We start from the raw sequence: 72,089 nt of genomic DNA on the forward strand, positions 1-72,089 counted from the left end.
CCCCCCACTCCCTTCCTGATTAAAAAATATATACAAAGATTTAAAAATGTTTCTCTTCAAACTACGCAGAACAATAATAATTAATAATTTATTAGACATGTAAAAACATATAAACATAGAATCACTGCGACGCCCCATGAACGTCGCTGCACATTGCGTCATTGCGTTCAAGGCGCTGCCGCGAGCCCGCAAGAGCTGCTACGCTACAGTTTCGTGGATCAAACAGTACCAGTGGCTTGAATATTCAAAAGACGCGGCTTTTTGTTTTGCCTGTCGTAAATTTTTTTCACAGTGTGCATGGATCCATCTGGTGATCACTCATTATATCCAGTCTCCTCAAAAACTGTCAATTTTAACATGCTATATAAAATTATCTGTGGGGTAGCCTATTTTGAGCTAAAACTTCACATACACTCTCTGGGGACATCAAAGACTTATTTTACATCGTATGAAAAGGGCATTATACCAACCCCTTTAAACTTTAGGTTTTTTTGAGTAACAAATAAGTATTTCAATCCTGATTCAAGACAATTCTGTAATTACAGCCACAACTTCAGCAGGCACAAGACAAAATTTACGAAATGGCTGAGACATCAAGATTAGACAGAGAGACGCTTGAAAAAAGGAATGAGGTGATCTGTTTTGTTATGACACAGATTAAACACTGTTAGGTAGTAGGTACATTACCGTTCAATTTGGGGTCTGTAATATTTTTTAATGTTTTTGAAAGTCTCTCATGGATCACCAAGGATGCATTTATTTGATAAAAAAACTGTAATATTATAAAATATTATAATGGAATTTAAAATAATTATATTTTAATATATTTAAAAAAATGTAATTTATTCCTGTGATGGCAAATGGCAGAGAAGAAGACAGGAGGAGACTGGACAGAAGTAGGGCAATCAAAAGGTGGTGAGATTATGAGAATAGATACTATTTTGTAAATATGTTTTCTGTCATGGGTGTGGCTATGGCAATTAAAGTTCGAGCATATAGTTTGCAAAATGCAATTGATTAATTCATTAAAAACAAAGTGGTTGATATGCTGTGTTGTTTTTTGTTGTTAAGTAGCAGTAATATGCAGTTATTAGGCGTGTCCACTGTATTTTTTGTTGGTTTTCATGAGACCAGCCTTGAAATGACCAGGACCCCCCATTGCCCCCCCAATCAAAATTGTCTGGAGCCGCCACTGAATGCAAGTCACTTAGAATAAAAGCATCTGCCCAATGCATGAATGTGAAAATGGTTCTTGCACCGTGATATTTGTCTATGAATTATATGTTGTTTAATTATACGTTTTAAATCCCCCAAAACCTGTAGATTAACATTCAAAAGACAACTGAAAACTCATCTCTTAACGGAGCACTTAACATAAAAAAAAAAAAAAAAAAAAAAAAAAATCCTTTCCTCTAAATCCTCGCTTGCCTGGCTTATGCTACTCCGAGCTATGTCTGAACTTTGTATTTTGAGCACTTCTTGCGTTGCTTTTGCCTCTTCATGATGACTCGCTTGGTTTAGTCCTCAGTTGTAAGTCGCTTTGGATAAAAGCGTCTGCTAAATGACTAAATGACTAAATGACTAAATGACTAGATTAACAACAATCTCATCAGCAAATATCCATATTGTCCGAATAACAAACAGAAGCCAAAATAGGGACATATTAAATAAATTTTATTATCCATTTTCTGAATTTCTACACTGTAGTGGCTTCTATATAGACACCATCATCATCATCAGGAAAGACTGCCGGACACCGATGCAACATAACAACTGTGTGTCCCAGCTTCAATATATAATTATTGTATGGAAAAAAAAAACAAGAAAAAAGGAAGATAAAAAAAAAACCTAGTTTAGTCTCTCTTTAGTTTGTTTACACTCAACATAAAACTGTGGCCCAGGGCAGAGAGAGCGAGTGTGTGTGTGTGTGTGTGTGTGTTTAGGGCATCGCACCGGCGGCCGCAGGAACCTGTGTGGCGAGAGCACTGGGAGACGAGATGACCGGAGAGCCGGCGATGTTGGCCATCGGCTGGGACGAGGACATGGATGTGACGCCTCCTACAGGCACACAAACACAGTCAGCATTTAGAAGCAAACACACTCGCAGTGTGTCAAGCCAAGGATCAGCTGACACTCTGACTCCTTGAAGACCTGCAGATCAATGCCTTTTAGTAACATTGTGTTTCTCATTAACACAGAAAAATACTTTTGTAATCTTAATTATAGTCTGTAATTCTCAGTTCAATAAGCATGATCCGTGCGTGCGTGATGAGGGAGTCACATGACTGACCTGTGATCATACTGGACGTGCTGACAGGAGTGGATCCAGCGGACAGGCCTGAAGTGGAGCCAATCCTCGCCTGTTCCTTCACAATGGGATCTGACACGAGAAAAAATAATAATTTGTTACATTCATACAGCGCTTATCTGGGTACTCAAAGCGCTTCACATATGGGCACAGTGATGAAATGCATGATGCAATCAATAGAGTACATAAACCTTTTATTTCAAATGAGCGAGCAAATCCTGTGTCCACATAACAACCGCTTTAGTTCCTACAGAGACATTGTTCACACTTCTCAATCATTTGATGATCACATAACTGATGTAAATGTCAACTTTGCAATCAAGGTGTTTTAGAATCAGATTGGGATATTGGTTCTGCTTCCTTGGCTATTGACTAGTTAAGAGATCCTAGACTCTGGCATGAGGAGCACAGCAGTTGATCTTCATAGTTTCAGTAGATGAAGACACTCACAGAAATAAGGGTGCTCCATGGCCTCGCGGGCGGTGAGGCGAGCTTGGTGGTCGTAGCGCAACAGTTTGTCCTTCCTGGAACGCTTCGGTACTGACCAGGTGCTGGTTCTCACTGTGGACAAACTGTTCCCACCTTTTCTGGGAATGTCTGGAGAGAGATAGTAATTTCCTTAAAGTGAGGTCAAAGTATTACTTGCATAAACACAATCACACATTTCAACGTACCTTCCTAAAATGTCGTTGAACCGTGGGTCGAGCTCGATGTTGTATTTGTCGATGTAGTCGTAGAGGTCCTCTGTGCCCAGGACTTTGGCAATCCGTATAAGCTGGACAAAGACACAGTACTGGTTAAAAACAGCAGAGGGCAGCAGACACACATCAACAGATCAAACCAGCTGACAGCCTGAAGTCAGCGTTACACTAGTTCCCTACCCAAAAAGCCATTTTTCCATTTGCTGTTGGATTATTGCAGAAAATTTCGAGTTCGGTGACCAACAAAAGTGTATGATTCTTGCCTGTTTTATTCATCATGAAAACCTTCACAAATCAAGATAAATTTTGTCAATTTTGAAGTATGAATTCAGGATAGTTTGCATTGCAAGTACGGGCATAAAGCGGAAAACTGAGTAGACGAGTTTTCCTGTTCGGTGATGATGTTTAATGTCCCGTAAACCTCTGTAATCCAATTTTAGCCACCTGTTGATATTTTGTTTTTTAAATCTCAAGGGGGTATTAGTGATGTATTTTATGTCATAGAATAAAATCTGAAAATATCTTGAACTTGTGTTCACCAGGAACCTTATTTTAGGCCTTTAACCACAAATCCATTTAAGAACCCCATTGACTTCAGGACGTAGACCAGAAGTGCTAAAATGCACTTGTTTTCAGGTTTCAGCCTACAAAAAATTATATAGGCTACTTATAATATTATCCTTATAATTGTGTATATAGTTTTTATTTTTATTTTACAGGTCCATACATTACAGTCAATGATACTACCTGACATACTTCTCAATAAGCCATCTGCAAATGTACATCAATAATCCTCAAAAAAAAAAGAAAAGAAAAAGAAAAGCATCACAGGCTTGGTAAACAGTACTAAAAGAAGCAGGGACCCTTTAGGCCTTCATTCTGCATTACATACACATAATCATTTTTAGACCTAGTAAAATCAGAATGAGAACTAAACAAACATGTTGGGGTAAACCTCAATGACTCATAAAGCTTTTTAGAGAAAAAAAAGAGAGAGAGAAAAAAAAAGGAAAAGGGCACCAAAATCCACTTTAAACAAATGATGGGCGTAATGGAGTGATATACGTTATCCATCTCTCCCATCTTTTCAAAAAGGTTCCCTGTTGCAATCTCAAAGCAAAAGTAATCCTTTCCATTTTGAAAATATCGTAGATAATGTCAATCCATTCCTCCACGGTAGGTTTTCCCAACCCGATCTCACGACCAATTCGTCCGAATTTGACGAGTGATTGAAAGATGGCTAATTTGTAACAATTCGTACGACCTCACTCGTACGAATTAGTAAGATTTTTGCTAAATCGTACATATTTGACGAGTTGCCTAATTCGTATGAATTCGTACGAATGACCTACCCCTGACCCCGTCCCTAAACCTACCCATCACGTGGGTTTAGACAAATCGTACGAATTCGTACGAATTAGCCATCTTTTAATCACTCGTCAAATTCGGACGAATTGGTCGTGAGATAGCGTTGGTTTTCCTGGTTTTAACCACCTTCTAGTAATAGCTTTTCTACTAGCAGCGCTTAGGATCTGAAATAAGTATTTGACATGAGAAGAAACATTTTCTGTTGTTAAGGAACCTAAATATAAAGACTTAAATTTGAATTGAATGTCCATCTGAAAAATGCTTTGCAAAACTTTATGAACCTCCCTCCAAAATGGAATCAATAATGTACAGGACCAGAAAATGTGAAAATGATTTGCTTCGAGGCACCCACATTGTCGCCAACATGCCGAAGAATTGGTGTAGTGCTTCTTTTGAGCTGGAGTAATGACAAACCTTATAAGGTTTTTCCAGCAAAACTCTCGCCATAAAGATGAACTGGAAGTTTTCCACTGTATCTCACATAATTTCTCCCAATCTTCTTCCTTTAGAACAAAGTTTCCTTCCTGTTCCCATTTTTGCTTTACATACAGTGAGCTACCTTTTGTTCGTTGTATCCCCATGTATATTCTTGAGATGAGCTTCCGGTTAGAGCCAGCAAGATAAGCCTCTATAAACACTTTTAACAGAATGTCATCCCAGCCTACTATTGTACACCTCTTCTGCATTTGGTCAATATAATGCCGGACCTGAAGGAATCTGTAAAAATCGTCCTTATCTAAGCCAAATTGCCTCTTCAGATTTTGAAAGCTATTCATAGTCCCCTTATGCAAAAAAGTACAGTATGCTGTTAAACCTTGCGAGGTCCATCTCTTGAATCTTGCGTCCCATCTATTAGGCAAAAAATCTGTATCAAATGCACACCATCTCAGGACCTTTACCCCCTCCTTCAGGTTACTTTGAGCTATTACCCTGCTCCATATCTTAAGTGACAAACATATCCATGGGTTTCCCAATTCCTTTAATTTGTACAACAAGTCCTTGTCCCCAATTGCAGCCTGAATTGGAAATTCATCTGACATAGCACCTTCAATCTCCTTCCATCTAGCACAGTAATCTGGGTTGCACCAGCATATTAATGGCCTCAGTTGAGCAGCGGTATAGTAGTCTTTTAAGCATGGGAGAGCGACCCCGCCCTTGGTTTTTGTCAATTGTAAACTCTAGTATCTAATTCTTGGCCTTCGTCCCTGCCAAATGAGCCTTGAAATATGCTTGTCCCACTCCTGAAATTGTTTTCAGGTATATCTAGTGGAAGAGACTGAAAGAGATACATCAATTTCGGCAAAATAACCATTTTGACAGATTCCACGCGTGATCCGAAATTAAGAAAAGGTAAAAGATCCCATCTCCTTATGTCTTCCCTAATTTTTTTGTTCAAGGGGAGGTAGTTAAGTGAGAACAAATTTGTCAAGTCTGTTGGAATGTTCACCCCCAAATATCTAATTGAAACCGAGTCACCATTTCAAATTATACTTATTTTTCATATTTAAAGAAGGGCTGTAATTAAAACAAAGAATTTGTGTTTTTGGAACATTCAGCTTATATGCAAAGAAGGATCCATATTGCTCCAATAGCCGTGCCAAAGATTGCTCAGGGTCAGTTAAATACACCAGTACATCATCAGCGACCAACGAAATAATTTGTTCTCCCCCATGCATAACGATTCCTTTAATATTGTTGTCCTGAATGATCCATTGGCTCAGGGGCTCAATAAAGATTGCAAACAGGAGGGGGCTAATTGGGCAGCCCTGTCTTGTTCCTCTTTCTAATGAAAAGGGGTTAGAGACAGCCCCATTTATTTTAATTCTTGCCCTTGGGCTATCGTAGAGAGCTCATAAAGTTTTAATAAAGGTACTATGAAATCCAAATTTGTCCAAAACTTTATACAAAAAAGACTAATTTACACAGTCGAAAGCTTTTTCTGGCGTCCAGCCCCACTAGTACTGCATCTAAATTATATTCTGTTATATGGTTAATTACGTGTAAAGTCCTTCTTATACTATCTTGAGTTTGTCCTCCGCGAATAAAACCTGTCTGGTCAAGACTAATAATTAATGGTATAGCAGTCCCTCTATTCGTTTGGTTAGTATATAGGTAAATATTTTAGAATCCTGGTTCAACACGCTTACTGGTCTAAAATTACCGCATTCAGACTTGTCCTTCCCCTTCTTCGGAATTAAAGATATTACCGCCTCCCTCCAAGAGGGAGGTATACTGTTCTCTTTAAGAACCCAGTTAAAGGTGGACTGCAGCACAGGGGTCAAAGAACCCTCCATGACTCTGTACCATTCGGAAGGGAACCCGTCCGGACCTGGAGCCTTATTTGGTTTAAGATGCGATATGGCTGAGCGAATTTCTTTCTCTGTTATTTCTGCTACGAGATTCCTACTTTGTTCATTATTCAATTTAGGCAGATTGATTTTCTGAAAGAAATCTTCAATTGTCTCTCCATCTATTTGAGGCTGGGAGTATAGCTTTTTATAATAATTTTCAAAACAATCTTGTATTTCATTTAATTTGTAATGCATAGAATTAGTAATAGGATTTTTTATTTTATGAATTGAATTCTCTGCTTGTTGTTTTTTCAGCCTATATGCTAATAATTTGCTGGCTTTCCCGCCCCCTTCATAATATTTCTGTTGTGTAAAAATTAACTTTTTGTGTATTTCCTTTGTATAAATCTCGTTTATTTCGTTCTTTTTCTTCCTAAGTAGCTCTCTATTTTTTTGATCATTTGTGTCTTTGTGGTGTTGTTCCATTTGTTTTAGTTCTACTTCCAGCTTAATTAACTCTTTTTGTCTTACTCTCTTTAGGTGAGCACTGTATCCAATTATCTTCCCTCGAAGCACAGCTTTAGATGCATCCCATAATATTGGAGGGGGAACTTCCCCATTGTCATTCTGTTCTAAGTATTCAGCAATATCCCTCTTAATTTGTTCCTTCATCTGAATCAGTACAAATGTGTTTAACCTCCATAAGGTGTCTTTCGGTACTGTTCAAGATTTAGTTTTAAATAAATGGGGCTATGGTCTGAAAGGTCCATGCTCCCCACATCGCAGCTAACTACCCTGTTTAGAGCAAAAGTAAGAAAATAATCAATCCTTGAACATGCCAAGTGTGGATTTGAAAAAAAGGTGTAGTCTCTCTTTGAAGGGTTTAATTCTCTCCAGATATCAATTAACCCAATTTCTTTCATAGACAGATTGATCTTTTTACTTATCAAATTGGGCTGGACTGTGTGTGTATTTGAGGTGTCCAGTTCGGGATTTAGTCTAATGTTAAGATCCCCCCCGCCCCCCTGGCGGGGAACGGCGTCTGAAATCGGATTTTATTCTCCTTCAATACCGCTTTTGCTTCGGCATACTCCCTTCGCTTTTTCAAGACATCCGGCGCGTAATCGTGATCGAGATTGACTCTTTTCCCGAGATGTTGAAATCTTCGCTTTTGCCAGGCCATTCTCAACAGCTCTTCTTTCATCCTGTAGCTTGACATCTTGACAAGGATGGACCTCGGCTTGGCTTCCCCAGTCGGCCTCGGCATCAAGGCGCGGTGAGCTCTTTCCACTCGAAGTTCAAATGTAGCTAGAAGCTCCAAGCCCTCCCGCAGCAAGCGCTCCACATACACCACCATCGATGGGGAATTTTCCTCAGCTCCCTCTTTAACGCCGTGAATTCTGATATTTTCTCGTCTGGAGCGGCCCTCTAAATCAGTCAGCTTAGCGTCCAAGTGTATCTGAAGGTGTAGCAGCTCCTGCACGGTATCCTCCGCCACTTGTAACCGTGTTTCAGTCGCGTCAATCCTCCTCTCCGCTTCTTCAATCCTAGTATTGGATTTATTAATTTCTTCCCGAATCGCATTCAGCTGCTGACTGCTGTCTTTTTTGAACTCTCTCAGCTCTTTAAGTATGAGGCCACAGTCCCCGGTCTCACTTTGACCCGCTCCGAGTTGCGTATGCGTATCATCATCATCCTCCATTACGCTGCTAGGCGATGAAGTTTGACTAGCTCCTTCGACGTCAAGTAACTCCGTCTGCTTTGACTTTTTATTTTTCCCTTTGGGCATTCTCAAAACCCACTGTCTTAAAATCACACTGTGAACTAAGTTTGTTTCTAAATATTCGGGCTGTAGTAGGTAACTTTGTCCGAAATTGTCGGGAGCACGTTCTCTAAGCTGCCATCTCCTGGTTCGTCAAACCGGAAGTCAGTTATGTAATTTCTATATAATTATATATAATAACAATATATTTTAGGGCTGCAACTAATGATTATTTTGATAATCGATTAATCTGTCGATTATACAGACTCGACTAATCAAATTCGTTGTCGATTATTTTCATTATTGATAATGGACAATTTTATCATTTAGTTATTGCAGCCCTACTATATTTTATATTATTGTAATTCATATACTTATGAGTATGCACTTTAATTTATGCAGATTAATTTAATTTCTTACATATGGTAACCCTCGTTCCCTGAGGGAGGGAACTGTAGTGTATTGAGTAGAATGCACTTAACCGGTCCAATACCTGGTGAGACGCAGGAGGAGCCCGGCCCGGAGTCACCCCACAGTGCCCAGAACCTCCACGCACCACAAGCCCCACCCCATGTCAGACATTCCGAACACCGCCGGGTCAAGTGGCCTGCTGCCAACAAGGAGAGAGAGTGGCTCCAGTTCGATGAGGACCTGGACAAAATCCTTGAAGCTACTGCAAGGGGGGGTGTAGACCAGAAGCTGCGGGCTCTGTCAGCAATGATCATCAGCATCGGAGCCGAAAGGTTTGGTATTAAGGAACAACAGCTGACCAGAGGTGTGGCAGAGCCAAACCGACGGGAAGTGAAGATCAGCCAGCTAAGGAGTGAGCTCAGACTGCTTGGGCGGCAGTTTAAGCAGGCAAGGGAGGATGAAAAGGCTGGTCTGGCAGAACTCCGCCACACCCTGAGGAAAAGACTAACCACCCTCCGGCGAGCTGAGTGGCATAGGAGGAGGGGCAAGGAGAGAGCCAGGAAACGTGTCGCCTTCATTTCTAACCCTTTTGGATTTACGAAGAAGATCCTCTGGCAGAAAAAAAGTGGCCATCTTGCGTGCACTGAAGAAGAGGTTAACAAGTACCTCAGCACCACCTACAGTGACAGTGCAAGAGACAAAGACCTCGGGCCATGTAAAACGTTGATAACTCCGCCGGAACCCACCTCGGAATTTAACATCAGGGAGCCAACTTTGAAAGAAGTTGAAGAAGTCGTCAAGGCTGCTAGAACTAGCTCCACACCAGGCCCGAGTGGAGTGCCGTATGTCGTCTATAAGAGGTGCCCCAGACTCTTGAAGAGGTTATGGAAACTAATCAAGGTCATCTGGAGGAGGGGGAAGGTGGCGCAACAGTGGCGACACGCAGAGGGTGTCTGGATCCCGAAGGAGGAGAACTCAAGTACAATCGAACAGTTCAGAGTCATCTCGCTCCTCAGTGTTGAGGGCAAAATTTTCTTTAGTATTCTTGCCCGACGCCTGACGGAGTTCCTTCTGAGGAACAAGTACATCGATACCTCGGTGCAGAAGGGGGGAGTCCCAAAGATGCCAGGATGTATCGAGCATACAGGAGTTGTCACTCAGCTCTTACGTGAGGCACGTGAACGCAAAGGGGATCTGGCAGTCCTCTGGCTCGACCTCGCCAACGCCTACGGGTCAATCCCTCATAGGCTGGTAGAAGCCGCACTTGACCGACACCACGTTCCAGACAAGACAAAGCACCTCATACTGGATTATTATAATTCCTTCAGTCTGAGAGTCACCTCTGGAACGGAAACATCTGCATTTCATCGGCTTGAGAAGGGCATTATCACGGGATGTACTATTTCCGTGATATTGTTTGCCTTGGCGATGAATATGCTGGTGAAGTCTGCAGAGGTAGAGTGCAGAGGCCCACTCACCAAGTCAGGCATACGGCAGCCCCCCATAAGAGCATTTATGGATGATCTGACGGTGACCACAACATCGGTTCCGGGGTGCAGATGGATCCTCCAAGGGCTCGAGCACCTCATCAACTGGGCTCGGATGGATTTCAAGCCAGCTAAGTCCAGGTCCCTGGTGGTAAAGAAAGGGAAGGTTACAGACCAGTTCCGCTTCTCACTAGGAGACATCCAGATACCATCTGTCGGAGAAAATCCAGTCAAGAGTCTGGGTAAGATCTACGACTGCACCCTGAAGGACACCGCAGCTCTCCAGACAACCACCAACCAGTTGGTAATCTGGCTGACGGCTGTGGACAAGTCAGGTCTGCCAGGTAAATTTAAAGCCTGGATCTACCAGCACGGCATCCCGCCCCGACTGCTCTGGCCACTGCTGGTCTACGATGTGCCAATTACCACCGTTGAATGCTTTGAGAGGAAAGTCAGCAGTTCCCTGCGGAAGTGGCTAGGCCTACCACGAAGCCTCAGTGACATCGCCTTGTACGGGAGGAAGAACAAGCTAAAATTGCCCTTCAGCAGTCTGAAGGAAGAGTTTATGGTAACCCGATCAAGAGAGGTGCTACTGTATAGAGACTCCAGTGACATCAAGGTCTCTGTGGCAGGCATAGAAGTCAGAACCGGCAGGAAGTGGAAGGCCCAAGAGGCAGTAGACCAGGCTGAGTCACGGCTGCGACATAGTGAGCTGATGGGGGCAGTGGCATCTGGACGGGCAGGACTCGGGAGCAATCCAAGACCTCGCTTTAACAAGGCCCAGGGGAAGGAAAGGAGGCAGCTGATTCAAGAGGAGGTCCGAGCTGGGGTGGAAGAAGTCCGCTGCAGCAGGTCAGTAGGGATGAGGCAACAGGGAGCATGGACTCGATGGGAGCAGGCGGCAGACCGGAAAATATCGTGGACAGAATTGTGGAAGTCTGAGACACACCGGATTAACTTCCTGGTTCAGTCTGTCTATGATGTCCTCCCCAGTCCATCCAATCTCTTCCGCTGGGGCCTGGCAGAGACACCACTGTGCCCACTCTGCCAGAGAGGAGGTTCATTAGAGCACATCTTGAGCTGCTGCTCAAAAGCACTGGGAGAGGGGCGCTACCGTTGGCGCCACGACCAAGTACTGAGGGTCATTGCAGAGGTTATCAGCACTGGGATCGCGTGCAGTAGATACCAGCAGCCAGCAAGGCAGAACATCGGCTTTGTTAAAGCTGGGGAGAAGCCACACCAGCGCCTGAAGCAATCAGGGGGGCTGCTGGCAACAGCACAGGACTGGCAGCTGAAGGTCGACCTTGGGAAACAGCTCAAATTCCCAGAAAACATCGCAGTGACCACACTCAGGCCAGACATTGTCCTGGTGTCAGAAATAACAAGGCAAGTGGTCCTGCTGGAGTTGACTGTTCCCTGGGAGGACCGGATGGAGGAGGCTTTTGAGAGGAAGAGGGCCAAGTATGAGGAGCTGGCAGGCGAATGCCGAAGCAGGGGGTGGAGGACCCGATGTAATCCCATCGAGGTCGGGTGCAGAGGATTCGTCGGCCAGTCACTGATTAGGGCCCTCAAGATGCTTGGAGTGGAGGGACTGCACATCAGAAAAGCCATCAAGAACATCACGGACGCCGCCGAAAAGGCGTCAAGATGGCTATGGATCAAGCGGGGCGATCGGTGGATCTTACAAGCTACTCAGACACAAGCCAGGGTCTGATCAACCCTGGCTGGGTCGCCTGGGCGAGGGTGTATGATGTTGTGAGACCCGAAACACCCAATGAACCCAGGATACATCACTGATGATGTGTCTGAGTTGCACCAGAGGTGTATTTCAAGAATAACAGTAAACTCAGGAATAAGCACTACTTGGCCACTCTAGGTTAACTCTGGATTGAATTTGGTTGGCCAGCATGTTGTTCCATGTTGCACAGTAAAAATACAAAAGAAGAATGTTCATCGTTGTCTCGACTCTGATTATTGTATTTTTTAAATAGACAAACACAACAATTGGCGACGAGGATTTTTGGTTATCATATGGAAGCGCTGTCTCCTAGTTTTTTTTTTCTGGATGGACGGTTTTTTTTCTGGGAGATGTGATAAAAAGGAGATGAAAACACCGCCTCACTGAGATTGAGAGGTAGATTCAGCACAAACCAGTAAGTGAATTAAGTAAGATGGCAGGATATATCGGAAAGAGCAGTATTTCAAAGCTAATGACATCGATGATGAAAAGCGGGTGTCAGTGTTGTTGAGGGCGATAGGAGGGAAAGCATATGCTCTGCTGAGAAGCCTCACTGCTCCCACAAAGCCTGCTGATCTTAGTTTTGACAACGTTGTGAAGATAATGCAAGAGCATCTAGCACCAAAACCGCTGCTCATTGCAGAACGATTCAGATTTCATAAACGGAATCAGAATGATGGAGAGTCAATCGCAGTTTATGTAGCTGAATTAAAGAAATTATCAGAACACTGTCAGTTTGGGGACGGACTAAATAACGCACTGAGAGATCGTCTAGTCTGTGGCATTGCACAAGAGAGTATACAGAAGAGATTGCTCTCTGAGGCAGATCTAACATACAAACGTGCAGTTGAAATTTCTGTCGCCATGGAAACGGCTGCCAGAGATGCAGTAGAGCTGAGATCAGGAGTGAAAATGTCTGTAAACAAGGTGACCACTGCAGGTAAACCTAAAAGAACTATGCAAAAAGTTGAACTGTTACCGTTGTGACAGAGGTGGACACAAAGCAAATCAGTGCAGATTCAAAACTGAAATGTGCAGAATATACCATATACTGGTGAGCCCATAATCCCTCTTGGGGTGATGCCTGTGACAGTAATGTACAATGATCAACAGAGTGAATTAGATCTGTACATAGTACGAACAGAGGGACCAGCACTTTGGGGACGTGACTGGCTGAGAAAGTTGCAGCTGGACTGGAAATCCATAAAAAGTCTGCAAGTCACAGTTCCTTCATCGAAGTGCACCCAAAAGAAACTGGAAAAAGTGCTGGATGGGGCTGTAGCTGTGTTTCAGTCGGGAATAGGAACGCTGAAGCATATAAAAGGAAAGATAACCCTGAATGAGAATGCAGTACCCAGGTTTCACAAGGCGCGACCTGTTCCCTATGCTATTCGCCAGAAAGTGGAAAATGAGCTGGATCGGTTGGAAGCTGAAGGAATACTTTCAAAGGTTGACTGGAGTCCCTGGGCAACTCCAGTTGTTCCTGTTGCCAAGAAAGATGGAACTGTTAGACTTTGCGGGGATTTTAAAGTCTCAGTCAACCCTGAATTGCAGGCAGAACAATATCCACTACCAAGAATAGAGGATATTTTTGCTACACTTGCAGGTGGACAGCTCTTTAGTAAAATAGACTTGGCGGAAGCATATTTACAGATGGAAATGGAGGAGGACTCAAAAGTGTTCTTGACTATCAATACTCTCAAGGGCTTGTATCGCTATAACAGGCTTGTTTTCGGCGTCGCCTCAGCACCGGCCTTGTGGCAAAGGGCTATGGATCAGGTACTTCAGGGTTGCCCTGGTACCCAATGTTACCTCGATGACATCATCGTCACAGGTGACAGTGACAGTAGTCACTTGGAGAACTTAGCACGAGTTTTAAAGAGATTGGAAGAGTATGGACTGCGCGCAAGACGTGACAAGGGTGAGTTTTTCAAAGACACCATCACGTATTGTGGACATAAAATTGATGTGAATGGTCTGCACAAGTGTCACGACAAGCAAGCAAGACATGGGCATCGGCTGCTCTCACTGTAGTGGAGTGGATGGCCTGAAACTTGGGGGGACGCTGGGTGAACTGAATCGTATAGCCGAGCCTGATGGTCCGAATGAGCCAGCGAGACAGACTGGGGAGCTCTAACCAGGCTCGCAGAGACCGTACAAGCGGGACCAAAGGGACCGTAGGCATACCCGGAGTGGGGCAGCGAGGTAGGCTCTCTCTGGGAGGCGGTCCGTAGCGGGGTCTGAGTGTGCTGTGCAACACTTACCTGGTTCCACGGGGCAGGAGGTGCAGGAGGCGGCTCGGTGGCGTTCTCAGACCACACACTGCTGCCCGCTGGCGATAGAAGAGGCGGATGAGAGTGGTGAGGATTCTCTCCTCCCACTGCTCTCTTCGGACCCAGAGATGAAGGAAACTGCTCTTTTATTGAAAATTTGGGTACCACTGGTTTTTGAGGCCAGCGGCGGAACACAAACAGAAGATTTTTCCACTCGGCCCTCTTCAGGGAAAGGAGCGGTGCGGTCACCGTCTCCTGGAGAGCAGTCCCATCCATGTCCAGGTCGCACGTCCTGGGGCCGCTTACCTCTGGCTTTGCCACCCTTCTTGGCGGGGGCCTGGACGGGCGGGGCGGCCTGCCTGCGACTGGCTCCACGGCGCCGTTTAGGTGGAGGCTGCTGCTGCGGCACGGGAGCATGGGCAGCCGCAGGAGGACACCCCCGGCGACGAGCAGACTGAGGAGCCGCGGGCGGTGGGGTAGAGGCAGCAGCTGACCGCCGCGGCAGGATGTATTTGATAGCCTCAGTCTGCTTTTGTACAGCCGAGAACTGCTGGGCGAAGTTCTCGACCGCGTCGCCGAAAAGGCCAGTCTGGGACACAGGGGAGTTAAGGAACCGGAGCTTGTCGGTCTCCCTCATGTCGGCCAGACACAGCCAGAGATGACGTTCCTGGACCACCAAGGTGGACATCGCACGACCCACTGACCGCGCGGTGATCTTCGTCGCACGAAGCGTGAGGTCCGTTCCCGAGATACCAATCGTCCAGCCTCGAGGGCTCGGGACTCGGTGGAGGGTTCCACTCGAGCCCGATCCTGTTGGCGCCCCGGGAAAGCATGGCCATCATCTCTGGGTCCGACTTGGGCACTGCTGGCACACCCGAAAGAGGCATCGGCTCCGAGCCGTCGTCCAGGGAGAAGTCTGACCCACCCTCCGATGCAGCGATCGACATCTGATTGCCGCGGGGAGCACCAAATGAAACGACTGGTACACACCCCGAGGATGGTCCAGCACGTTCCTTTGGTGGCTCAACTGGCTGCGGAGCGTGAGAGGGGTGAGCGTTCCTAGGAGGTTGGTTCCCCGAAGGAACGCGCTCACCGTAATCCTCAGGTCTCCCATGTCACTGCCTAAAGCAACCCTCTGAGGAGGATTGGATCAAGGCAGAGGCACGGGGAATCCGCCCCTTTGCAGGAACGTGAGTCTCGACCGCAGCTCCGAGATGGTCATCTTTCCACAATGGGTACATGACTCATCCACGAGCGCTGCCTCAGCGTGTTCGAGGCCCAGACACACGAGGCAGCGATCGTGACCATCCCGTGACCCCAGGTAACGATCACATCCAGAAACACACAGATAGAACGTCATCTTGAAAAAGACGCGAACTGTGTAAGCTCTTTTAGGGACTGCTCTCCTTGGTGCTGAAGCACGCAGGGGAACGGTCACCGCGAACACAGACAGGAATGTGCACCTGTCTGTGCGCTGTTCTCTCTCACTGATCTTACCAGCCGTGAAAATGGCTGTTGAGCGCTCTCACCGCGCACTTTACCAGCTGTGAAAACAGCTTTTTTGTTTTGCTCAGTTTAAAAATAAAAAACAGAAAACAAAAAAGAGAGAGAGAAAAGAAGGCCGCTCGCGCTGCTGTGCTGTCACGCCCGCACCAAAGTGGAGAGGTCCAGAAGGGACTTGCAGATTCACTCTGTGTAGTCAGCATACGAAGTGCTTGGCTCCGAAGCATAAAGCTAGAGTGCAATCATCATCAGCTGCGTTAAATACCAGCGCTGCGAGGCTGCGCAGCTGATGCAAATGATTACACGCCAATGTGCATTGGCTTGTTTAGTTTCACTCGAAGTAGATTGGTCTCTCTAGCGAGATTCCTATTGGTCGGTCATGACATACGTCATAGTGACCGACTGATAGGGAACAAATCTTCAAGTCACATTCAGAGAACATCTGAATCTTCTGGCAAAATCAAACAATTGCCTTAAAACTATTTTATCTGTGCTCAAAATCAAGCATTGCTTTCAGATCATAGGCTACACACATGAGTCAATATTATAAAGACTACAGATCTTTCATTAGACACTACATCAAAAAATGGAGAACACAGAATCCAAAGCATGCAGTTACAAAAAAAGTATATTGTAATGAAGTAAACTGATTTTGCAATTACGTAAAAAAGTATAGTAATCACAACTTACAGTAGTAAGGTAAATATATTGTATACTGTATGCACTGCAAGTATAGTATTGTACTGAATATTGTATAGTAGGCCTGTTGAATGTCTGTATATTCAGCACTTGCATACTGTCAAAAATATAAGGAAAGAATAAGATTTGCAACACTCTATGATACAACAAAGAGGATCCCTCTTTTTTCAGCTCACAGATTCACTGGAACACATGAGGAGATCTTAAAGGGATACTCCACTTTTTTTGGAAATAGGCTCAATTTACAACTCCCCCAGAGTTAAACTGTTGAGTTTTACCGTTTTTGAATCCATTCAGCCGATCTCCGGTTCTGGCGGTACCACTTTTAGCATAGCTTAGCATACATCATTGAAGTGGACAAGACCATTAGCATTTCTCATTAAAAAATGACCAAAGTGTTTCGATATTTTTCCTATTTAAAACTTGACTCTTCTGTAGTTACATCGTGCACTAAGACCGACGGAAATGTAAAGTTGCGATTTTCTAGGCTGATATGGCTAGGAACTATACTCTCATTCCTGCGTAATAATCAAGAAACTTCACTGCCGTACCATGAGAGCAGCAGGCGTAATGATATGACGCAGCGCCTGAAAATAGTTCCGTTGTGTTGACGGAAGGTGGCCTATTTTCAGGCGCTGCGTCATATCATTACGCCTGCTGCTCTCATGGTACGGCAGTGAAGTTTCTTGATTATTACGCAGGAATGAGAGTATAGTTCCTAGCCATATCAGCCTAGAAAATCGCAACTTTACATTTTCCGTCGGTCTTAGTGCACGATGTAACTACAGAAGAGTCAAGTTTTAAATAGGAAAAATATCGAAACACTTTGGTCATTTTTTAATGAGAAATGCTAATGGTCTTGTCCACTTCAATGATGTATGCTAAAATATGCTAAAAGTGGTACCGTCAGAACCGGAGATCGGCTGAATGGATTCAAAAACGGTAAAACTCAACAGTTTAACTCTGGGGGAGTTGTAAAATGAGCCTATTTCCAAAAAAAGTGGAGTATCCCTTTAATTCCCTGGATGATCTTAACAACAAGCTACAGTTAGTGCAAAATGCAGCCGCTAGAGTTCTTACTAGGTCAAGAAAATATGATCATATAACACCAATTTTATCATCTCTACACTGGTTACCTATTAAGTTCCGTATCAATTACAAAGTATTACTACTGACCTATAAAGCTCTAAATGGTTTAGCTCCTGTGTATTTAATGGATCTTCTATCGCCCTACAATCCATCGCGTTCTTTAAGATCCCTAAATTCGAGGCTTCTGGTCATTCCTAGGATATCTAAGTCCACTAAAGGAGGGAGGGCGTTCTCACATTTAGCTCCTAAACTCTGGAATAGCCTTCCTGATACTGTTCGAGGCTCAGACTCGCTCTCCCAGTTCAAAACTAGATTAAAGACGCATCTCTTCAGCCAAGCATTCACATAATGCTTACCTTTTATACCACTGTTGAATCAGATCGAATGCATTAATATTATGAACAGCAGCTACGCTAATTATTTCCCATCTGCTTTTCTGCTGTTATTGGTAAATAGCGTTCGTCAGCTCCAGTCTGTATCCAGCCTCTCACGGAGACTTCAGATGTCCCCAACACCTGCGATGAGACGACTCGACGCCTGTGAAGAGACGACTCAATGCCAGCGATATGTTATGCCCTAAATTAATACATGATGATTAACTAACTGTATTTTTCTATGTACATTTCTGAAATGCATTTCTGCAAAGCTGCTTTGAAACAATATGTATTGTGAAAAGCGCTATACAAATAAATTTGAATTGAATTGAATTTGAATGATCGAGTCAAAGGTGATGTTTCTAATAGTGTTTTTTTTATGATTAAAAAAATTAGCGTGTCAGCGCTTTATATATCTACAGTCTAGAAATTAATTAATCTAGTCTCTTATTTTGTAAAGTTTTATTGTTCAATGGACTGTGCGTCTCTTTCAATTTTTTTGTCCTATAGCTTGAACCTTCAAGTGCTGAAGCTCGTGTGCCATTCGTCAATCAGGCTACCAATGAAGATTACAACGATAACACACACAATGTGTCTTCTGGTCAGCTATTTCCATTCTTTCATGCAGCTGATAGAGAAACTGCTAAATCTACATTCACACTCACCAACAGCGTTCCACAGAAGAACAACTTAATGGATGGTAGATGGAAGCGCATTGAACAAGAGACTAGAACAAATATGAACAATTACTGTCGTGACCCTAAAAACCACAATAAAGTCTCAGCCTATGTGTTGACAGGAGCTTTACCTGGCGATGATAAACTGAATAATAGAGTGAACATTCCCTCCTACATGTGGACAGCATATTGCTGCTATATTATTAGTGAAAGCTCATGGGTCTCCAAAGCTTACTGGGCCCGGAACACAAAACAAGATGAAGGGGGGAGTGGAACCCTGGGAAATGGATGGGGGAAACAAGTAAAGTTGTTTTACAATGACTGTCTGTAATTTTAATATAACCAGAATACAGCCTTCTTCAGTCAGAGCAGAATCTAGCATCACATTATCATTTCATCTTTTTGTAAGATTAGAGGTTTCTGCCAAGATGATTTTGAGCTCTTCTATCACCCTATCCTGATATCTAACAATCATAGTTGTTAGAAAACTTTAAGGACTATTCTAGCAAATGTGTCTTAAATTAGTATGTAAATGGGTGTTTTATATACAGTATATAATATACTAATATATATATACTGTATATATATATATATATATATATATATATATATATATATATATATACACTCACCGGCCACTTTATTAGGTACCCCATGCTAGTAACGGATTGGACCCCCTTTTGCCTTCAGAACTGCCTCAATTCTTCGTGGCATAGATTCAACAAGGTGCTGGAAGCATTCCTCAGGGAGTTTGGTCCATATTGACATGATGGCATCACACAGTTGCCGCAGATTTGTCGGCTGCACATCCATAATGCGAATCTCCCGTTCCACCACATCCCAAAGATGCTCTATTGGGTTGAGATCTGGTGACTGTGGAGGCCATTTTAGTACAGTGAACTCATTGTCATGTTCAAGAAACCAATTTGAAATGATTAGAGCTTTGTGACATGGTGGAAGTAGCCATCAGAGGATGGGTACATGGTGGCCATAAAGGGATGGACATGGTCAGAAACAATGCTCAGGTAGGCCGTGGCATTTAAACGATGCCCAATTGGCACTAAGGGGCCTAAAGTGTGCCAGCAAAACATCCCCCACACCATTACACCACCACCACCAGCCTGCACAGTGGTAACAAGGCATGATGGTTCCATGTTCTTATTCTGTTTACGCCAAATTCTGACTCTAACATCTGAATGTCTCAACAGAAATCGAGACTCATCAGACCAGGCAACATTTTTCCAGTCTTCAACTGTTCAATTTTGGTGAGCTCTTGCAAATTGTAGCCTCTTTTTCCTATTTGTAGTGGAGATGAGTGGTACCCGGTGGAGTCTTCTGCTGTTGTAGCCCATCCGCCTCAAGGTTGTGCGTGTTGTGGCTTCACAAATGCTTTGCTGCATACCTCGGTTGTAACGAGTGGTTATTTCAGTCACTGTTGCCCTTCTATCAGCTCGAACCAGTCTGGCCATTCTCCTCTGACCTCTGGCATCAACAAGGCATTTCCGCCCACAGAACTGCCGCTCACTGGATGTTTTTTCTTTTTCGGACCATTCTCTGTAAACCCTAGAGATGGTTGTGCGTGAAAATCCCAGTAGATTAGCAGTTTCTGAAATACTCAGACCAGCCCTTCTGGCACCAACAATCATGCCACGTTCAAAGTCACTCAAATCAACTTTCTTCCCCATACTGATGCTCGGTTTGAACTGCAGGAGATTGTCTTGACCATGTCTACATGCCTAAATGCACTGAGTTGCCGCCATGTGATTGGCTGCTTAGAAATTAAGTGTTAACGAGCAGTTGGACAGGTGTACCTAATAAAGTGGCCGGTGAGTGTATAAAGCTTGCAATTGCATAGCAGAAACAATTGTGTTATTTAAAAAAAAAAAGTTTTATATTTGTATACAAGGCTTACAGGGATTTGACAGTAAATTTAAATGAGCTTCAACAGTGTCCTGTAAGTGATATGATCTAATTTAAGACTAAACTTTTGCAATTATTAAGCTCTCCCACTTTAGCGCATCCATTAAGAAATGTGTCTGGGATCATGTTATATTGGACTGTGTGTAAACTATATGTTCTCTAATAAAGCAAATGTTGACATATCAGAGTCATCTCACTTACTGAAGGGAAAGAGGAGTATTGGGGTGTAGTGTTGGAAGTACAGGTCCACAAAAAAGGTTGCATAATCTCAAGGGTTCACATAAATTCACATTAGCTGTTGTCTTGAACAGTTCAAAGCTTCTGGCATCAGTTAAAAGCTTGGCATTTGCTCAGTCACAATACACATCTGTCACTGAAAATCAGGTGTTTTATGTCCCCACAATGGTGTAGTTAGTAAGCATGCCATAATTATTATTATTATCTTTTTCTTTCTTTTTTTACATTCGTTAGGACACCGTTTCCTCAAAACTCTTCACACAGTGCACACGACATCAATCTATGTGAGCTAAACTAAAGATTATTGATCATTATTTAATAAAAAAAATCAATTTAGCCTGAATATATTTCTTCTCTATTCTCCTCTAGATGTCACTATTGCAGCAACCTCTACCTTTAACAGCTGTCAATCATTGCAAATTAATCATTTCACCTTTATCATCCAATTTTTACAAAGCAAAGCAACATGCAGTAAGACAAAGAGAGTCAACTTTCTCTCTCCAAACTTCTCATTGGCTTGCTCACGTCCTGAGGGAGTGGCATCCTCACGTTTTAAAAGATCACTACAGGGAGGATAGTTTGGGAGAGTTGGATGACATGCATATGATTATCCTCAACTAGAAGAAGTCCTTGACATTTATCAAAGACCCTCTGCATCAAACCTGTTCTCGTTCATCAATACAACTTCCGCAAAGATCAACTGCAGCCTCAACAAATTGCATCAGGACACTCTTTTTCAAACAGGCAGAACATGTAAGTATCAAGCTTAATCTTTCTTAATCGATGCACTAAGTATCACCTAGCCCTTGTCTGAAGTGTGTTAACTAAGATATTGATTGTTCTGTCAAACTATTGATCTGCTGGATTTCAATACTACCAGAATTTCAAGTCTAAGCTAAACTGTGTGCATGTATGACTATTTTAAGCATTTAGTCTAGTTAATAATGTTGTTTGTACTTTACGATCATAAACTTGAGTCCCTAATCATATGGATTGTTGCTACATACTCTTTTTTTATTGCAAAAACAGTAACTTATACAAGGTTAGAAATCAATGACACACATAAAGAAGAGTGAAAAACAAATACAAAACAAAAACAAAGAGATGGAAAACAGCTAAATATAGATATATAGATATAAGTAATAAGATGGCAAGTAATGAGATACTTAGTGATATACATATAGATAGAGGCAATTTAAGACAATCATAGTAATAGAGTTGTGAACAACTCTACATGCTAATAATAATAACAATAATAATAATAGTAGTAGTAGTAACAATAATGGGAATAGCACTAGTAATTTATAATAATAGTATAATAGAATGAGACATTATAATTAGTAATTTAATGATAATATATATATTAGTCGTGATAATAATAATAATACATTTAGATCAGTCAATAGAATTAGATATACACTATTCTATAGGTCTGGGAGTCCCCGACAACTGCCAGTGAGCACAACCAACAGATCCGCTCGACATAGACACCTCCCTCAGATTCACCGATCCACCGGGTTGCTACATACTCTTAAACAGTGTTGGATCAATATTTTGATATTATTGTCAATGGCCAAGAGAGTAATATCCTAGTATAGTCTACAGACATTCTTACTAATCATTCGCTGGACGAGTGTTGGCAAGATGTCGGAGACTGAGTCTGTTAGAAATTCCCCAAATCAGTTACTCCGGCACGATCCAAAATTATAGCATGTCCTTAATGTCCTTCCAAAGCCTAAAAAAATAGTGAATTTGGCATTAAGAACAGTAACAGTGGAAAAAGGAAAAAGGAAAGGGAAAAGGAAAAACATCCAACTAGTTTATACAGCTGTTACTCCACCCTCTATAGACACAAGGAATGTTTAGATTCCCAAAAAAACTTCTCTGATCTCTGTTATATAAACTAAACGCAGAATAAAATTTCTAATACGTGCCAATAAAATCTCTGTACAGTTTGAATGCAAAGAAGCATAAGGAAACGCAAGAAATAGAGAAGGTTGGAGGAAATAGAAAAAATAAAGTGGGCACTTTTTATTGTTTTATTATATTAAACTATATATATATTTTTAACAACCCTTTGGTGTGTATATTGACAGCAATCATGTCAGCAAACTGAGGGGTTCAGCACAGTGTGATTTTTGACAGATGTTTGGATAGAATCCTCTTTTGGATTTGCTTATTTTTGCTAAGTTTAAATTATTTATTTTTTCTCCGGTGAAGTATGTCCTGTTACATTTCACTGGAAGGAAGACATGTAACTAACTTACCACGAAAAAGCAAATCCAAAAGAGGATCCTATCCAAACTATCCTGTTCTGTCTGGCTTTCTTAAATCTAGTAGCTTAAATTATGCCAAAATAAACTAGTGCATTTTATATATATAGCGTTTTATATAGAAAGCCCATAAAATTTTCATTTGTAGTCATTTTTCGCTCTTAAAGCTACAATAGGCAATGTTTTTCATAAATACTTTTTGTTATACTAGTTGAAACTCTCTTCAGATCCTGATATAAATTAATAAAGGTACATTTACCTTCTGTGGAAGTCTCAGGAAAAAAAAATTTTCATACAATTATAGGATTTGTCATACATAGTCACCGAATACGCAAACAAGCAGCAGCCTCCTTTTACAGTTCCACTTGATCTGTAGGGTTGAAAATAACCAAAGATACTGTATTTGAAAATGAACAAAGACATTTGCTTTTTCTGTTTCAACTCCCCTCTTTCTTAACTCAAGGGCCATTTGGAATTCCTAAATGCAGAGGTGCTGATAGTGCTCCAGGACTGTAGGCCAAACTGTGTGTATATCACGTCGGGGTCACCATTTTGTAAGGCCTGCAGTGTTTACGTTAAGCGGGTAAAGGTTTCTGCGTGAACTGCTCGGTGTGGTGCATCTGGGGATGTGTTGTTTCTTTAGCAAGAAAGTGTTCAAATGTTAATTTCCTTTGTTTTCTCAGAGAGAGTAGCCCTTTTCCAGGTTCTCCAGTCTTACAATCTAAAACAACGAGCTTATACTGCGTTAACCCAATGTCGTAACTACCGTATATGAGACGGCAACCCATGACTTTCTGCCCTGAGCTGATCTGGTAGTGGTATAAGTCAGAGCTCTTTAAAAGATTAGTTCTCTTTCAAATGAAAATTAGTCCATGAGTTACTCACCCTCAAGCCATCCTAGGTGTATATGACTTTCTTCTTTCAGACGAATACAATCAGAGGTATATTAAAAATATCCTGGCTTTTCCCAGTTTTATAATGCAGTGGATTGCATAGGTTTTACATAAAAAAACAGCCAATGTAAAACCAACCACCCAGGGCCGGCCCGTGGCATAGGCGGTATAGGCAAATGCTAAGGGCGCCACTACTCATTAGGGGCGCCAAAATGAGTGAACGAGTGAATTTTTTTTTTTACTTTTTTTTTTTACTAATACTATTTTAAGACCATTAATTCGAAATACTACAAAAAAAAGCAAAGCAACTCCACAAAAACTTAACTAAGTCCCCCGACTCCGGTCCGGCGCATCAATCTTCCCCCGCCCAGCGAGTGCTTGAAGTGCGCCAGAAACAGAGCGCGCGCGATCAGTTTACTGTTGGTATTTTGTTGTGTAGCGTCGCCCCTCGCCGCATCCAATGTAGACAGCATTGCTTTCGTTTGAGGGCGCTTAACACACTCAAGCACTGCCCGGGCCTGGCAGCTCGCGCCAGGTCTAGACACGGTGAAAGTTTCCTCATTGTGACAGATGGCCGAATTTTCATGACACATTTAAATTAGCATTATAGCCTGCGATAGATACAGTGCCAAAAAGAAGAGGACACAACAAGGGGATAAAGACAGAGGTAAAGTGATGTAATGAATGAACAGTTCATCTAATTGCATAGTAGTAAGATACTATAATTTAATGGCAGTTACTTTTACCTTATAACTTTATGCTAACAGTAGTTCTGAGTTCTTCAGAGCCCCCAGACAATGCGATTTGTAACAATCATGTCAGTCATATTTAGACGCATTTACTATCACTTTACTATACAGTTGTGCAGTTTTAAGGGGGATATATGGCTTTTTTTGTTGTTGTTTTTTGCCAAAATTATTAACGATATTTATAGGCTACAGGTTTATTATGTTTTATGTAAAATTCACATTAAAGAAGACATTTCGCAGTTTCATTCATGTTGAAAACACGAACCGTGCCATAATTTAGTGGAAGATTGCTGCCAAACAAACTCCCAAACAAACACTTTTGCTAGTGCTCAATGAATAGTTTGTGCATGAATGACATTTGGACGATGACATCACTGTTTTATCCAGAGCGGCTATATAAATTAGATAAATTAATATTTTTTTTACAACAAAATAAACCATCACTGAACATACTTAAGCTTGATTATGACACTATTTTCTTCTAGATCTGCTGTACAGGAGAAGCAAACTTTGTTGCATTATTTTCCTGTTATCACTGTAAAGCTGCCTTGAAATAATCTGTATTGTAGGCTAAAAAGCACTATATAAAAATAAAGGGGACTTGACTTGAATGCTAGATGTAATGCTCTTGCTATATATATATATATATATATATATATATATATGTATATATATGACTAAATAATCACCAACACAATGATGGGGTGAAATGGGCTGTAATGCATGGGGCACCAGGTAAAATCTTGCCTAGGGCAGCAAATTGGTCAGGGCCGGCCCTGCAACCACCTGACAGTTTAATAACCCATAAAGCTAAGTGGTTTCTTAAGTTTGATAATCAATCTGCTATGTCATGTTTATGACATATTTATGACAATTTATGTTGTCTTGGTAATGTCAAGTTGTCATTACCAAGACACTGACAGGTTATGATGTATTGGTTTATGTCAAGCTGTCATAACAAAGACATCTCAAACAATGTCATATTTGCATTAAAAATGTCATAATTGACCGAATGACACTTAATGACGGTTGTCATAAACATGCATTAAATCTCCTTCATATTCATGACATGTGTCATGTCATGATTATGAAGGTGTCATGTCAGTCTTATGCACACCCCTTCAAGTAAAGTGTTACCTTACAAATTAGTAAAGGCAAAACATTTTTTATTAAAAATGGCAAATCCTGAAAAATGTTGAACCTACACTCTAAGATTTTTCTAAGTTGTAAATAAAACAAAATAGATTTGCATTTTGCTGGAACATTTAAACTATAACTGCTCACACAAAACCTCACTCATAATAATTATTTCATCATGCTCTTATTATTCATGCTCTAATCTGAAGTGCTTTAGTTAAACCTAAAAAAAGGTTTTGTAACTTCCAGCATGTCTCTGCAGTATGTGACTTTACAAGCCTGTGACTTTCTTGTTTATAGCAAGCGTTCAAGCAGAAGGGCTCGTCTTCTATTGGATTCATGAAATGGATTACATGCCAGCTTCAGGTGCCAAATGCTCTCTGTACAAAGGTAAGATATTATTGGCACGTTTTAAAACTTATATTCTGCTCATTTCTGTTAAGAAAGTTCAGAGAGTTAAAGTATTGAAAAATTGTCTGTGAAGAAAACAGACATCAAGATCATATTAGCAAGATTATCACAGCAGAGAAAGATCTTTGTGTAAAATGTTTCATTCATTCAACCAATAAAAGGGGTCATGACATGGATTTATTTTTAAATTATATTATGTTCCTTGAGGTTCACTTATCATGTTAATACATTTTCTTTTGCACACAAAAAAAAAACATATGTGGTATATCTGTTTTTTAAGGCATTTGTGAAGTTTTGAGTTTGCTTATTAAACTACACTGCACTTGGATCCTGCTTGTGCCTCTACTTCAACCTAGTGTAACAATATGTAATTAACTTTAGCAGCTTTTATACTGAAATCAGTTTTTCAATAATGTTACATAGTGTTACCGCGCACAAGGGTTAAGACAAATGGATTTGTTGTTTGTTGTGTTTTTATATTCAAGAGATTATAAGCTAGATGCAGCTTTTTTGGGTTTGCATCGAAATGTTCTTCGACTTTTATACATAATACATTTGTTTATAAATAAAGATTGATCTGTTGAAAGCAGTTATTTTGAGTTAGATGCCAAATCTTATCCTCCTATTCAAATTTGACATTGAGGGGGTGCAAAAAACCTGGGGAAATAAATGCAGAACATGTTCACATAGGACACTATTAACACGACTATTAAACCATTCAGAAAAATGTGGGCACAAATGAGTTAAGCGACAGAATGCCAGTGGGCTGGGCCTATGATGGTGTAAAACTATTTGTCGATTTTTGGAGCTTGTTAAAAATGCTTTGTTGATAATGTGGAGGACGTTTTAAGCTATGAAACTTGCAGGATATTTTTATGATACAATGACCTCTTATATGACAAATTTGATTTCTCCTGTCATGACCCCTTTAAAGGAGATATCAAATTGGTGTTTCTTATCTAGCATTGTTACTGTTTATACTGTGACCAAAACCAAGAATCCTCATTTTGTTTGTATTATATTTATTTTTTCCACAAATGCTATGAGGTGTTTTGAAGAAGCTGAAGAATAACTGCTAAGAAACTGTTACATTTGTGAAATTCAAGACTTTCAACCAGCATGACAAAACATGTTTCTGGAACTAATCACCTACCCTGCCTTTCATTTCTGACCCCAGTCAACTCCATTCAAATGCAAGAACAAGAGACAGAAGTCATTACCTCTAAGTGGACTAAAGTTCCTCTGATTGTTCTGGGTTTCTCTCTTGTTTTTGCTCTCGGAGGTCTCTGTGCTCTCTGGACACTTTGTGAGTATAACTTATCCTTTATTAAATGATTTCATTACTTAAATATAATTAATTGTACTAAGTTGCATATTGAATAGATCTATTAGCATATTGAATTGCAACTGATCTTGTCTGCCTCTCATTTTATTTGATCATTTATACAGGTGAAACTCGAAAAATTAGAATATCATGCAAAAGTTAATTTATTTCAGTAATTCAATGTAAAAGGTGAAACTAATATATAGACTCAATACATGCAAAGTGAGATATTTCAAGCCTTTATTTGTTATAAGTTTGATGATTATGGCTTAATTGTCCAGAGTGGTGGACATTTCTTGTTTTATCAGACTTTTTATTGGACTTTTAATCATATTTGGTCTGCTTGTGCACTCACGCACCGAGAGTGTTGAAATGCAGGAATGGCGCAGGGACAGCCGACCAGCGTTTGTTTATGCTCGCATCGCACTCCTAACACTTAATAAAGTGGGACTTGAAGAACGAGCTACACCCGGGCTGCTGGCTAGTATCCCGGGGGAATTGACACGTTCGGCAATCTGGGGGAGAAGGAGGCGATCACGGAGGCGATCACGGCTGGCTGCTCGGGTGGAGGAACCGGAGCGACTGAGCGGACAGAGGAGGAAGCGAGGGAGACGGGGTGGAATGAGGAGGAGACTGCGGCAGCGAAAGTACAGACCAGCTCTACCTGCTATGATCCTAGCCAACCTGCGCTCTATCAACAACAAAATCGACGACATACGGGCACTTGTAAGGTACTCTTTTGAATTTCGCGAGGCTGCTCTTCTCTGCTTCACTGAGTCATGGCTGCACACTGACGCTCCGGACTCACTTTATGACATCAGTGGATTTTCACTTATAAGGGCGGACAGAAATGAGAACTCGGGAAAAAGTAGGGGAGGAGGGATCTGTGTCTATTTAAACGAACGGTGGTGTCTCCAGTACACAATTAAACACATGATATGTAATAGAGACTTTGAATTGCTGGCAATTGGGTTGAGACCATTTTACCTTCCCCGGGAGTTCGGCTGCATTCTGCTATTTGTTGTCTATGTCCCCCCAAGTTGTCAAATGCATTGCGCCGCTACATCAATAGCAGATTGTGTACATAACCAACAACAACATTTCCCAGATGCTCCTGCTATTGTTTTAGGAGATTTTAACAACTGCAACCTAGAGAAAACCTTGCCAGGATTTCAACAGGTTGTGAAATGTGAAACTAGGAAGGAGAGTATACTGGATAAATGCTACATTAACCTCCCTAATGCCTATCAATCCAGGAGCAAACCACCAATTTCTAACTCTGACCATAATGTGGTACATCTTATCCCGATGTACACATCAAAATTAAAAAGTCAAAAACCAGAGATTAAGGTGGTTCGACAGTGGACTGATGACAGCAGAGAGGAGCTGGGAGCTTGCTTCGACTGCACGGACTGGCAAGTGCTGAGGGGGGACACATTGGAAGAAACTTGCACTGCTACAACAGATTATATCAACTTCTGTGTACAGTCTATCATACCCACAAAAACAGTTAAGGTGTACCCTAATAACAAAACTTATGTAACTAAAGACATTAAACAAGTAATGAATTTGAGAAAATTGGCGTTTAAAAATAAGGATAGAAGAGAGTTACAAAAAACAAATAAAGAACTGAGGGAAAAATTGAGGAAGGCAAAGAAGGCACACAAGAAACATCTGGAGGAAGCATTCAAGGCTGGCAATCCACGTAAAACGTGGGATACAATAAAAAGTATGACAGGCATGCCAGGTAAAAACAGGATACCATTTGTGACAAGTGATGAGATAACCTCTGCCACGGAATTGAACACCTTTTTTACAAGGTTTGAAACCTCTGGTAGTACGGAGAGATGCAGGAAGGTGTTGGAGTCAGTCACGATAGGCTCCGAGGATAGAGTGACAATTACAGTGGGTCAGGTGGAAAAAGTATTTGGTCAGCTTAATTCACGTAAAGCCACCGGCCCGGACAACATCAGTGCCTCTATCCTGAAAACTTACAGCAAGGAGCTAGCACCAGTGTGGCAACCCATCTTCCAACAATCCATGGATACGCACACGGTCCCTGTGGCCTGGAAAACATCGCATATCATTCCCCTACCAAAGAAATCATGCCCCAAGGAGTGTAATGACTTCAGACCCGTGGCTTTAACATCCGTATTAATGAAGTCATTGGAAAAATTCGTAGCAAATGAGCTCTCTCAGTCTGTACAGGATATCCTGGATCCGTTCCAATTCGCATATAGGCAACATCGTAGCACGGAGGATGCTGTCGGCACTCTTACGCATCTGGTCTCAAAACATCTGGACACCCCGAAAATAAAGCCATATGCCAGGGTACTGTTCATTGACTTCTCCTCTGCATTTAATACAATAAAACCGGACATATTGTTATCTAAAATGGCCCTAATGGGTACGAATCCATATCTCATTCATTGGTACTGTTCATTCCTCACTAACAGGCAACAGCTGGTTAGGGTCAATAACACCTATTCACCCATGGTCACAACCAGCTGCGGTGCCCCTCAAGGATGTGTTAGCTCTCCTTTGCTCTTCACACTCTATACCAACGACTGTGTTACCTTTGCACCCAACCATCATATCATCAAATTTTCTGATGATACTGCTCTGGTAGCTTTGATGAAGGAGGGGGAAGGGGCTGAACTTTATGTGCAAACAGTGAATAATCTTGTAGAGTGGTGCGACGAAAATGCTATCATTCTCAATACACAGAAAACGGAAGAGATCATCTTCGGCACCTCTCATGAATGCCATATTACACCATTAATCATCCATAATCAAATCATAAAACAAAAATCATCATTTAAATATCTTGGAGTGTATGTGGACTGTGACCTTTCCTGGACCTATCATGTAGACTACATCTGCGGAAAGGTACAACAGAGAATTTATTTTTTAAGGAGACTTAGGTCATTCGGAGCGAGTAGTGAAATCCTGTCTCTTTTCTTTGTGTCAACCATTCAAAGCACTCTGCAGTATGGAGGCGCAGTGTGGTTTGGGGGCCTCTCAGCTCATTTGAAGGCCAGGATTTTCCGGCTCCTGGGAATTTGTTCCAAATTGGTGGGACAGTCGGTTGAGAAGGCGTTTATTGAAAGTCATGAAGTACATACTGTACGATTGGCTCATAAAATCACCCAAGATTATGCCCATGTGTTGAATCAAGAGTATCAACTCCTGCCCTCTGGGAGACGCTATAGGGTCCCGGAGTGCAGGAAGAACAAATATAAACACTCATTTGTTCCTCTGTCTATATCGATGCTGAATCAACACATGAGGGGAAAGAAGTGATAGTTTTACCCCCACTTGCATTTCAATATATGTATATATTTATGGCTATTGAAGAACACTTCTGCAGGGCGGAGTACCCATAATAATATTATGGAAGTACTTTTGTATACTTTTTATTGATGACTGTATGTTTTTGTTTTTAGTTTGTGTGTGCTATAATTGTTGGAGCTTGTATTGCAAGACAAATTTCCGTGTACACGGACAATAAAGTACTATCTTATCTTATCTTATCTTATCTTACAGCTTATGAAAACCCCACATTCAAAATCTCAGAAAATTAGAATATCACATGAAATTGTAAACTCGCGCTTGATCGGCCCAAAGTCCGGCATCTGACCAGCACGGAAGGTCTTTACGTGTTTTACATTTACATTTAGTCATTTAGCAGACGCTTTTATCTAAAGCGACTTACAACTGAGGACTAAAGCAAGCGAGTCATCGTGAAGACGCAAAAACAACGCAAGAAGTGCTAAAAATACAAAGTTCAGGCACTGCTCAGAGTAGCATAAGCCAGACAAGGGAGGATTTAAAGGAAAAATAATTAATTTTATTTATTTTTTAATTTATGAGGTTAAGTGCTCACAGAAGAGATGAGTTTTCAGCTGTCTTTGGAATGCTGTCAGGGATTCTGCATTCCGGATGAGGGTGGTGAGATCATTCCACCAGCAGGGAACTGTGAATGAGAATGTTCTGGAGAGTGATTTTGAGGCTCTCTGTGATGGTACCACGAGCCGTCACTCATTGACCGATCGTAGGCTTCTGGTAGGGATGTAGACTTGTAGGAGCGAGTGAAAGTAGGACGGAGCTGAGTCTGTGGTACATCTGTAAGCAAGCGTCAATGCCTTGAACTTGATACGAGCAGCGACAGGTAGCCAGTGCAGAGAGATGAACAGAGGAGTGACGTGGGCCCTTTTGGGCTCGTTGAAGACAAGACGAGCTGCAGCATTCTGGATCATTTGTAGAGGTTTAGTTGCACAGGTTGGAAGTCCAGCCAGAAGAGCACTGCAGTAATCAAGCCTAGAGATAACCAGGGCCTGGACGAGAAGTTGTGTTGCATGATCAGTTAAGAAAGACCTGATCTTCCTGATGTTGTCTGTGAAGGTCTGTGAAGGTCAGCTGCTCATCAAATGTTACTCCAAGATTTCTGACCGACCTTGATGGGGTGATTGAGAAAGAATCTAGCTGGATATTGAAGTCGTGTTATAGAGACGGATTGGCAGGGAGGACGAAAAGCTCTGTTTTTGCCAGGTTGAGCTGCAGGTGATGTTCCTTCATCCATGCCGAGATGTCCGCCAGACAGCTTGAGATACTGTACGTGCAGCTACTGAGGGATCATCTGGTTGAAATGAGAAGTAGAGCTGGGTGTCATCAGCATAGCAATGGTAAGAGAAACCATGTCCCTGTATGATGGGTCCCAGTGATGTGGTGTAAATGGAGAAGAGCAGCGGTCCAACAACTGAACCCTGAGGAACCCCTGTGGTCAGTTGATGTGCTTTGGATACCTCGCCTCTCCATGCGACCCTGAAGGATCTACCTGTAAGATAGGACTCAAACCAGTGGAGAGGAGTACCTGTGATGCCCAGTGATGAGAGGGTGGACTGAAGGATCTGATGGTTCACAGTATCGAAGGCAGCAGACAGATCCAGGAGAATGAGAACTGATGATTTGGAAGCAGCTTTTGCGATCCGCAGGGCTTCTGTGACCGACAGTAATGCAGTCTCGGTTGAATGCCCTATCTTGAAGCCAGATTGGTTGACATCCAGCTGGTTGTTCAGAGACAGGAAAGATGATACTTGGTTGAAAGCAACTCGTTCGAGTTTTTTCGCAATGAATGGTAGGAGAGAGACAGGTCAGTAATTCTCTAAAAGTGATGTGTTTAATGTTGTTTTTTTGAGCTGTGGAGTTACCCGAGCCTGCTTGAATGCTGTAGGGAAAATGCCAGTGTGAAGGGATGAGTTGATTATGTGTGTGAGTGCTGGTAGAAGTGTGGGAGAGATGGCTTGTAGAAGGTGTGAGGGGATGGGGTCTAGAGGGCAGGTGGTAGGATGACTAGAGAGGAGAAGTTTAGATACTTCTTCCTCGGTTAGTGGAGAGAAGGAGGAGAGAAGGTTTTTGGCTGTGGGAGAGACATTGGTCTGGGTTCCTGTGTGTGTGGAGCTGAGAACTGACTGCTGATAGTAGTTGTTTTGTTGGTGAAGAAGTTAGCAAAGTCATCAGCAGTGAAAGAGGAGGTGGGTGGTGGTGGAGGTGGACAGAGGAGAGTTTAATGTCTTGAAAAGTGTTCGTGTGTTAGAGGTGCTGTTGATCTTGTTGTGGAAATACGAAGATTTCGCAGCGTGAACATCAACAGAAAAGGAAGAGAGCAGAGATTGATACATACTCAGGTCAGATGTGTCTTTTGATTTGGGCCATTTCCTCTCCGCTGCCCTGAGTTCGGTCGGGTGTTCACGAAGAACCTCAGATAACCAGGGGTTAGAGGGAGTAGTGCGTGCTGGCCGGAGAGAGGGCAGATATTGTCTAAAGAAGAAGTTGAAGTGGAGCATAAAGTATCCGTTGCCGTATTCACATCCAGAGATGAGAATTGTAAGGGTTAGGGAAGAGAAGATGACACAGCAGAGGAAAGGTGGGAGGGAGAAAGTGAGCGCAGGTTTCATCTGAAAGTAACTGGTAGGGGGGTTGGTGGTGCATGGGTAGTGAGTTGTAAATTGAAAGTAATGAGGAAATGATCTGAAACGTGGAGAGGTTTCAACAAAATGTTGTCTGTGATGCAGTTGCGTGTGTAAACCAGGTCCAGTTGGTTGCCTGATTTTTGAGTACCTGTGGTGATGAGCCGTTTGAGATCGATAGAGGCTAGGAGAGAGATGAAGCGTATTGCATACGGCTTCTCTTGATGAATGTTGAAATCACCAAAGACTACAAGTGGGGAGCCATCTTCAGGGAAAGAGGACAGCAGCACATCTAGCTCCTCTACAAATCTTCCCAGTTGACCTGGGAGGCGATATATGACTACAATATGGATCTTAATGGGAGTTGTAAGTGTAATGGCATGATATTCAAACGAGATGTTATTGCATAGAGAAGAGAGAGTTGAGTATTTTGAGTAAGTGAGAAGACCAGTACCCCCACCCCTCCCAGACTGGTGAGGGGTGTGAGAGAAAGAGAAGTTGTTAGAGAGAGCAGCTGGGGTTGCTAAGTCTTCTGGATGGATCCAGGTCTCAGTCAAGTCCAAGATATTAAGAGTAGAATGAGATTGTCACGGTTCTGTCACAGCTATTCTGGTTATTCTTGGTTTGGTGACAGAGCCGTGACATTCCTGGTCTTGTGTTTGTGTATGGTCTTGTTTACTGTGAGTGTATGGCTGTCATGAGTTCTCTGTGTGCCATGTGCTCTTGTGGATTGTCTAGCCCCTCCCACCTTGTTACTGGATTATTGGCTTCACCTAGTTTCCCTCGTTACCCTCTTTGTTTGCTTTCCTATTTAGTCTCCCTGTGTTTGCTGTCCTGTGCTCGTTCGTTGTTAAAGTTATGGGTGTTGAGGTGTGTGTAGTTCTGTGCCTGCCATGTCATGTTCCTGGATATATTATTTAGTTCTTGAGACCTGGATTTCCTTTGTTTGTTTGTTTGATTTATGTTTGACTTAATTAAAACACTTCTTCACCTCTGCACTTGAGTCCTCACTCCATTCTCCGCAACCCACCCGTGACAGAGATGCAAAGGCTGGAATGAAGTCAGCTTTATTGACTGCTGATTGACAATTCCATAGACCCATAGAAAGAGTGAAAGGTGTGTGTGAGGATGAGAGAATAGGACGCAGATTAGCAGTATTGTGCTGCCTTCTGTGCGTGATGAAAGAGCGTTGTCGAGAGACAACAGGAATGTATTGAAAACCCATCTTGAGTAAAGGAAATAAAATCAAGTGGTGAAGGAGAGGGGAGAAGATACTTAAGTGCCTTGCTGGTGTCCTTGCTCGGTGGAGTCGCACAGGTAGAGTCGCAGGTCTTTACCCGAGTCGGTCTTCACACGAGGAGGCAGAACACGAGAGCTGAACGCTTTCACGACAGCGCGCACACTACATAGATATAATGCTTTTAATCGCCTGAGTGAGGACAGCTAGCCTGGGAAAACCCAGACAACTTCCGGCAAATTTAGATTTGCTCTGCAAGTAGGTCTGGCAAAGAGCCCATTGAAACCCATTTCCAATCCGTCGAAATTGCGGCACCAATCAGAAACGTTGGGGCGGGCTTTACACGATGACGACAGCGCTGGGATTTTGAAGCAGATTTTGTAGCCTACATTACAAAGATGGATGCCGCCGTCGAACATCACTCGTTCGAATCAGCGTCTGTTTTAAGCGATTTGAACGTTTCCTTTTTGTTAAAAACCGAGCAAAACACTCGGGAGATGTTTCTGCTGATCTGCATACGTCATCTCCTTCATCGCTCTGATTGGGTTTAGGTCTATCCGCGACGTCCGTTGGTGACGCCCCTCTGGAAATGATTTGTCTATGGAGCTTTGCCAGACCCTAACTCAGTTACAACTGAGAATGGTCTGGTTTTAACCAGGCTAGAGGACAGCTGAACCGGCCCAGCAATTAGCACAGCAAAAGCAAATAATCCGAAAATGGGACAAATCAAAACTAGCTATTTGGAGAGCACTCCACTTAAGTGCTATACAATTTAAACTGCAATACTTTCAGACGCGGCTGTTATTTTAAAGTAGGAACGCGTCTAATTAAAATACAGATTTGTTTGAAGGTAGAACTTTAAAATAACCAAAGAATCAAAAATAGCCTTACCTTGTCGCAGATAGTAAACTGAACAACATGAGAACTGGATATTAAGAAAAAACCACTTGCGCGCTCTGTCGTGTCCACAGACTGACCGCTTGTCCACGTGTTACTGTCTTTTCTCATGGCAAAGTATTTTGATTAAATGCAATACATTTTCTCATATGTATTTTCTTGTTATTTCATCTGACCCCATAAATGAAAAGGTTTTAATGATATCTGTGCATCATTAAATGTGAGCGAATGTTTGACTATTCTTTTAACTCTTTACTGGAAATAATGTCAGTCGTTTAGAATAAAATCAAATGTTTACAATTTATTATGTCAGGTAAATGTATCATGCGAATTTCATAATCAATGCAATACAAAACATCAAATGCTCTGAAATAAAGAGAAGAAATGCGAACCCGACATTTAAGAAAATACATGAAGCTGAGAGACTCGGCCACTCTCAGCCTCACGGGCTCATCTGAAGTACAGAAGGCCCCGAGCCCCTTGCTACATTTCATTATAAGACCAGGGATGGGCAACTTCGGTCCTGGAGGGCCACTGTCCTACAGAGTTTAGCTCCAACCCTGAAAAAATCACCTGCCTGTAACTTTCTAGTAATCCTGAAGACCTTGATCAGCTTGTTCAGGTGTGTTTGATTAGGGTTGAAGCTAAACTCTGTAGGACAGTGGCCCTCCAGGACCGAAGTTGCTCATCCCTGATATAGACAGAAACTTATTTCACGTGGAAACATGTGCTAACAATGGATATGCATTCAGAGGTTACACCTTTTGGGGGTAGGAAACCATTTGTCTAGAGACCACATTCCTTTGTGTGTCAGTTATCTCTAAACTCTGGACTATTACCTTTTTTTTACTTATTTGGAAATGAGACATTTGTACCAGTCGCATTGAGACATTTCAAATGATACCAAACATGTATAAAACTCGATGATAATCATTCACATTAAACCATTTAGATTCTTGGGTGAGTTTTTGGTGATCTTCACATGGGGGAGAAGGAGTGGGGGATGAGGGAAAGAAATGTAGGTGAGGTGAGACTTTTATCCCAAATAGTGAGTTCAAATGGTAATTTCCAGAGTGGTCGTTCCTCAACCAGTTCTTCTAGTTTTTCCAGTCTTACAAAATCAATTAAAAAAAGGATTTTAAATACAGAAATGTCGGCCCTCTAAAAAGTATAATCATGCATATACTTGGTTTGGGCCCCTTTTGCAGGAATTACTCAATGCGGCGTGGCATGGATGCTATCAGCCTGTGGCACTGCTGAGGTGTTATGGAAGACCAGGATGCTTCAATAGCGGCCTTCAGCTCTTCTGCATTGTTCAGTCTCATGTCTCTCATCTCTCTCTTGGCAATGTCCCATAGATTATCTATGGGGTTCAGGTCAGGCGAGTTTGCTGGCCAATGAAGCACAGTAATCCCATGGTCATTGAACCAGGTTTTGGTACTTTTGGCAGTGTGGGCTTGTGCCAAGTCCTGCTGGAAAATGAAGTCAGCATCTCCATAAAGCTTGTCTGCTAAAGGAAGCATGAAGTGCTCTAAAATGTCCTGGTAGACGGCTGCGTTGACTCTGGACTTAAAGGGATACTCCACTTTTTTTGGAAATAGGCTCATTTTACAACTCCCCCAGAGTTAAACTGTTGAGTTTCACCGTTTTTGAATCCATTCAGCCGATCTCCGGTTCTGGCGGTACCACTTTTAGCATAGCTTAGCATACATCATTGAAGTGGACAAGACCATTAGCATTTCTAAAAAAGAAATGACCAAAGAGTTTCGATATTTTTCCTATTTAAAACTTGACTCTTCTGTAGTTACATCGTGCACTAAGACCGACGGAAAATGTAAAGTTGCGATTTTCTAGGCTGATATGGCTAGGAACTATACTCTCATTCCTGCGTAATAATCAAGAAACTTCACTGCCGTACCATGAGAGCAGCAGGCGTAATGATATGACGCAGCGCCTGAAAATAGGCTACCTTCTGTCAACACAACGGAACTATTTTCAGGCGCTGCGTCATATCATTACGCCTGCTGCTCTCATGGTACGGCAGTGAAGTTTCTTGATTATTACGCAGGAATGAGAGTATAGTTCCTAGCCATATCAGCCTAGAAAATCACAACTTTACATTTTCCGTCGGTCTTAGTGCACGATATAACTACAGAAGATTACCACACTTTTCCCTTCCACTTAACTTTCTATTAGTTTTTCTCGATTGCTTAAACACATTTCTTGAAACTATGCCTCGTATTCTCAAAACAGTAAACACAAATCCATAACGTCTCACCCAATTCCCCAAACATCCTATTTTCAGGTCAAAATGGCTCTACACTCAAAACCATTCACTCTTGCTGAAAAACCAAACTTTGCCCTCAGACAGGACACACAAGCCCTCAAAAATAACATAGTCTTACACACTAGTGCTATAAATTCAAAACAACATGTCCAAAACTGGCAAGTCATGTTGCTTGTGGTCCTCCTCCTTCTCCTCCTCAGCCTCTTCCTCCTCTTCCTCCTCCTCTTCCTCCCCCTCCTCCTTCTCTTCCTCCCCCTCCTCCTTCTCTTCCTCCCCCTCCTCCTTCTCTTCCTCCCCCTCCTCATTCTCTTCCTCCCCCTCCTCCTTCTCTTCCTCCCCCTCCTCCTTCTCTTCCTCCCCCTCCTCATTCTCCTCCTCTGCCTCTTCCTCCTCTTCCTCCTCCTCTTCCTCCTCCTCTTCCTCCCCCTCCTCCTTCTCTTCCTCCCCCTCCTCCTTCTCTTCCTCCCCCTCCTCCTTCTCTTCCTCCCCCTCCTCATTCTCTTCCTCCTCCTCCTCCTCCGCCTCCTCTCCCTCCTCCTCCTCCTCCTCTCCATCCGCCTCTTCCTTTAAAAACGGTGTCTCGTTACGCAATGTTTTCTCAGTCAAATAATACAATTTTCTATTGATTCAATAGAACGTGTGAGCTCACTAGGGAATACCAATATGGCGGCGCGGTGGCTTCACCTTTTATGACGTCATGAGCTATCTCTTTGCTTACGAGGATAAGTCAGATAATTGGCAGAGGTAATTTTACACCAATGAGGACATATTTATTAATAAAGATATTGATTTTAGCTGATAAAACGTGCAAAAAAGTGTACCTTTAATGTTGTCTCTTCTCGTTCTCGTGAACCCAATATCGTGTATCATCTCATCTCGTGAACAAAGTGTATCGTCACACCCCTAGCACTCAGTAATCATTGTTTCTCACTGGCTCTTGTTTATAGTCTTAAAGGGCCTATATGTAAGAATTTTCATGTATTAATCACTTTTTTTATTGCAAAAATATCCACAAGATATAATCAGATACTTTCTCAACTGCTGCTTCTCACCACTGATTATTGAGAGGAAATCGTGCAGTTGCTGCTGCAGTTCACTTAACAGCCTCCAGTGGCGCTAAAAACAGGGCTTTCTGAACTCTAAATTAAAAAAAATGGTAACGCTTTAGAGTACAGCCTGGAAAGTACTGTGTAATTAAGAGGAATTTACAGAGTAACTTTCAGTAATTATAGTGTACCTATAAAGTACTTGCATGTAAGTATAAGGGAACAATATGTAAAGTTTGGGGAATAAAGGGGCAACAACCAGGAGAATTAAAAAAATATTTATACTGTAAATATTATAGAACTAAGGGGAACTTATTCTACTATTATGATACAACAATCTTACATTTGGGAGCAATTTAGCGAGAACATACACATTGCTTACCTTTTTGTAATAATTGTATACCAATACATACTGTATAGGCTTTTTTTAAATTACAGGGTACATATCTATGCATTTATACTTTTATTTATTTATTTTATGATAGTAAAAGTGCAGATGTTTAAGTTGGGCTAAAATGTTTCAAGGCAAGAAATTTCATTGTTTTTTTCATTGAAATATATCTTGTTTCATGTGGTTACAGGGTAAGCGGTGCTTCTATAATAAATAAAGGTTTCTGAGTCAGTGATATAAGATTGTGTGTATACATTTTTATTGTTACCCTGTAACTACATGGAACAAGGGGGTAAAAAGCACCACTTTAATTTACAGCCCGCAATGTCACACTTACCCTGTAACTACATCGAACAAGGGGGTAACAAGCTACATGAAACAAGAGTATCTTTCCACAATATTTAAGCAAAAGTTGCAATAGTTTTCGTTTTCAGTGCACTTTTGTTAAAAAGATTACATTTTAAAAATGACAGGGTACATCTATGCATTTATAAAGTATACAGTATGTACTGGTTCACTATTATTTCAAAAAGGTACGCAGTATATGTTCTTGCTAAATTGATCCCAAATGTAAGATTGTTATATCATAATAGTAGAATAAGTTACCCTTAATACTTACAGTATAAATAATTTTTTTAATTCTCCTGGTTGTTACCCCTTTATTCCCCAAACTTAAAATATTGTTCTCTTATACTTATATTGTAAGTACAAACACTATAATTACCGAAGGTTACGCTGTAAAATTGCTTTAATTACGCAGTACTTTCCGGGCTGTAATCTAAAGCGTTACCAAAAAAATTAAATAAAATACCTCTGCAATTGTTTTTCTCCAATCAGATGTCGGTGTTTCAATGCAACTGTCTGCCCTGGAGACCAACAGCACAAGTGAGTAAAGTGCACCCAGTAGGCCTACAACATTTCATTAACCATTTGTAAAGATAAATTACTACATAATTTTGTCAGTTTTGTTATTATTTTTATTTTATGTTATTCATAACTTTCTGTATCATTCATGGTGAAAGAGCTCACAGAAAACTACACCAGAGTTAAAGAGCAACTGTTCTTTTACAAAGGTAAGCTATTTCTCTGCTAGACACATGACACAGGCTTAGACAAAGTGTTTGAATATTTCTGCACATCAAACCAAACTTTGATTACCTTCAAGATTTTTATGATCTGAAGAATGTATCATTATCATATGTTTTTGTTTTTATAACTATTTCAGCATTCCCATCTTTCAGCATTCAGTTGAAAGATTGGGGAGGAAAGTTGTACTACTTCAGCTCTGATCAACTCACCTGGCCAAGCAGTCGTGCTTTCTGTGTTTCAAAAGGAGCCGATCTGGTGACCATAACCAACCAATCAGAACAGGTAAGACAACTATACTGCACAATGTGATTTTGAACCAAATAAACAGGTATAGTATACAAAAATGTTTTATTACAAAATCACATCTCACCACTGATTTTTTTGTTTTATATAATTGTGAATTATGTGCCTTTTCTCTATTAGATGTTTCTGTACTCTGAACTTAAAGACCATTACTGGATTGGTCTCAATGATCTGGACACTGAAGGAGACTGGGTTTGGGTGAATAACCAAACTCTCAATGACACTGGAGTACAGTAAGAACTATCTCTGCAATTGTTTGTTAATCAATGCAACACACTCTTTTACTACAGGAAAGAACATTAAAATATTTGCAATAATAGTATATTTTACAACAGCGGTTCTCAAATTGAGGTCTGTGACCAATAGCCAGGGGGTCCGCGAAATAATTTGCTATACCGTTTCCGTATTATTATATTACACATATTTTTTTTATCAATGTATTTATTGTTTTTCCAGATACAGTGTACAGAAGTGGTTCACTATAAAAGTTAATCTTGTCTAACAACCTTTTCTAATTCAGGATTAGAAGGATATATAACATCATCAGCATATAATGATATACGTTCTTAGCCTCCTATTTTTAGACCGAAAATTGACTCATGTGACGTCGACGTTACGTCAAACATGACTGACTGAAAGGGAACAAAATTGTATCATTAATGCTCAACCAGAAACTCAACCATATTACTCTATTGTGCCTTTGGGTGATCACCCTAATAGATTCCATTATAAGTCATCAAAGCGTGCTTGTAAGTGTTCGTTAACTGCGTTGCGTTAGTAGGCTACATAGTAGGTCTGCGCATGTCTGAAAATAATGATCACCAAAATTATTTGATGTGACAAAAAACATTAGAGTTCAAACTTATATTTGTTTAAACCATTTTAATTTAATCTGAAAACAAAACAAAATTTAAAACTGGAATTTATTTTTTAAATGTGGTTGGTATATCGTGGGCCGCATTTGCATTCTTCAATATGTAGGCTTTGCCTCAGCGTGACCACCGCCCTATCATCGCACCATGCAATACAATTTTTGAGCATGTGAAGGATGCTGGATATTGGGATATTTTACGTGGATATTGGGACAAGAGTGAAGTACAAAGCTTTGTTTACATAATTAATAATAGTTTAGCATCCAAATACATGCGAATGTGGAAACATTTGGATTTGTGCCGAATGAGAGAGGAACCCAACGGCAGTTTCAGTTTCGTTTTAAATAATTGTAAAATTAATGTGGTTTGTAATTACTATTAATTAATTAATTAGTGTAATGACACTCTTTATTTTGCAGGCTATTTTTATTTTTCATTCTTGTTTTGTTCTGAATTACGTTAAATTGAAAAGGATTTATGCATATATTTGTTTTCTCTCAACAACTTACGCTTGACCCAGGGCGACTACTTGGGTGCAACTGATTTTCCAGAAAATGCTGTTACTGAAAAGTGCATATTTACAGATGGAGACCATTCTTGTAGTTCATACTCATTAACTGAGGGGGTCCTTGAACATTTTCTACCCTATAAAGGGTCCCTGGCCCCAAAAAGTTTGAGAACCCATGTTTTACATAAAATAGTCTTTTTTTTATATATATTATCAGAAGGAAGAATATGGTTTTAACCCTGACCTCCTGTTTCTGCTCTTGAAGGTTTTGGTACCAGAGGGTCTCTCAGAAAAGTGAACCTGATAACTGGAGCGGAGGCGGCGCCGATGGAGAGAATTGTGCTATTGTGAAAAAATCTTCCAACTATTCAAACAATTGGTTTGATGTTTCCTGCAATTCTATGTATAAGTTTATCTGTGAAAAGAAAGTCCATCAGTGATATGTCATGAAAGAGGTCTAGTTTCATGCACATGTAGAGAAAAGAAAAACATCATGTCTTCTTTTGGATTTGTTTGCTTATTCAGTTAAAATGCGGTAAAATGTATGCTTTCTCTGGGAGGTCCCAAATGCATGAACTGATAAAATGTATTACCTTGAATGCAATGTATGTTGCTTTGGATAAAAGCGTCTGCCAAATGCATAAATGTAAATGCACAAGCAGCTTTTTATATTGAGTGCACTTATATCCCATCTTAGTTATTTTATGCTTGTAAGAGCATGAGCGAAGGATATGATTTTGGTCACGTTTTAGACAAACAGCTTTTTTACCTAAAACAACTTTTCAAGAAATTTTCTAAGCTAGAAATAATAAGTCCTCTTTTCAGAAAATTTGTTCAAATGACATGACGCTTCTGCATTACAGCATTATAAGGATGAGATGTTTTTTAATATTCTGTGTGAAACTGTGCTGTGGTCAGCAGATGGCATTACACTTCTGAGATGTTCCTATGTGCTAGCTGTTACATGTATGTCCTGTGTTTCCCCCGTTCTTTGTGTATTTGGTTCAGTCCTGTTTCCAGTTTCCCGCTCCTCGTTAGTGTTTAGTTTATTCACCTGTGTCTAGTTCATTTGCCCCAGCTGTGCCTTGTTTCCCTAATCTGTTCTCTGTGTATGTAAACCCTGTGTTCTCCCTCACTCCTTGTCGGTTCTCGTTTATGTAACGTTGGTATTAGGTGTGTTTGTATCCTCTGCCCGTCTGCTCCTGTTTATTGTTTTGATTATTAAGTAAAGTATATTGTTTTTGGAAATCCTGTTCTCCTCGTCTTCCTCTGCCTACACCAACCGTAACAGAAGAACCGACCGTAAGATGACTATCCCCGCTGTTCGCCTCCTATGTCTCGAACAGGGGGATCAAACTTTGGAGGACCACACCCAGACCTTTCTTGAGACGGCGTATTTGACTCACTACCCGGACTACTGCCTCTGCACATTCTATCTGGTGAGTCTAAACGGCTCGTGCAGAGCGCAGTTGTCCGGAGAAGGTCCACGGGATGATTTTGCCGCCTTTGTGGAATGGGTGCTGGTGTGCTGTAATTCTACATTCACAGTATGCTCTGGAGAAGAGGATCTCGCCAGCACCCTTCCAGAGTTTCTCTACGTCACGCCCACTATCAGTCCAGCCCCCAGATCGGTCTATGGGAAATCGGGACTGGTTTCCAGCATGGCCGATCCCCCGTTGATGTCAGCACATGCTGCCAAATGGGGCATCGTTCCAGAGCCTTCTCCGCCGATCCCGTCCAGTAGTGAGCCCGTCGCCTGCCCGCCAGAGCCTGAGCCCGTCGTCTGCCCGCCAGAGCCTGAGCCGCCTTCACTACTGGAGCACGCCTATCCGCCAGAGACTAAGCACACCACACGTAAGTCCACTCAAGAGGAGACTGCATTGATGGTGATGTCTGCGGCGATTTTGTCTGCAGTTCGATCAGTTCTGGCCCATGCATCCAGTCCTCCCGAGCCTTCTCCGCTGGTTCCGTCCAGCCCAGCCGAGCCTTCACAGCCGGTTCCATCCAGCCCAGCCAAGCCCGCACCACTGGTTCCGTCCAGCCCAGCCAAGCCCGCACCGCTGGTTCCGTCCAGCCCAGCCAAGCCCTCATCGCTGGTTCCGTCCAGCCCAGCCAAGCCCGCACAGCTGGTCACGTCCAGCCCTGCCGAGCCTGAGCTTCCCTGCAGCCCTGCCGAGCCTGAGCTTCCCTGCAGCCCTGCCGAGCCTGAGCTTCCCTGCAGCCCTGCCGAGCCTGAGCTTCCCTGCAGCCCTGCCGAGCCTGAGCTTCCCTGCAGCCCTGCCGAGCCTGAGCTTCCCTGCAGCCCTGCCGAGCCTGAGCTTCCCTGCAGCCCTGCCGAGCCTGAGCTTCCCTGCACGCCTGCCGAGCCAGAGCTTCCCTGCACGCCTGCTGAGCCGGAGCTTCCCCGCACGCCTGCCGAGCCGGAGCTTCCCTGCGCGCCTGCCGAGCCAGAGCCTTCTCCGCTGGTCCCGTCCAGTCCTCCCGAGCCTTCTCCGCTGGTCCCGTCCAGTCCTCCCGAGCCTTCTCTGCTGGTCCCGTCCAGTCCTCCCGAGCCTTCTCCGCTGGTCCCGTCCAGTCCTCCCGTGCCTTCTCCGCTGGTCCCGTCCAGTTCCCCCAAGCCTGTCTCTGAACCCGTCACTCCCCCCAAGAAAATTTTGGGGGGGGATATAAGCCACCCTGGCCACCTGAAGTGGCCTCTCCACCCTGGCCACCTGAAGTGGCCTCTCCACCCTGGCCACCCGAGGGAAAGTCTCCACCCTGGCCACCCGAGGGAAAGTCTCCACCCTGGCCTCCTGCACGTCCTGCTCCGCCCTGGCCTCCTGCACGTCCTGCTCCGCCCTGGCCTCCTGCACGTCCTGCTCCGCCCTGGCCTCCTGCACGTCCTGCTCCGCCCTGGCCTCCTGCATGTCCTGCTCCGCCCTGGAGGCTTCCTGCTCCGGGTAGGCCACTCCCTCGTCAGCCTCCAGGGCGCCCACCCCCCCACCCTTATTGATGTTACTCGGCGCGAGGACGCGCCTTGCAGGAGGGGGAGCTAATGTTACATGTATGTCCTGTGTTTCCCCCGTTCTTTGTGTATTTGGTTCAGTCCTGTTTCCAGTTTCCCGCTCCTCGTTAGTGTTTAGTTTATTCACCTGTGTCTAGTTCATTTGCCCCAGCTGTGCCTTGTTTCCCTAATCTGTTCTCTGTGTATGTAAACCCTGTGTTCTCCCTCACTCCTTGTCGGTTCTCGTTTATGTAACGTTGGTATTAGGTGTGTTTGTATCCTCTGCCCGTCTGCTCCTGTTTATTGTTTTGATTATTAAGTAAAGTATATTGTTTTTGGAAATCCTGTTCTCCTCGTCTTCCTCTGCCTACACCAACCGTAACACTAGCTTATAGCCTATAAATAATATATATATATACAGTATATATATATTGACAAGATCTGAGTATGCATCTAAAATAACTGTAAGAAATAAACCTTTAAAGTTAGAACAAAAAAAAATGTATAAGGTTTAAAACTACAGCACTTAAACGTGAAGCATTCCCAAAACTCCCGACCCAATTACTTGTGTCTAGGAAATTATAAAAGAAATTCAGTGACAAGTGGGTAGAACATTTAAATGTCTCATTAGTTATATATCAAAAATGGCGGTTACACAGGTATTTTAACTCGTTGGCACTTGTACAATTCAATTAATCACTGATAACCCTTTCATTTGCCTTCATCTCTTGCCTGAATTTAAACAGTGCCGTTTTACTGTTGTCTTTTTAAAGCCACACTGCTACAGGTGAAGGAAAAGTGGCAAAACTACAAAATAATTTCACTTCTGATTTGTACAGTTACAGAAACGAGAACAGAACTTACCAGCTTTTGAACATGGCTTCTCTGGAGATTGAAATGTGTCACTTCTTCATTATATTATTTACATTTTGTGGTGTGACAGTGACATTATCATGTTTTAATTCATAATCAGTCTCTAAATTAAAATGCCTCTCATTTTTCTCATGAGGGCATGAAACATTTCACCTCTGCTTACTAAGCTTCAGGGCAGCTGTCAGAACTTTTGCACAGGCAAGGCTCTGATCCAAAACCTACTGAGCTGTCTCACTCTATAGGTAGATCCCTTTTAAGGGAGCATCCTGATTGTCATGGGATCTCTTAAGTGACTCATTTGGAACACTTAATAGGCAGCAGCATGTGCAACACAATTAATGCTTACATGGAGACTTGTAAGGGCAAATTCTGAACTGCGTTGTTGCGACCCTTGAATCACAATCCATGGTACATAACCATGCCTTGGCTTGCCTTGGTATAGGTACATAACCATGTCTTGGCTTGCCTTGGTATAGGTACATAACCATGTCTTGGCTTGCCATGGTATAGGTACATAACCATGCCTTGGCTTGCCATGGTATAGGTACATAACCATGTCTTGGCTTGCCTTGGTATAGGTACATAATCATGCCTTGGCTTGCCTTGGTATAGGTACATAACCATGCCTTGGCTTGCCTTGGTACAGGTACATAACCATGCCTTGGCTTGCCTTTGTATAGGTACATAACCATGTCTTGGCTTGCCTTGGTACAGGTACATAACCATGTCTTGGCTTGCCTTGGTACAGGTACATAACCATGCCTTGGCTTGCCTTGGTACAGGTACATAACCATGCCTTGGCTTGCCTTGGTACAGGTACATAACCATGCCTTGGCTTGCCTTGGTACAGGTACATAACCATGTCTTGGCTTGCCTTGGTACAGGTACATAACCATGTCTTGGCTTGCCTTGGTACAGGTACATAACCATGCCTTGGCTTGCCTTGGTACAGGTACATAACCATGCCTTGGCTTGCCTTTGTATAGGTACATACCGTAATTCCTCAAATAAAGACCGGGGCCTTTATTTACCTGAACTGCAGATGGTAGCCGGCTTTTATTTGAAGCAGGCTTTTATTAGAGGCAGGCCTTTATTTCTAATTCGCGATCCCCGCCCGCCCGCCAGCCAAGTTTCCATGGTGACGCGTCATGCTTGGCACATGTTCACCACAGCCAAAATATCGCTGTATGACAGATGTAGCGCTTTTATTTCTAAATATTAACAAACTTGCTTACCATGTCATCAACTATCTTCTATTCTGACTCTCAAATCCGTGTAAGTGAGTTTGTTTTGTCCTTTAAAACCCTTTATAAATGATCTTGATCTGTAACGTGAGATGGGCACCGCAGTTCAGAGATTCCTGTCTGTTGGATTTGTTACGTTACAGCGCGTGAATTCTTCAGTTTCTCCCGAAATACATGAAAGTAAGTGGCCGGTTAACTGGGAGAAGAATAGAGTAAACTTTATAGTTACTTACACTGTGTATCTGATATGAATAAAACACGTCGCCAAATATATTTGAATGGATTGTTATTGCTGCTTCCATAGACACCATTGTGTATTTTACAAACTATAAATGTATTGTTTTGCTATAAATCATATCTATTTAAATGTCTGAAACCTAAAATAAACATGTGGTTAAAACCACTGAATAGTTGTGATATGACAACCGCTGAGCGAGTCCGTCTTTGAGTGTACACTAATTTTTCCCCGGCCTTAATTTGAGACCGGCCTTTATTTGTCCGCGTTGACCACGCCCCCGGCCACTATCAGAGGCCCGGCGTTTATTTGAATACCGGTCTTTATTTGAGGAATTACGGTAACCATGCCTTGGCTTGCCTTGGTACAGGTACATAACCATGTCTTGGCTTGCCTTGGTATAGGTACATAACCATGCCTTGGCTTGCCTTTGTATAGGTACATAACCATGTCTTGGCTTGCCTTGGTACAGGTACATAACCATGTCTTGGCTTGCCTTGGTATAGGTACATAACCATGCCTTGGCTTGCCTTGGTACAGGTACATAACCATGCCTTGGCTTGCCTTGGTATAGGTACATAACCATGTCTTGGCTTGCCTTGGTATAGGTACATAACCATGTCTTGGCTTGCCTTGGTATAGGTACATAACCATGCCTTGGCTCGCCTTGGTATAGGTACATACCAAGGCTCCTTTGAGGAAACGAACGATGAGGTCGTTTCTCCCCAGTGACTGGCCAGCCACAGGAGCATGGTAAGCTGCTATGGCTGCCACATACACTTTGAGCGTGGATGGGGAGCGACCCGCATCCAAAAGCTCTTGCAAAAAGGAGAGTACCACTGACACTTCGCATGACTGGGGCTGGAGGTCCCTGGCTGAGCACCAGCCAGTGAATACTTCAGAGCATAGAGGCGCCTAGTAGGCTCTGCTCTAGAGTCTAGCCTCAGTGATGGTATTCAAGACCTTTTCTGGGAGGTCCCAGGATACCCGTTGAGGGGCCACACGTGGAGGGCCCATAAGTCGGGCCGAGGGTGCCAAATCATCCCGTTCACCTGTGTGAGGAGATACTTCCTCATTGACACTGGCCAGGGAACAATGTCCATTATCTGCGCCAGTTCTGGAAACCACGCCTGTGAATCACATGACCAGAACAGTGGATCATAGGACAGACATGAAACAGGAACATGAAACAAAACAGAATAATATATTTTATTTAATTTACAAATTATAACTTGCATAACAAAAATAAATAATATATTTATAGAACGATTTTGTTTCATTTATAAATTTTTATTTACATAACCAAAATTGTATTTTTTCTACCAATCCCTCAAGAAGAGAAAACTCTGAGAAAAGTCTGTCTATTGTCTCCCTGCTCTCCTCTCAACAATATTTTTTTATATATTTAAATACAAATAATGCATCGTGTTTCCTTCTGGAGCAATAGTGTATGTTTGAACCTTTTGTAAAACCTGCGTATGAGTCTCTCTGTTGTTCTCAATGTGAAAAGATGGATCCTTAAAACCACACAGTCAGTCACTGCTGGAAAGGGTTCAAATATGCAAAAGATGCTGGAAAACCAAAGAATTTGCAAGACCTGGAGATTTTCTGAAGAACTGCTCAGGACAAACAAAGTATGGAAACTTATTTCCGCCACAGAATGAAAAATAAAAAAGGTAATTGCGACTTTTTATCTCACAATTCTGACTTTTTTTCTCACAATTGCGAGTTTACATCTCGCAATTCTGACTTAATTCTCAGAATTGCGAGATATAAAGTCAGAATTGTGTGATATAAAGTCACAATTGCGTGTTATAAAGTCAGAATTGCGAGATATAAAGTCAGATTTGATTGATATAAAGTCGCAATTGCATGTTGTAAAGTCAGAATTGATTGATATAAAGTCGCAATTGTGTGTTATAAACAGAATATAAACTATTCTGAGGGGAAAAAGGTTAGTCTTTTTTCCTCCTTAGAATTGGCCTGATAACTCGCAATTGCGAGTTTATATCTCACAATTCTGAGAAAAGATTTCAGAATTTCGAGATCTAAACTCGCAATTATGTGTTATAAAGTCAGAATTGCGAGATGTAAACTCGCAATTGTGAGAAAAAGTTACGACTTTATTTCTCACAATTCTGACTTCATATCTTGCAATTGTGAGATAAAAAGTCGCAATTATTTTTTTTATTCAGTGGCGGAAACAAGCTTCCATAACAAAGGTCTCATTAACAACCATCACAAAGCATCACAACCATTGTGGATCATGCAAGGACACAGTATTACGAATCAAGGTACATAAACTTTTTGAACTTTTGACAATTTTTTATCTTTTGACCATGGCTGTATATATTGATAATTATTATAAACTTCACAGATCAGAAGACCCTCAATAAAGAAGATGCTCTGCATAAATGGCCTAAAGTTCTTCTGATAGTTCAGTGTCTGTTTTGTCTTTGCTCTCAACGGGTTCACTATTAACTAATCAATATCTACTATTTTTTAATGCTTCCCAGAGAACTACTGAAAAAGTTTCATAATTCATGCAAAACTAATCAATAACTAATGCAGGACAAATGACTAGCACTACATTAGCATTTTAATTGCTACTGTAAACGAATACACAAGGTTTATCAATATGTAATTGCATAGCAGACTTATGATTTGGGAAATAATTAGTCTATGCTCTCTCCTAGAGAACTATTTAGCAACTGAATAATTTTAAAGAAATGGATTTTTAAATGCACTTGTCGGGACCTTACTTGTCCTGTGGCCAATTTTCCGGCATTCCTCTGGACTGGCATTGAATTATTAGAGTCACGGTGACGACTGGAACATATTGAGTTATCAGCCATCCAAATACCATATACAGTGATTTTATTATTTAACCTACCTCGCAAAAAATGTTTTTTATGTATGTCTCCTAGCTCATGTGTGTGCGAATATCTTGTGAAGGATTAGAAGATTCTACACTTTAGGATTGGCTTTTCCTTAGTAATACTGTAAGAATCATGGTAACTAACTAGTAATTACTCAAGTGTTACTACATACTTCTAAAGGAATTACTAATTATTTGGATCCGTATTCTAAAGTGAAGATCATGGTAACTAACTAGTTAAGACTTTTGTGAGAGACAAAAATAAGCTGTTTATGCATTTCGCGAGAATATTGAAGCAAAAAAAAAATGAAAAAGCAGTGCAGCTGCACAGCAGACACAGATGACCAGCTAGCACGGTCATTGGCTGTGCTGCGGCAACTGCACGAACAGCGAAGCGGCTCAGACGTGGAACCAATCAGGCTGCTTCGCGCCCTGGCACGTCAGAGCCCGCCAGAATGGGCGTGGCCTAAGCCTTTATATTGGCCCATTCAGCCAAAGGAAAATCAGCTTAAGTCGACTGAAGCGATCCCCTGATAAAAGCACAATAGCACGGTGGGTTACGCAATACTCATCCCCTCTTCTCAGGGAACCGAGGTTACGTAAGTAACCGAGACGTTCCCTTTCGAGAGGTCTCTCATATTGCGTAAGGCTAGCTAACGCTATGGGAACCCCCTTCAAAACGCTGTGCGTGCTTAACTTCGCTCCATACTGTAGCCCAAAGCAAGATGCCTGAGGCCCATAGATGAGTAAAGGAACATAATCATGCCTTGGCTTAAGGACGACTCTGGAGTCGTTAGGCCCAAACTCAAGGCAGGAAGCGGTAACTGATAGCGCTTGTAAATCGCCCACTCTCTTGACTGAGGCGAGCGCCAGTAAGAGAGCGTTTTTTAGGGAGAGATGCTTCAGGTCCGCAGACCGCAGCGGCTCGAATGGGGCACCTTTCAGTGCTTCCAGGACCGTGGAGAGGTCCCAGATAGGCACAGAAGGAGGTCGTGGAGAGTTCAGCCTCTTTGCCCCTTTAAGGAAGTGTACGACGAGGTAATTTCTTCCTAGCGTTTGGCCGGACACAAGAGCGTGAGAAGCTGTTACGGCTGCCACACACACTTTGAGCGTGGAGGGGGTACGACCCACGTCCAAAAGCCCTTGTAAGAAAACGAGTACACTCGATACTTTGCACGAATATGGGTCCAGGCTCTGTGCAGCGCCGGAAAACACCACTCATTTCTGAGCGTAGAGGCGTCTAGTTGACGGCACTCTTGCCTCAGTGATCGTTTTCAGCACACCCTTTCCGGGAGACACCCGGGTATCCGTTGAAGGGCCATACATGAAGGGCCCACAAGTCGGGACATGGATGGCAGGTTAATCGGTTTGCCTGTGTGAGAAGGTCTCTCCTCAGCGGAACCAGCCATGGGGCTGTTTCCAGCAGCTGTGCCAGCTCGGAGAACCATAATTGGGTCTTCCAGAGAGGTGCTATCAGTAGCACTGCACACTTGCTCTCCCTGATCCGTTCAATGACCTGTGGTAACATCGTGACCGGAGGGAATGCATACAGCGGGTCGGCTCGGCCAATCGTGGGCAAGCGCATCCCTGCTCTTTGAGAAAAATATTCGGCAATGAGCGTTGTCTTCTGAGGCGATGGTCGACCTCTGCCTCGCCGAAGATGCTCCATATTAGCTGAACCATTTGTGGGTGAAGAGACCATTCCCCTGGGGGAACATTGTCTCTGGATAACATATCCGCACCCTGGTTCAGAATGCCTGGCACATGCACCGCACTTAGGGAGCGCAGGTTGTGCTGAGCCAACAAGATGAGGTTTTTGCTCTTCTGTTCCGATTACAACATCAAACAGATTCTCCCTACTCAGTGAAACACCCACTGAGAATCCTGTTGAATATGCCCTAGTTATTGGTGATTCTATTACACGGAACGTGAAAATAAAGACACCAGCCACCATAGTCACATGTTTGCCGGGAGCCAGAGCGCCTGACATAAAAGCAAATTTAAAAGTGCTGGCTAATGCTAATCGTACATTCTCTAAGATTATTATTCACGTCGGCACTAATGATGTTCAACTTCGCCAGTCGGAGATCACTAAAACTAACGTTAAAGAGGTGTGTGAACTCGCAAGTACGATGTCAGGCACTGTAATTTGCTCTGGCCCCCTTCCTGTTTGAAGGAGTGATGAGATCAAGCGTGCCGCACAAGCCCTCAAAAGTGAAGCCAAAACGTCTCGATCGCCCCCCGGGGACCGGTCCTAGTATAGGTCATAAGCCCCGCCTCCCCATGTTATTCAACGGGATGTGAGACCAACTAAATAATTAAATTACACTTCACATATCTTTTTTCTAAAGATAGTTTCTGTCATTTACTGTAGTTTATATCACGTTGATGTAATTTCAAGTGTTTGTTTTTAAAATAAGTTCGTTTTTAGTTAGTTATTTGATGCTATAAAAACGGTGCTGTGACATCATGATTGATAGCTGTGATTGACAGCTTCTCTGTGCGAAGTAATCACTGAAGTACCAACGGACTTTTTTTCATAATGTTGACTATGTGGTTAGTAGTTGTATTTACCTTATTTTAACGAGGTACTGCAATCAGCAGACATCATTGGAGAGGAACGGAGCAGACAAGGCCACTTAAGAAAAGTGCAGGGGCGTGTGCTTGCGATTGATTCAGCGAGAGTGGGGGCGGGGCCTTGATTTCGCGGCTTTACTTACTGCTCACGACTGCGCATGACTGGTCCCGAAAACGCTACTGCGCAGACTCAAGTTCCAATATGTCAGCACCATATCGGGACACTGGCGGCTTCAGTTCTCTCCAATGGAAAAGAACGAAGGGGCGTCGTCTATATTTTTTTTTTACAGTCTATGGATGAGATAGTTAGTAGACTATCCTCACTCAGTGGCTAGCTGTCTAAGTGGTGCCCGCAAAATAATATAGAATTCATAGACAATTGAAAAAGTTTTTGGGGCAGACCTGACCTGTTGAAAAGAGATGGTATTCATCCCTCCTGGGATGGTGCTGCTCTTCTCTCTAGTAATATGGCACATAGTCTTAGAGCTCAAACATGACAATCTGGGGCTCAGGTCAGGAAGCAGACAAACTGGCTAAACCGACCGTCTGCTAGCTGTCTCACGTCACTGAGGTCAGATAAATCCCATCACATAGAGACTCTTTCACCTAGATATCATCACATAGAGACTGTGTCTGTTCCCCAAACAAGGAAATACAAAAAACTTCCAAACCAAAGGGTAAAAATGTAATTGATGTTCAACAAATAAAAAACGAGCACACTCAGGCCCTTAAGAGAGCAGCCAGAAAAATGGAGCGAAACTGGAAGAAAACAAAACTAGTGGTACTTCGCATTTCATGGAAAGAGAGCACAATTGCATACTGAGAGGCCTTGAAAACGGCTTGATCTGCTTATTTTTTAACCCTAATAGAAGAAAATAAACAAATCCCTAGGTATTTATTTGAAACTCTGGCTAAACTAACGAATAATAAAGCTTCAAGCCCAGATGTTTCCAAGTAGCACAGCAGTAATGACTTTATGAACTTTCACTTACAAGATTGATAATATCAGGGAGAAAATGATAACTATGCAACCGTCTACTACAGTATCGCATCAGACAGTGCAGTTTAGTCTTACTGCCAAAAATTAATTGCTATAGGAGAGGGTGAATTTTATAACCTCGTTAAATCATCTAAATCGACAACATGTATGATAGACCCTATACCGACTAAACTATTGAAAGAGATGCTTCCAGAGGTCATAGATCCTCTTCTTAATATAATTAATTCATCTTTGTCATTAGGATACATACCAAAACCTTTTAAGCTGGCTATGATTAAACCACTTGTTAAAAAAAACCTTCAACTTGATCCTACATAATTAGTCAATTACAGGCCGATCTCGAATCTACCTTTTCTGTCAAAGATACTAGAAAAGGCAGTATCTTCACAACTATGTTTCTTTTTAGAAAGAAATTGTATCTGCAAGGATTTTCAGTCAGGATTTAGACCGTACCATAGTACTGAGACAGCTCTCATTAGAGTCACAAATGATTTGCTTTTATCATCCGATCGTGGTTGTATTTTTCTATTAGTGCTTGTATTCATATTAAAAATGCTGTTATATTAATAGTCATGTAGGCCTATAAATGTAGGCTATTAAATGTAATGCAGTAATGTTTTTGTTTAGAAGTTATGGCAGTTTATTTATTTTGCATTAAATATTTATACTACAATAGGTTTTTAGAAAATAATATATATATATATATATATTACAAATTGTTCAGGAATTGTTGAACCAGAATATCAAGATATTTTATTATTTCGCATATGATGGTGAAAAGTAAAAAAGTTAAAGTTAAAAGTAAAGGTAAAGGTAAGGTAAAAAAGCACCACCATGTTATATGTATAATAAATATTTTCGAGTATAGCCCTTCTAGATTATTGTATCCCTTGAGGTAGCCCTCGCACACAAAAAGGTTGGAGACCCCTGGTATATAGTAACTATATGTTTTATAATTACAAGTTTGTGTAATTAGGGTTTCTGTAGCCAGTGACATTTCATTATTTGTATTTTATTTTCAATGCAGATGTAATGGCATTGTACATTTTTTTTGTTTTTATTTGAAAACTGAGGCTTCATTAAAGTAACAACAGGTAACTTTTCAACCTTCATAATATATTTCCAAGTCTCTTGTGATGGTACATCGACTTACAATAGGTTGAATGACACGTCTGCCATAGCCTGACGGGGTCTGTAGCGCTTTTAATCATACTTTTAAACTTCGGGTTTCGGGTAGTAACCGGCGAACAAAGAGAACTACAAAATTCGACTGCTTTACGGCATATACGTCACTTCCACCACCACCCCCACTTCCTTAAAATCGGACTTGCGAGCCAAATGTTATAGTCATGGCCGAAGCAGCACAGAAAAACAAGAAAGCAAAGGTTTTATCGGAGCAAAGCAAAAAGAGAAAAAGAGAAAGTGATCGCGTTAAAGCCAGAACGAGGATCAACATTGCAGAGCTGCCAACTCTCACGCATTGGCCGTGAGACACCCGCATTTGATTGGTTTCACACGCTCACACGCCACACCCCCGGTTTCTCACTCTAAATTGTCAACCCGGTCGGTCAAATGCCTGAAAGATGAGTTTATCTATAGATCTACCTGTTGAGCCACTCGTGATCGACAAGTCATACCGCAAATGAGTTCAAATCTCCCGGAATCTAGAGCGAGCGCGCACGCGAGACAGAGACTGTGCTCCAACGCGCGCGGACGGCAGAGAGAGAAAGCGAGCGAGAGACCTTGCGTGTGCAGGGAGCATCGAACCCCCCATCGAAGAAAGAATGCCTCTCTCTAATTCGCTAGAGTAGTAGCGAATTATCAATCTGGTAGCTAGTAAACGATATTCTAGTTTTTGATGGTTAGCTATCGTTAGTATTCTCGTTCTGATTTGAACTTTGCAATCGATGAAATGCAAATAGCAAATGTTTGACCTAAAAAGTGTAGTCTACTCAACATGTACAAAGAAAGGAGGAAGATTATTAATAAAATCATATTTTAGGATACCTAACATGTCTGTGATATTTGTTTATTTGTCTTGCCTCAAGCTATAATGCAAATCGATTTGTAAAATTTGCAGATTAATTTATGGTAGCTTGATATTATAATATTGACGATTTATGGTTATTATCAACCACTCAAACATTGCATTGAAGTATCATATAGATTCAGTAAAACGGTAACCAATAGACTAGGCTACTATAATGACGCTGGCTTGTAAACGTGAGCATCGCGATCATTTGTCGTTAGAAAAAAAATAAAACCCATGAAATTATATTCATATGACATGCTGAAATATATGCCACTGTACCTGGGATGAAGACATTTCACACGCGACGCAAGCAGAACACCTGCATGTGACCTCCTCCTACAGTGTTCAGGGCTATCGTGCTTGTCAACAATTGCAAGTGCATGTAGGATGACAGAGTTTACGACAGTAGTAGAGGACAATACTGTTTCCCAACTGTAGGGGGACCCCGAGAGCAAAAGCTACCTGTTGTTACTTTAATAAACAAAACCCCAATTGTCATCATTGTTTTTGAGATATTACTTGCTGTGAATACCCTGTCTGATATAGGTTACAGTATTGTGGCATAGTATCAGGACATCCTAGTGGCTAGGGGCGAATGGCTGGATGATGGGCCGTTAATAATTTATGCATAAGCAGCACTGACGTTACCCAATCATAACAATGGGCGTTAACACTGAACTCTTAAAGGGGAAACACCTCCAAAACAGTGTTTGAATCAGAGGGGGAGAAACAGGGTGGGAAAAGGTCATAAATCACTACATTTTTAAAGTTTTTTGTACAAAAAACTATAGTAATACTATAATTGCACATAAGGGAACATAATAAAACAAAACAAAAAACCATGTCATGACCCCTTTAATAGTAAAATAAATAAATACAAAACAAAAGTATAAGCCAGCAGCCACACACGACAGAAACAAAACACAACATAAAATCAGGCCTGTTCCTCTCTCGATCTGCCCTGTCGTCGCTCCTCCTTTTATGCGTCCGCTCCTCGGTGAGAGATGCGAGAGAGACCGCTGCGTCTCACAGGTGTCGTTCATTATCACTCAAGCCACCGGCCTCGCGCCGCTCTCACGTCCCTCGCCCTCGTCCTGCTCGCCACAGCCAACTAATTATAAATTTTGTGTGAAATGAATTTCTAACTCTGGTGGCAGCTAACGTTAGCCTTGTAGACGGAAGAGTGATTTATCTGATGTTTGCGCTGTTCTGGAGTAGTGGGAGTGGCTTGCGGAGCTGTGCAATGTGGTGCATTGTCGGAGTTGTTGTCTTACATACAAATGCGTCCTAAAGTTATTTTCTGTCTTTTCTCGGTCAAGAGGGCACCATGCAAATTCAAAATTTATTTTACATTTCGACTACATATATGACCCACTTTCAATAAAGATTAATGTTGAAATGGGTGAAGTGCTCCTTTAAGACCAAACACAAGCATGAATGCGTTGCTTTAATACATACGTACAATTTGGATTAAACAAAATTGGAGAGGTGTTCTCTTCACGGATGAATCCCGGTTTCCACTGTACAGGGCAGATGGACAGCGTGTATGGCGTGGTGTGGGTGAGTGGATTTCTTGATGTCAAAGTTGTGGATCGAGTGGCCCATGGTGGTGGTGGCAATATGGGCAGGCATATGTTATGGACAACGAACACAGGTGCATTTTATTGATGGCATTTTGAATGCACAGAGATACCGTGACGAGATCCTGATGCCCATTGTTGTGCCATTCATCCACGACCATCACCTCATGTTGCAGCATGATAATGCACGGCTCCATGTTGCAAGGATCTGTACACAATTCCTGGAAGCTGAAAACATCCCAGTTCTAGCATGGCCACTTGGCCAGCATACTCACCGGACATGTCACTCATTGAGCATGTTTGGGATGCTCTGGATCGGCGTATACAACAGCGTGTTCCAGGTCCTGCCAATAGGCAGCAACTTCACACAGCCATTAAAGAGGAGTGGACCAACATTCCACAGGCCACTCGAAAAACTCGATGCAAAGGAGATGTGTTGCACTGCGTGAGGCAAATGGTGGTCACACGAGATACTGACTGGTTTACTGAACAACAAAAGTGTTGCGTTTATAATTTTGGTCAGTATATTTTAAAATCTATATTTAAAAATGATTTGTGAAGGCTAAATAACATATTCACACATTAAGTCAGTTTTCAAAAATAAAAATAAAAACCTAAAAGCTACTCAAGCTACTTCATAACTACAATTAGACAATATAGTCAAAAAGTAAGTCAAGTATAGTAAGTCAAGTCAGTATAGTTAAGTTGCACACTAAAAAATATTTATTTAAAGCAGGAGATAAAAAACTAATACAAACGTTTGGCTGTCTAAATATTAGTTGCTAGATCTGTTCTTCAGACTCATTACTTTATTATTTCCTGTCTGAATGTGAATGACATTTTATGTGACTTCCTTATTCTGAACAAACTGGAGCAGCACTCAAGTCTCAGCGGACACGTCTTCTGTCAGGCTCATGAAATGGATTCAATCTATGAAAATTATGGTTTCAAACTTTCAACAGTTTCTTTAGATGAAAAATGTTCTCAACACAAAGGTAAGGCTGATGATGTTATTAGTATATACATTAGAATTTCTATTTCTAATATTTAGCACTGCAGTAACCGTGTAACGTTTTATAAGTTCATTCAACAATTACACATTCGGCAGATGCTTTTGTCAAAAGCGACTTATATTGTATTCAAGGTATAAATTTGATCCATTCATGTGTTCCCTGCGAATCAAACACTGTCAACTCTGTCATTTAACCCTCATATTGTGGAGTCAATATGAACCCAATCGACTATTCCTAGTTAAAATAACATGGTTCCCTTCATCTCATGGCATAAGATTTTATGACTTTTTCTACATTATCTATCTACATACACAAAAAAACTGGGCTTGATTCGGTTGTTCTGGAGGTATGTAAAAAAAAAAAAAAAAAGGAAAAAAAATTACACTCTTGTTGTTTGGGGTCAAAATGACCCCAGATTAAAAATCAATGGGAAAAGTGAAAAAAAAAAAATTCAATAAATCCAGCTGTGACGATCTGCGGCTGGAGTGCCCGCTTGAGCCTCTGGAGGGAACTCCTTCCTAGTTTATTGTTTCCATTATGTTTTACCCTGGACTGATTATGGTTTATTTGTTGCACCTGTTTTAGATTGAGCATCCCTGATTTAAGTCTGAGTTTTCCCTTTGTTCAGGGCTCAGTATTGTAAGTGTTTGTATGTGTCTCACTGCATCCTAGCGTTTTCCTAGTTTACTAGCATTTCCTTGTATTCTAGTGTTTCGGTTCCCTGATTATCTGCCTGTTTCCGGTTTCCCGTTTGCCTTATCCCTGCACGGTTTTGATGTTTGTTTGGACTGCTTACCTGGTTGTGACCCCTGCCTGTTTCCTTGTACCTGTCTCTGGATTCTCCTCATAATAAAGCCTGCATTTGGATCACCTCTGTCCTTGTTCCACGTGCAGTTCATGACACCAGCATACATCTGACACTTTTCACACAAATGAAGGCCTGGTTCTAGAGCACAAATGCAATGTAGAACAGACATGCTCACTCACACACAGACACGGACGCACAAACACATTCACATAGGTGTGATTGCAGCAGAAAACTTTTAGCAAATGTAGCTAATTAAATCAGCCAAAAATGCAGAACACGGGTATGAAGGAGTGAGACCTAATGCATACACAACTTCGAGAAAGTTTACGCTGAGATGTACACTGTTAGCTGGATATCTTTATATCTAATAAAGAATTTAATTACAATTTAATTAAATGATTTAAGTTTGATTGCATTACTATTGAAATATAAGCAGATTCTACTATTGGTGTACTATTGGTATAAAATGTTTTAAGGTATAAAATGAACAAAAGTTTATTCTATGCCAGCACTATGGCAGAATGGTAGCCTACACTCTTCAGGAGACCCTGGATTATCTGCTTGAAAATTAACTGGACGAACAAGGTATGCATGTTCTCGTGCAGAGGATATAAAGTAAACTTTTTTATTATTTTTTCCATCGACAATCCAAAATATCACGGTTGAGACGACAAATATGTAAGGTAACCATGCATGGTGATGACTGGAGAGCTGTGGACTGGACAGACATTGAAGCATTTATTGGTGTGCACTTTCTTGCGGGAGTTTATCTGTCAAACAATGAGGCCCTGTCCAGTTTGTGGGAAGATTGGACGTGCAATTTTTCGGGCTGTCATATCGCTACAAAGATTCAGCAAGATTCAACTGACAAGCTGGCAGCAATTTGTGATGTCTGGAATCAATGGGTTAAGCATCTCCCACTAATGTTCAACCCTGGTGAAAGCCTGGTGCCATTTAGAGGTGCATTCAAGCAGTTCATGCCCAGTAAGCTGGCTGAATATGGAATCAAAATCTGGGCAGCATGTGATGCCAAGACAAGATACGCATAGAACATGCAGGTGTACACCGATAAGCCTCAAGGTGGACAGCCAGAAAAAAAATCAAGGCATGCGTGTGGTCCTTGATTTGACCACTGGTCTCCAAGGGCACACAAACAACTTCATGTAATGCCCTTGGCCAGGAGCCATGGGTAGAGGGTGAACCAAATCTAGATGTGATTCCTTCTTAAAAAATAGGAGGAATCAACTTAAGAACTTTAAAAAAATAATAATAATTAAATAGAATAGAATGTTATGAAATAGTTACATGTTGCCCATCAACAATCTCCACATCCCAGAATAAACACTCTTGTTATTAAAGTGGTTATGTTCACAAACTACTATAATTTGAACAGGCAAGCATATGCGTGATTTGGCATGGCAGGCAGTTCGAATAATAAATAGCCTAATAGCCTTACCTAATGCAGGAAAAACATATGTAGGAGGCGTGCATACAAGCGCTCCCTTTATAATCACTAAGCTGTCACTTTTCTTAATTCATCGCAATCTCACAAAGTTCTACAAATCGATTAAGCTGACGGTACAATAAACATCTTATTTAGTCTACAAAATGTCTAAATTTTTTTGTTGATGAATAAAAAAATATTTAGATATATAGATATGTTTTATTTTAGTATATCTAAAATATCATTTGATCAAATCAATCATATTTTAAGAAATCATATCATTTGATGTGTTTATCATTATTATCATTTGAAAAGTATGTTCAGTGCTTTTCTCCTAGAAGTTTCTGATAGACAGACCACAGTAGAGCGAATGTTTCAGTTAAAGTGATAAAATATGTTATCTTGGCTAAACATCTTGCAGAAGGGACATGGTGTATAGCAGTTTCCTAGGGTGCGAAACCATAAAATTCAAATATGTTTCATCTATGTCTTGTGGGGCTAGGGTTGTTGATACTATGAAAAGAGGAACTTGGCTCTGTTCCACTGAGCAACAAAAAGGGTTCAGTTCACTTACTTAAAGGACAAGTTCGGTATATTACTCTTAAAACCATGTTTTAAGATCGTTTCTGATGAAATAGAACGGTTAAGATTGAAATGGTGATTAAGATTTCTGTGGTAGAAATTTCTGTGTTTGGTGCTTGCCAAAGGCGAGGATTTTGCAGAAATGTGTGGTTTACCACATTTAAAGAGGCTGGCAGGCTCTGTAAGAACGTACCTCACAATGGGGTAAAAGTTGCACTCCTGGGGGGCAAGAGCTGCCCAAAGTTTTCCCATAGACATACTATGGCGAAGGAAACACCCATGAAACGCACGTTTTTCCTATGGTGAATTGTATAGGGATTTTGTATTGAACATAACTCTGGATCAAGTGTCATAGAGACAGGGGGGTGGGCTCATTTTACTCAGACAACCAATCAGTCTCTCAGCATCATTGTGAAGCTATCAAGCCACGCCCTAGCAAACCATTTACAGCACCATAGCAACAAGTTGTAAATGCACCACCAACTCCCCTACCAGTTACTTTCAGACGAAACCTGCGCTCACTTTCTCCGTCCCATATTTCCTCTTCTGTGTCATCTTCTCTTCCCACCCCCTCACAATTGCACTGGCTACCTGTCGCTGCTCGTATCAAGTTCAAGGCATTGAACTCGTGGTACCATCACAGAGAGTCACAAAATCACTCTCCAGAACATTCTCATTCACGGTTCCCTGCGGGTGGAATGATCTGGCCACCCTCATCCGGAATGCAGAATCCCTGACAGGATTCAAAAGACAACTGAAAACTCATCTCTTCTGTGAGCACTTAACATAAAAAAAATATTTAAAAAAACTTTCTTTCCTTTTCCTTTAAATCCTCGCTTGTCTGGCTTATGCTTTGTATTTTGAGCACTTCTTGCGGTGTTTTTGCTTCTTCACGATGACTCGCTTGGTTTAGTCCTCAGTTGTAAGTCGCTTTGGATAAAAGCGTCTGCTAAATGTAAATGTATGTAAATGTAAGTTCCATAGACTTCCATTGAAAAAGATCAAAGGCGAGGGTGGGCTCGTTTGACTCTGGGCAGCAAACAGCCAATTATGAATCTCCTTCAACACTTCCTAGCCACGCCCTAGCAACCACTGTCGTATGGGGGTTGGTTCTTTTGACTCATGCTAGCAAACAGGACATGCAAATCATACTATCAACATGTTAATCATGCGAGCATCATGTTAGAAACATGCTAATCATGCTAGCATCATGTTAGAAACATGCTAATCTTGCTAGCATCATGGTAGCAACATACTAATCATGTTAGCGTCATGCTAATAACATGTTACCGTAAAACTTTAAATAATAGCCGAGTCCCAAATAGACGCCTGTCTCTTTTACACGCCTGGTGTGGCTGCAGGTTTGGGTAAATAAAGGCCGGTCTCAAATAGAGGCCCGGTCTGTTTTTTAGTTTCGGGTTGTAGGCTATTTAATCTAATAAAACCCATCTAATCGTCCGCTTTTTGGCGGTCGCCAAAGCAAATTTTGGTCCCGCCAAAGCCTTTTTTGATCGGTGAGTGATGTAGAATAGAATGACTGCTGCGCTTGACAGGGCGCATAACGAGCAGAGAGAGAGAGAGAGAGAGAGCGCCCCGGCCGTGCGCGCACACTCACGTCTTCAAACAACACGAGCGCTGTCTTGCTCTCTCTCCCTCGCGCATATTAATCCAAATCAATTGACGCGATAGTAAAAGGTCGGAAGACCGCCGTTTCACGTGGAGCATTTGGAGATTTTTAGAGATTAGAGACTCTGGGCCTACACTCAATGAACAACATCTCAACACTAAATTATAAAGGCCTGTCTCATATAGACGCCTGTCTCAAATACAAGTCGGTGCAGTTCGATGATTTGGGAAAATAAAAGCCCGGGCTATTATTTGAAGTTTTACGGTAATCACGTTAGCATCATGCTAGCAACATGCTAATTGTGTTAGCATCTTGCTAAAAACATGCAAACAACATGCTAATTGTGTAAGCATCTTGCAAAAAACATGCTAGTAACATGTTAACTACACGTTAGCAACATGCTAATCATGCTAGCAACATGCTAATCATGCTATCAAAATGTAACAACATGCTTATGCTAGCGTATGCCTTTTAATTTTTGCCTGCTAAAATCATGCTACCAACATGCTAATCATTTTAACATTATGCTAGCAACGTTAATCGTATTAACATGTGCCCAGTGCCGAGTTTTGCCACTGCAAGCACCACTCACAACTGTATATGGTTGAGTCAGATATTTAATTACGCAAATGCTTTTTTTGTCTCTAGTCAATGTGTTGAAAATGTACTCTGTTAAAAAATAATTATTTAAATTCAAATAAATTAATTTGAAGAAATTAACCCAGTGTAAATTCAGGAATGGTTCCAGACAGAAATGCTGCAAAGATTCAAGGTTCAGAAATAATTTCCTTTTCCTCATCAAATTTCTAACCCCAGGCAACTCCACTGAAGTGAGAGCGAGAGAGCGAGAGAGAGCGAGAGAGAGAGAGAGAGCTAGAGAGGTCACTTCTCCTAAGTGGACTAAAGTTCTTCTGATTGTTCTGGGTTTCTCTCTTGGTTTTGCTCTCGGAGGTCTCTGCACTCTCTGGGTGATTTGTAAGTATAATAACTGATACCAGATCTCTACTCTGTTCAGGGTTGTTACTGTAAGTACTTTTACTAAAACACAATGTTGGACAGTAGCATCATTGACACTCGCAAAACAATTTATAGTAGAATCATAAGTAAAATAAAAGTAAAATCATACTTTTCAGCAAGCTATTTTATTAGGCAATATTGTCAAACAAACCTCCATATTTAAGGTGTAAAATGTCATTGATTAAGCCTGAAGATTTCATTTACAAATATTTACAAAATGGTTTGTAGATCGTTTCAGTCTTAAGTGTGCATTTATGTGGACTTTCCTCAAAAACACATTTTCCACTGCTGCTTTTGTCTTTAATCAGATAGTCATAAGCTTGCTGATTTCGAATCACTGAATGAGAAGCACATCATGGTTTCAAAGACACTGGCGGCTCAAGAGATCAACAGCACAGGTGAGAAAACTGTATTTCATAAAACGGTAGAGCACAGACATGTTTCATTAACAGTGTTGAATGTTCATTGAACTCACCATGTCAGAAACGTTATCTGCTTGTTGTCCCATATTCTCCTAGTTATGATAAGAGCATTAGAGGAACTTAAAACCAACTACACCAGAGTAAAGGCCTGTTCACACCGGGACGAATTTCGCGCGCGTTATTCGCCGACGTTTAACGCCTTGTGACTAAACAAAGGGCGCCAATGTGAGTGTGCACACCGACGCGAAAAACGCCACGCGTAAAAGCGTCATTTTTTTAAAAACGCCTCGGACCAATGAGATTGGCGCTTTTGCTCACGTGTCTGGAACTTCTGAAGTTACAGTAAAACACAACTTGGGGGCGCTCAAACACAAAACGGTCTTGCCGAGCACACAAACGTAACGGCGAAGATGATGCGCCAAGTAGCGTCTACACCATAGATATCCATAATAAAGGCTAGATGTCTCGTCCGCGCTGCTGGCCAATGGCCTTTATAATGGATATCTATGGTCTACACTGCCGGGAAGAAATAAGACGAGGAAGATGCAAGGCAAGATGAATGTAGAGCTGCTGGTCTCGTTGGTGTCGGAACAAAAGAACTATATGACAAACGCGACAGCGACTACAAAATATAATAGGACTATTTCTGTTTTACATTAAGCGCCATCTAATGTCAGGGAATGAATTTGCATGTTCACTCGGCTCAACGTCAGCGAAAATCGCTTGGGTGTGAACACAAAAAACGCGTTGAAAAACGCTGGCGAATAACGCGCGCCGATATTCGTCCCGGTGTGTACGAGCCTTAAGAGAACAGTTTCTGCTTCATGTTGGTGAGTTGGTTTTTATTTGACATTTTTATTAAATTTTTTAGCCTCATTTTGTGTTCGGGTCATTTTGACCCAGAGAGGATTATTACCGTACCTGGAAATGTTAATTTTATTGCATTGAACTAAAATTGACTGACTTTACTCACCCAAAGTCTAACAACTTCCCCCCCAAAAAATTTATACATTTTGTACAAAATGGCACAAAAGTCACACTTGTGGTGTTTCTGGTCAAAAATGACCAGCCTACAAAAAATAGCTTATAAATCTCTTGTTATGCTATTTTATCAACAAATATTTTAGTCGAGTCCCAAAATAGATAAATAGCCCTGGATAGGATGCAGTAGGCATTTTGAGGAAAAGTACTTCAAGTGTTGTTTCTATATGATTTTTAGGTGCTGATTCCATTTCTGCCGTATAACAAGTTGTAAACATCACTGTTTTGGCATAAACACTAAAAACAAAATGGCTGCCAAAAAAAACAGTTTTAATGCATTTATTGCAGTTTAAACATTAAACATTAGAACTAAACTGTGCATTCTCAGAACATTTAAATTAGTGCAGGTTATGTCATTTCTTTAAATTAGTACAGGTTATGTCATTTAAATTATGACAAAAAGATTGAATCCAATATTTGGCGATAAAATAGCATAACGAGATTTATAAGCTATTTTTTGCATGCATGGAACATCAGAAGTGTATTAGGGTTTTCAACACAGCACAAGGGTTAAAAATGCCTCAGTCTTTTGAGTTCATATTTCTAAATGTCATCTTGTTTCTCCTTTACTCAGGGTTCTCAAGTCTCACGCATTGGCCGTGAGACACACGCAATTCAACCAGTTCACACGCTCACACGCCACACCGTGTATATCTCACGCTGAAAAGGCAATGCCAACCGAGTTGTCCTGCAAGCTTTATATATAACGTTGTATACGAGGCGCATGCACACAAAGATAAGTTTCCTGCCGCCAGCGCGTCCGCATCTCGGCCAGATTGCGTTCGTTACTATAGGCAATTTATAGACGCGCGAAGTCCGCGAACACACACGGAAGTTCGGCCACCGCGACATCGCGCGAACACACGTCGTGATGGAGAAAGTAAGTTGGAAGAAAGCTCCCCTAACATTTTTAGACTAGAACATTTAATATATAGCCCATCGAATACATTATTGATGCAGTCAAAAACTCTACAACTACTTTGCAACCAGGCCAAAAGCTTTGGCTCAGTTTGGCTAAGGAAATGTTATTGGGTATGGGAAGGAATGAAGATGTATTTCTTCAGTTTATTTTAAATTCTATATTATACTGTAGTATTTCTAGTTACATTAAGGCTAAAGCAGAGTGCTCTTGGTAATATTGTATATCCTGTCAAAACATACATAGCCTAATCATTGCCATTGCATTTGTATTTTTCAAAGATGTCAGGGAAAAATGCAAAAATATTTGTTTTTCCAAACATTTTGGAGCAATTTGTTATATATTTGTAGCCTAATTTTGAAATATAACATTAAAGAGTAGGCCTATATTTGATGTGATGAATTGCTCTGTCATTTATCAGATTTACCAATTGTTATAATTTCAATTTTTGCTGGTTAATTATGAACAATGGGTAAAATTGGGGGCGGGGATAGGCGGGGGCTGGGCTCCATTAAGGCTCCTCCCCTAACCACATGTGATCTCACTCCAAGCTTTTGATAAAACTTGAGAACCCTGCCTTTACTATTTAATTGTCTTTTCACCAGCCATGAAGAAAGAGTTTAATGATCTTACAGCCAGATACGACACACTTCGAGAACGGCTGTCCTTTTATGATGGTGAGTGTCAGTTTACAAGCTTAGTGTGACACAAAGTGTGAATATTTCTGCACATGAAACCAGTTTAATTAACTTTATGATCTAAATAATGGAAGGTTTAATCACACTTTATTCATCTTTCACAGCTCAGACTTGTGGTATCTCTGTGAATGGCTGGATTGCTTGTCGTGGAAAGCTGTATTTATTCAGCTCTGATAAACTGAACTGGACGAGCAGTCGAGATGTCTGTGTTTCAAAAGGAGCCGATCTGGTGACCATAACCAGCCAATCAGAACAGGCAAGTCTGAACAATTATTAATTAATTGACACTTTATGCAAGCGTTATGAAAATGTGACATACAGCTGATTTGATTTAAGGTTTGATCACACTGTTGAAAGTTTTATTTTAAAGGATTTTTTGTACCTCTAATTTTGCCTACGAAACAATTATTTGCATCACCTGTGTATATTTTCTCCTGTAGGATTTTCTGGTGTCTAAAATTAACAAGACGCACTGGATTGGTCTCAATGATCTGGACACTGAAGGACACTGGGTTTGGGTGAATAACCAAACTCTCACTGACACTGGAGCACAGTAAGAACTCTGCATGTGTGATCTGTTTTAGCTATTTATTTATTTAGCCTTCTCAATGGTGATGGGTATTTCCATCTCAATGGTTCAAAAATGGTAATATTGGTTGCTTGATAAGTTTTTCTTCTTTTTGTGTGATAACCTAATTGTATTGGTGTTAAAAAAACAGGGTTTTTTTTCTTGGTTCAACCATAGAACAAATGCATTATTGCTTGTTTGTGTGTTAAAGGTTCTGGTTCACTGGCGGGCCGAGAGAACCTGATAACTGGAGAGTACAGGATCCGTCTGGAGAGAACTGTGCTAGTCTGGGAGATGGGAATGGCAATTTTCAATCTTGGTTTGATGCTTCTTGTAAAACAGTAAAAAAGTTTATCTGTGAAAAGAAATATTAATTTACCTCCATCAGTGATACTGTTACATGTCAGTTTGTTTTTGGACTTCTTTCTGTTTGTATTTGTTCAGTTTCTCGCCACTCCTTTGTTTCCATGGTCACTGTCATCATTAGTTCAATTGTTTCAGCTGTGTGTAATTAATCATCTCATCTTTTACAACAAGCAATTTTATTCTGTTCTGCCAAGAAGTCACTAATGCAGTTGTCCTCTAAAGCTCTACATCGATTGCTTGTAAAGTCCCTAATGTGTTAGTCGCTTCAATGATAAAAGAGTGTAATAAGTGTGATTTAGTAATGTTATTTTATCTCTGCATTTAGATATTGATTTGATTGTGTGAGACATCTGAAGGGTTGAAAACAGGAAAAGGTATTGTAAAACATTAATGCTGCAGGAATATATCTGTCCATAGTCTTTATACACCATTTTATGCCATGAAATTATGACTTAAATTGTTATGGCTGTCAAAATATATAATAATTCAAAATAAAAACAAAAAAGTTGTGTTTTGTAGTATATACTTATTAACTTTTTCTTATATTGAATATTATAATATTTTGACAGTCCTAACATTTAAGTCATAATTTCTAGGTTATACTCATAGGCCGGAAGGCTGTTCCATAAAACAAGATTTTTTATTTTTTTTTAAAGCCAGGCTTATTTTAGTTAGTCAGACTTTTTGTCAGTTGATTCTATTTCATAAAGCAAACTTAAAATAGTTCAAACTCAGTTACTCTGGCAACTTATGCTGGGAAACAAACCTGGTTCAAATATAGTTACGTATGTTCAATCTACCCCAAACTTCACATGTTTGATAAGAGTTCTGCCCTGAACACATCCCTGCTCAAATTAAGTTAGTCATAACCATCTGCTTGCAACAGGAAGTGACATTTTTAACACTATTGTGGACTCCTAAAAAACATATAAAAAAGTGCCACCAAATATACTAGAATGCTAGCAAACACTTAGCTAAGTGCTAACGCATACTATACATGCAAAAGGAAGTTGTTGTAACTTAAGCATGCAATTTCCAATGTGCTCCAAATTTACAACAAAGTGTCCTAGTCTGAAGACATCTACATTACAAAATATAGTTATAGCGCCACCTACTGGCAACAAGAAGTGACATATTTGACAGTGTGATTTACAGATTTTTTATATTTTTTTTTACAGGGATTTGATATGAAATTCAAAGGAGCTTCTATAAGTGATATGATAATCTAATAATTTAAGACTAAACTTTTGCAATTATTAAACTCTCCCACTTAAGCGCATCCATTAAGAAATGTGTCTGTGATCATGTTATATTGGACTGTATGCAAACTATATTTTCTCTAATAAAGCAAATGTTGACACATCAGAGTCATCTCACTAACTGAAAGGAGCACTTCACCCATTTCAACATTAATCTTTATTGAAAGTGGGTCATATATGTAGTCGAAATGTAAAAGAAATTTTGAATTTGGTGCCCTCTTGACCGAGAAAAGACAGAAAATAACTTTTGGGCGCATTTGTATGTAAGACAACAACTCCCACAATGCACCACATTGCACAGCTCCGCAAGCCACTCCCACTAATCCAGAACAGCAGCGCAAACATCACAAATCACTCTTCCGTCTACAAGGCTAACGTTAGCTGCCACCAGAGTTAGAAATTCATTTCACACAAAATTTATAGTTAGTTGGCTGTGGCGAGCAGGACGAGGGACGTGAGAGAGCGGCGCGAGGCCGGTGGCGTGAGTGATAATGAACGACACCGGTGAGACGCACCGGTCTCTCTCGCGTCTCTCACCGAGGAGCGGACGCATAAAAGGAGGAGCATCTTCCACCATGTATTTTTCCTCGTCCACAGTCGGTGGTGTAGGGAGTCTTGTGATTGGTTTTCAATCCAGCCAATCCGAATTTAGCAGCCTCATCTCTGATTGGCTGGAATTATGGCATATTGTAACGCTGGGTTGTGTTGAGCACGCGAGCCGTCTGCGCTTCGAGAGCGCTTATGGCTGGTATGAGAGGAGCAAGAAAGTGAAACTTTGCACATGCGAAAGAGAACGTCTGCGCACATCCAAATACTTATTTTAAATGCAAAATTGATTTTCGTTCGCTCGAAATATTTTCTTATCTGCGAGACGAACATTTCTCCTCAAAACTCAGTTCACGCGCGTGCGAAATGTCATTTTGCGCGCTCAAAATGTGATCTTGCGTGCGCAGAATTGTGAATGAATTCTTACCCCATACCCCCGCCCAAATCTGCAGGCTGCAGCCAGGTGCTTCTCGAATTAACAGTTTAGTTTCTTCAGGTTTAGTCCCACCCACTGATCTGTAATAGGCCGGTGGGGTGAGTGGGTCCCACGCCCTTGAATAATAATGAGCTAAAGGCTGTAGTTTTCTTAATATGCAATTAAATTTATCTTCCGTCCTATCGTGACGCAAAATGACGATATTTACGTCACGATGGGACGGAAGTAAAACACTTAAATCCTTTTTTCTCCCATCTCAGAAAAAAAAACAAGCAAAATTCCACCATCATTATAATATATGACTGGGTTTCTAACAAAATACAAACCTTAATGCAAATGGGTGAAGTGACCCTTGAAGGGAAAGAGGAGTATTGGTGTGTAGTGTTGAAAGTACAGGTCCAAAAAAGGCTTGCATAATCTCAAGGGTTCACATAAATTCACATTAGCTTTTTCTTGAACATTCAAATCTTGGCATCAGATAAAAGCTTGGCATTTGCTCAGTCACAATACACACATCTGTCACTGAAAATCAGGTGTTTTATGTCCCCACAATGGTGTAGTTAGTAAGCATGCCATAATTATTATTATCTTTTTCTTTCTTTTTTTACATTCGCTAGGACACACGTTTCCTCAAAACTCTTCACACAGTGCACACAACATCAATCTATGTGAGCTAAACTAAAGATTATTTATCATTATTTATACATTTTTCAAATTAGCCAGAATATATTTATTCTCTATTCTCCACTAGATGTCACTATTGCAGCAACCTCTACCTTTAACAGTCAATCATTGCGAATTAATCATTTCATCTTTATCCTCCAATTTTTACTATATGCAAAGCAACATGCAGTAAGACAAAGAGAGTCAACTTTCTCTCTCCAAACTTCTCATTGGCTCGCTCACGTCCTGAGGGAGTGGCATCCTCACGCTTTAAAAGATCACTAGTACAGGGAGGATAGTTTGGGAGAGTTAGATGACATGCATATGATTATCCTCAACTAGAAGAAGTCCTTGACAGACCCGTTTACATTTATTAAAGACCCTCTGCATCAAACCTGTTCTCGTTCATCAATACAACTTCAGCAAAGATCAACTGCAGCCTCAACACATCAGGACACTCTTTTTCACACAGGCAGGACATGCAAGTATCAAGCTTAATCATTCTTAATCCTGCTCTAAGTATCACCTAGCCCTTGTCTGAAGTGTGTTAACTAAGATATTGATTGTAGAGTTCTCAACGGGTCGGGTCGGCCCGACAAACCCGACGGGACCCGCGGGTTCGGGGCGGGTTCGGGCCGGGTTCGGGTCGAAAATATTTGCAAATGACTCGGGTCGGGTCGGACCTCGGGCTTAATCTTTTGAATTGTACAGTGAAAGAAAAACAAAACATTTATTATTCATCGCTGCTGTTCACTGTAAAGAAAGTCTGGCTGCTGCGTGCAACGTGCATCGCGACGCGAGGGCAGACCTGACGCCGCTGCGTGCACGCCTTTAGCCCGGAGAAGATGGAGTTGGTGAAAAGTAAACTTGCTGCAGGTGAAATCACCGTCGCTCAGGGGCGGCGCGACACGTTGTGTGATTATCTCGGCAGTTTAGGACATCGCACAAGATTTGCGTCAATACAGAAAACATTTAATCACTGGATAGTTTTTTTCGTTTATTGAAATGTGGTTTATGTCAGCTGGATGGGCGGAATGTGTGAGACGTGAGAGTG

The 72,089-nt window shown here is 41.5% G+C and overlaps 3 protein-coding genes across 4 annotated transcripts; all 3 read left to right on the plus strand.

Moving 5' to 3' along the window:
- Positions 1-8,901: 8,901 nt before the first annotated feature.
- Positions 8,902-12,042, plus strand: LOC130069067 (uncharacterized). Its single transcript, XM_056232763.1, has one exon. It carries the CDS (start codon positions 8,902-8,904, stop codon positions 12,040-12,042), a length of 3,141 nt encoding a protein of 1,046 aa, XP_056088738.1.
- A 28,422-nt stretch (positions 12,043-40,464) lies between these two features.
- On the plus strand, positions 40,465-43,177 carry LOC130069068 (C-type lectin domain family 4 member F-like). Its single transcript, XM_056232764.1, has 4 exons — positions 40,465-40,525; positions 40,678-40,823; positions 40,965-41,077; positions 42,490-43,177. The coding sequence occupies exons 1-4, from the start codon at positions 40,465-40,467 to the stop codon at positions 42,662-42,664; spliced, it is 495 nt and encodes a 164-aa protein (XP_056088739.1). The 3' UTR covers positions 42,665-43,177.
- Positions 43,178-64,326: 21,149 nt separating this feature from the next.
- LOC130069059 (C-type lectin domain family 4 member F-like) lies at positions 64,327-68,245 on the plus strand. 2 transcript variants are annotated; one of them, XM_056232756.1, is made up of 7 exons: positions 64,327-64,515; positions 64,636-64,680; positions 65,343-65,369; positions 67,105-67,176; positions 67,302-67,453; positions 67,638-67,750; positions 67,977-68,245. In XM_056232756.1, the coding sequence occupies exons 1-7, from the start codon at positions 64,473-64,475 to the stop codon at positions 68,137-68,139; spliced, it is 615 nt and encodes a 204-aa protein (XP_056088731.1). In that variant the 5' UTR covers positions 64,327-64,472; the 3' UTR covers positions 68,140-68,245. The 2 variants fall into 2 exon arrangements, with proteins under 2 accessions (XP_056088731.1, XP_056088732.1); XM_056232757.1 differs by lacking the exons at positions 64,636-64,680; positions 65,343-65,369 and having other exon boundaries at positions 64,333-64,515.
- Positions 68,246-72,089: the final 3,844 nt, after the last annotated feature.

This window comes from Rhinichthys klamathensis, unplaced genomic scaffold, assembly GCF_029890125.1.
Source record: "Rhinichthys klamathensis goyatoka isolate OS25496 unplaced genomic scaffold, OSU_Roscu_1.1 h1tg000354l_1, whole genome shotgun sequence".
NCBI lineage: Eukaryota > Metazoa > Chordata > Actinopteri > Cypriniformes > Leuciscidae > Rhinichthys > Rhinichthys klamathensis.

Coding starts and splice junctions, on each gene's coding strand:
- LOC130069067 (XM_056232763.1), top strand. CDS start 8,902: ATGCACTTAACCGGTCCAATACCTGGTGAGACGCAGGAGGAGCCCGGC.
- LOC130069059 (XM_056232756.1), top strand. CDS start 64,473: ATGGTTTCAAAGACACTGGCGGCTCAAGAGATCAACAGCACAG. Junction 64,516..64,635: donor TCAAGAGATCAACAGCACAG/GTGAGAAAACTG, acceptor ATATTCTCCTAG/TTATGATAAGAGCATTAGAG. Junction 64,681..65,342: donor TAAAACCAACTACACCAGAG/TAAAGGCCTGTT, acceptor GTGTACGAGCCT/TAAGAGAACAGTTTCTGCTT.
- LOC130069068 (XM_056232764.1), top strand. CDS start 40,465: ATGGTGAAAGAGCTCACAGAAAACTACACCAGAGTTAAAGAGCAACTG. Junction 40,526..40,677: donor GCAACTGTTCTTTTACAAAG/GTAAGCTATTTC, acceptor TAACTATTTCAG/CATTCCCATCTTTCAGCATT. Junction 41,078..42,489: donor CTCAATGACACTGGAGTACA/GTAAGAACTATC, acceptor CTGCTCTTGAAG/GTTTTGGTACCAGAGGGTCT.